Genomic DNA, 72,089 nt, shown 5'->3' with positions numbered 1-72,089 from the left:
ACACGTTCTGATGTAGTTTGGAGACTGGCTTGTCCTAATCAAAGCAGCTTCTACTTCAACTTCCTGGGCTTTCATCATGATGGGGGAGAGGATCTCCCTCTAACCACCACTGTGTTCTGGAAAATAGCCCCAATCATGAGCCAAAATATACCTTTCTATGGGTTATACAATGACTGTGATGAGGATCCTTTTCAGCCTGCTTTTAAAAAATGTCTCTGTGAACAGAGTCATCTGACATCTCTGCAAATGAGATGAAACCTTTAATGGTATTATGGATTTGAAAGGTTGAGTCTCATTAGTTGTAATGTACCTCAACTGGCTAATCAGCAAAGATTGTTTATCCCTATCTAATTATTCTTATCCATTTTATTGTTAGTGTGTTGACATTGACTGGAACTAAAATAGTGAAAAGTTTCATATCAACCACTGGCCAAATCAAAAAATATATTGTGATTATTTTCCTGTTTGATATTACTGCATACTAGCAGGCACAGATCTGCAGATTCCAACCATACAGTACTGGAATAAAATTAGCTGATTAAGGATTTACATTACATACAGTACCTCTACCTACTCTGAAGGATTGGCTCCTCTTAACCCCATCATTAGAGTGAATATTATATGAGATGGGAACCTATGGGAGGTTGAAAGTTTAGGGAAGAAATAGGTTGGAATAAATCCCCTATATGCTGTATCTCAGTGCTTTTGACAATGAGTGGGTACTTCATGTTAATTCGATTACACAGCAAATGAATGTCAGAAGAATATCTCACTGATTGCTGTGCTCTTGGTGCCAAATCAATCTGAAGTGTCAGATAAATCCAGTATGAAGCATAAAGTGCTAATGGCCACGGGCACAGCCAAGGATCTGATCAGTGTCCTGTGAAAATGAGCCTTCTTTGGTTGCTATGGGAACCTGCCCATGAAATAACCCAGGAGGCATTTCAGAATGCTGATTTACTGTACCTTGCCACAAAACTTCATAAGCCATGGGCACTTTGATAGTACTTTAATGTTTTTTTCCCCCACCCAAAGATGCCCATTTTACCATTCACTAAATACATCATGATGCAATGCACTGCAAAGCTGCACACAACATGTAAGTCTTGTGTCATAGGACGCTCTTTGCAGCCAACAAAAGCTTCCCTAGGCAACCTTGAGTCATACGTTGAATTGTACCTTATGACGTTTCTTTCTGAATATTGTAACAATGCTTAACAACAATAATCTCTGAAATCTCAAGTGTAATGACAAAGTATCACTTATGCCATTGCTATTCAAATGCAGTATGAACCCCCTAGAGTCGATGTCCGCGCCCCCCTGTGGAAATCTAATTAGCATAAACATCTGTCAGTTTAAACTAGAGATATCAGATTTGTTGCATTGGATGCATCTTAATCCACCACATCCGACAATGTCGCACTTCCGCATCTGCGGTGAAAGGTGACAGAGCTAGAGCGGTGTTGGTCAGACCACGAGACATCCCGAAAATCTGTTTTCTCACAAAATCGTCTAGCGTCAGAACTGTTTGGCCAACAAACTATTCTGGAAAGGTGAGACTCTCACAAATACGTACATATCGGTTGTTTTGCTCTAGGACACCCAAAGGCCTCACGAGACTCCTCTGAAGGTCCCCAATACCAGTTGAAAAAATGAATGGCAGTACATGCAGTGCCTTCGGAAAGTATTCAGACCCCTTGAGTATTCAGACCCCTTTTCCACATTTTGCTACATTACAGCCTTAATCTAAAATGGATTAAATAAATACAAACTCCTCAGCAATCTACACACAATACCCCATAATGACAAATCGAAAACAGTTGTTTAGACATTTTTGCTAATTTATTTAAAAAATATTGAAATAACTTATTTACATAAGTATTCAGACCCTTTGCTATGAGACTCAAAATTTAGCTCAGGTGCATCCTGTTTCCATTGATCATCCTTGAGATGTTTCAACAACTTGATTGGAGTCCACCTGTGGTAAATTTAATTGATTGGACATGATTGGGAATGCTACACACATGTCTATATAAGGTCCCACAGTTGACAATGCATGTCAGAGCAAAAACCAAGCCATGAGGTCGAAGGAATTGTCCGTAGAGCTCCGAGACAGGATTGTGTCGGGGAACAGATTTGGGGAAGGGTACCAAAATTGGAAGAAGTTTGGAACCACCAAGATTCTTCCTAGAGCTGGCCGCCCAGCCAAACTGAGCAATCGGGGGAGAAAGGCCTTGGTCAGGGAGGTGACCAAGAACCCGATGGTCACTCTGACAGAACTCCAGAGTTCCTCTGTGGAGATGGGAGAACCTTCCAGAAGGACAACCATCTCTGCACCACTCCACCAATCAGGCCTTTATGGTAGAGTAGCCAGACGGAAGCCACTCCTCAGTAAAAGGCACATGACAGCCCGCTTGGAGTTTGCCAAAAGGCACCTAAAGACTCTCAGACCATGATGAAACCAAGATTGAACTTTTTGGCCTGAATGCCAAGCGTCACGTCTGGAGGAAACATGGCAGTATCCCTACGGGGAAGCATGGTGGTGGCAGCATCATGCTGTGGGGATGTTTTTCAGCGGCAGGGACTGGGAGACTAGTCAGGATCGAGGCACATATGAACAAAACAAAGTACAGAGAGATCCTTGATGAAAACTTGCTCCAGAGCGCTCAGGACCTCAGACTTGGGCGAAGGTTCACCTTCCAACAGGACAACAACCCTAAGCACACAGCCAAGACAACGCCGGAGTGGCTTCGGGACAAGTCTCTGAATGTCCTTGAGTGGCCCAGCCAGAGCCAGACTTGAACCCGATCTAACATTTCTGGAGAGACCTGAAAATAGCTGTGCTGCGACGTTCCCCATCCAACCTGACAGAGCTTGAGAGGATCTGCAGAGAGGGAAGGGAGAAACTCTCCAAATACAGGTGTGCCAAGCTTGTAGCATCCTACCCAAGAAGACTCGAGGCTGTAATTGCTGCCAAAGGTGCTTCAACAAAATACTGAGTTAAGGGTCTGAATACATATGTGAATGGGATATTTCAGTTTTTGATTTTTAATACATTTGAAAAAATGTCTAAAAAACAGTTTTTACTTTGTCATTATGGGGTATTGTGTGTAGGTTGATGAGGAAAATAAACAATATAAAACTTTTTAGAATAAGGCTGTAATGTAACAAAATGTGGAAAAAGTCAAGGGGTCTGAATACTTTCTGAATGCATTGTATTGATATGGAGACTATTTAGTACCAAACATAAGGGATAAAATACATGTAAAAAAAATGAACAAATGTTCATTCATCATTTTTATATCTCTCAGATATAGGACAGGCACTTCAGAACAAACTTCCTTTTGATATTTTAAGGTACTATGGGTTGCTCCATGTAGTGAATCTGTTATTCAATGTGCTTGTATGGGTTAATAGCAGTAAGGCCAAATAAAATGTTTTATTCCCCCCAAAAAATTCTATACTTCAAGGGTCTTAAAATTCAAAATCAATGACCTTCTTAAAACAATTCCATGTAGCTTCCCATAAGGCTAAATGAAATGTTTAATCAAATAATAGTTTTTTTGGGGATACTTCAAGGGGGATCTTAAAATTCTAAATCAAATAGCAAAATTATCCTGGGTATGACCTCCTTAAAACAATTCCATATAGCTCAGTAGTAAATTGTTGAGCTAGCTAACTAGCAGATTTACATCAACAATCAGCTGATATCCCACCCTCTTTTCCCAATGTCAATCATGTCTTTAAGATGCACTGTAACTATCTTGCATTGACGTACACACTGTTATCCAGAGCGAGAGCACATTTTTCAGCTAATCTGCTCAGGAGTTTGAACCAGCGACCTTTCGATTACTGGCCCAACTCGCATAACTGCTAGGCTACCTGCCAACTATCGCTAGGCTACCTGCCAACTACCGCTAGGCTACCTGCCAATTACCGCTAGGCTACCTGCCAACTACTGCTAGGCTACCTGCCACCTTCTTACAATTTGTGATGAGTGAGAGTGTGTTGTAGAAATAAATAGGCCTATGCTAAAAAAAATGTTGTTTTTTTTGGCTACGTATGTCATGAATTTCGAGATATGAACTATGAAAATCAACAACCCAAAAATCTATCGAAGGGAGGAGGGGGAGAGAGGGAGGCATGCCTCTTGGGTGGCTTTTTTTCATCTTGAGCACCTGCCCCCTGAAAGGTCTGTGCACGGCTCTGGTAATACATTATAGTGTATTGTAACTGAGGACAGAAGGCTCTGGAGCGCTCAGACCAGGCATAAAGTGGTGCTGAGGTAATAAAAGGTCAATACTGTGAGCCTCATGTGAGTTTTCCTCTGAGGTTTGGCTTTCCTCATCTTTCTCCTCACTGTAATCTCCCTGAAATTGTCTGGTTACTGCCTCCGTATGCATTGTATGCCCTAACCGTACAGAATAAAATACAAAAATGTATCACAAAAAATCATGGTGGTAGACATTATTTTAAAATTCTCATGTGCTAAAATGTTATTGCTTAATAATTACAATACATTTGTTTCTTTGTTAATTATAATCCCAGCGAATTACCAATTGTGATGAATTACTTGAAGGAAGCACCAAAAGGAGTATGCATTTTGACCACACCATTCCCTAGTGAATACCAAGGACATACCAGCTGGAACAACACATCTTTAAAGGGCCATTGCAGTCAAAAATAACAGTCGTTTTCAGTTTTCCCCTCCCCTGTCAGACCACTCCCAGACTGTCCTATCAAAAGTATTGCTTGAGAAATTGCTGTTTGCTAATCTTTGCTAAGAAGCTGTGTATGTTTCTTTTTGACATTACTGTGATTGAAAACAATCACAGTAAGGTACTTAATGGTGACCCAGAAATTATTTCATATTGAGATATACTGTAAATGGCTGCATTGGACCTTCAAAGCAACTCTTGAGCACGGGCTATGCTCAAATATGCATAATTCACAGTATTTGTATGCAAGAGCATTAAGCCTCCTTCTCAACTGGTTAAGAGGCTGCTTTGGGAGGTCAAGCTTTAATTCCTGTTCAGCTGAATAATTTCCCACTTAGATGTGCTTAATGTGCTGTTGTCATTATTACAAAAAAAACTATAATACTATTTTTTTGTATTGCGTAATAGCACACACCAAGCCAACTGTGTGTAATTACGAGCTGGTTGTGAGTGTTTCTCGTAGGCTACAAGGTATGAGTAATTATGTTTTCAAAATCTCGTTGGAAGTAAAAACAGAGCAAAATGTTAGGAAGATTGGAGACTGAACTCTACAAACAGATTTATACATCTAAGGCTAATGGTATGGATGATTTAGATCAAGAGAGCCCGTACGGATTACTGAATATCAATATCATGTCACCCTAGATGTAAACACTCACAGGGCAGACAGACAGGCATACATGCATTGACGAAAGCACACACAACACAAATCTATTTTACCAATACATTGAAATGTAATATAGGTGGATGAGAGACCCCGTTTCCATAGGGGCTGCTTTATCAAGCTGCTGTACCTGGTCATCCAAAAGGGTTTACTTTAGAAAAGCATAAAGCATAGCCATATTCCCTAACGTTGCAACTTGATCTCACAACCAAACAATTCATATATCACCCTTTTATGAGTTCACAAGTTCAAAGCCCCTAAAGACAAGCACTCCCAACACGTTAGTAAGAACAATCCAAGAGAGCTGTATTGAGCTTCTGTTCCCAATAAGCTACCAGTCAAAGTTGCCATAATGGTGCATTTATGGAAAACTTTGCACCACATTAATAGCTGATGACTTCCAGCCGTAGTGCTGTAGTCTGGGTCCAGCAGGGGCTTGACTGATTGACAATATTGCTTGAGGTTATTCCTTTATCACACCAGCTGATAATAAACAGTGGTTGTTAAGCCTTGCTCCAGTACGGACAGTAGTGTGTAAAACCCAATGCACCTCTTCTGCAGTGAAGTGTGAACATTCAATTAAATGTGGAGGAGGAGCCTTTGTGAGAGGGGGAAAGGGAAGGGTTGAACTGAGAGAGAGAGAGAGAGAGAGGGAGGGAGAGGAAGAGAGGGAGAGAGAGAGAGAGATATCCAGGCAGAATATCAATGTGCAACGGAGGAGAGGGAGGAGAGAGAGAGCTCAGACTATGGAGCAGATATTAGCATGAGCATCATTGTTTTTCTGTTGAGGGTAGCAGAACACAACAAACATAAACAGGACATTTGAACAACGGATATATAGTTTACCAGTAATCCTGGTAAGTAAAAATCACCCTAAATACATCTACTTCTAATTTGCATGATGTGTCTACATTCATACACAAACACCTTCAAATACTTATATAGCAATTCTTCTAAAGGTTTCACATGCATTTACCATGTACCATATTCTGTTGTGAGGAGGTGCATAACAGCCGACCACTGGAATGTGGGATGCTAGATGGAAATCAACTACTCTTACTGTTGCAATGAGAATGTGCTTCAGAAGTTTGGTTACATGTTGTCTGTGTCTTCACCTTCATTTTGTTTAATTACATTTGTTCATTATTAACATATTTATTCCACTGATCTACCCTCACCGGACAGTTTATTAGGTACAAACATCTGGTTCCGGGTTGGACCCCCGTTGCCTCCAGAACAGCCTGAATTATTTGGGGAATTCTACAAGGTGTCAGGAACGTTCCACAGGGATGTTGGTCCATGCTGATGCGATGGCATCACACAGTTGCTGCAGATGGGCCAGCAGTACATTCACGCTGCGAACAGCCCATTCCATCTCATCCCAAATATGCTCTATAGGGTTGAGCTCTGGGGACTGAGCAGGCCACTCAAGTAAACTGGACTCGCTGTCATGTTCCAAGCGACGTATTTCCACTCCTCAATTGTCCAGTGTTGGTGATCACATGTCACTGGAGCTGCTTCTTCTTGTTTTTAGCTGAGTGGAACCCGGTGTGGTCGTCTGCTGCAATAGCCCATCCGTGACAAGGAAAAGCAGAAAATCGTATGTTTATTTTATATCCCGTCATTTACCCTCCTCTTATTTTCCATCACTGCTGTAATTGCACACAAAACCATCATTATGACTCAAGATGAGAGACAAATTCTGCATCTTCTCCGACTGTTGTTTCACACAAGATAAGGGATTAGATTGATAGCGCTTCTAGCTCGTCCTCTCTGCCTGCCTCTCAGGCTGGCTGTCATGCTGCTCTTCCTGTCAGCCAGCTCAAATGACATGTATGTCAAGATTGTTTCCCCCTGGGAGTTCGGCTTGCTGAGGGTGAGGAGAGTCTGGGCTCTAACTCTTGACAACAGGAGTGATGAAACGCCTCCTGGAAATGGAATATAGACAGTAGCGGTAAAGCTAAAGTTGTAGGCTAGAGAGCATTGATTTAAATACCAGAACTACTTACTTATTGTCTCATACAACTCCATTGAGGATAACTCAGAGTTTATTTTAAATAATTTGGTGTATTTCACATAACCACCCTTCCTCTTTTGGTAATCGGCCATTAGCCACAGAGGTATGTTGACAGTTTACTTTTCATAATTATTCAAGGTCACATATTGGCAATATGTGAGGAACAGTAGGCGAAGGCAGCCTACTGATTACAAATGTGATGTTGTGTTAGGAAAATCTACGTTTTTATTATTGGGTATATTCAATTTAATCCTGTTCTCCAAAAGCCTAATTTAGATTTAAAAGGTACAATACTGTACATGTTGTTGTGGGGCCACAGCATCAGCAAAGTAGAACGTGATGTGAAATTCTTTTTTTTTTTGTATTTGATTATTGAAGATTTTAGGTATGTTTGTGACGTGTTTGGATGTGCTCGTTCCACTATGTTTGCTTCTTTGTGTTTGTGTTCCCAGGTTGAGTCAGTGTTTGCCACTGTGATTGTCATCTCCCAGATACTCCAATTAGATTTAATATGGAGTCTGTAAGAGATTTAATAGGAGGTAGAAAGACAGTGTTTTTGAGAGAGACTGTTTCCCATTCCTATGAGCCAGAAAGCATTCAGTGAATGAGACATTTTAAAAGGGGTTTACTGTATGCTATGGTACTGCTCCAAGGCCTATGGGAGAAATATGTAAGAAGAGTCAACCATAGTAGTACAGCGTCCCTGGAGCAAATTAGGGCACATTGACAGATTTTTCACCTTGTCGGCTCAGGTATTCCAACCAGCAACCTTTCGGTTACTGGCCCAACGTGCTAACCGCTAGGCTACGTCAAATACCTGACTTTCAGCTGATGTAATAATAATTTGACAGTGATTTGACAAAATATTACTTTTAAGGCTTTCGTGATCCCTATATTAACCCAGAGATCAAGCCAATGGCATGCAATTTAAAGGGTGGGAAAGGCAGGATGCTGCTCACTGACAAATCACCAGATGTACTTTCATATCGCCCTTAATATGGTATGACTTATGAATGATTTGGGAAGAATCTAAGTAGTTTGTTTTAAGAAGATATGAATGTGCTATAAAGCCTTTACAGTTGTCATTATTTTAAAGTGGGACTTGAATCCTCTGTCACAAATATGTAAAACTGTAATAACAATAACGTCATATCAGATCAATCATGACAGCAGATGTTAGCTTGGCATCCGACTTAGCAGTCATGTCACAAACCTAATAGGATCCCTAGCCAATTAGTTGGCCGAAACAATACTCTGTCATGGCAATTTAAAGTTGGTTACAGCAGCTGTTGTTTTGACATCTGACTTGTCATGTTCATGGTACGGTAGAGATCAGTCAGTCCTGTGCTGGATCAGGTCCAGTTTCGTTATGAGGAGCGATGGGTCTGGCGCAGGCTGATAGAGATCTATGAGGTGGAAGTATATAGCGGTACAGCTCTGCTTTGAGAAATGTGTGTTTTCTAAGAGCTGTCAAATTTATGCCAGACAAGTACAATCCAAGCCAACAGATTTGTGGTAACCTATTTGTCCTGTGGTTTAATGGTATAACTGATAACAAATCTCTGATAACAAGTAGGTTTTGGACCTCAGTGGAGGTAGAGCAAACTAGCTTAACTGAACCATACACAATAACTGTAACATCTACAACACCATCAATGTTTTACTCCTTTTACGATAGATCCCGATAGTGATATACTATGTCTCAGAGAAAAAAATAGCAAAAATATCAATTACAGTGAGTGAAATGGTGGATTGCTTCTGCTATATTTTGGAAGATGAGCCATTCTTTGTCCAGAGTGGCACTTACAGCAAGTGCCAATTTACCAACACTCATCGTTGGTCCAACATGAACATTGAAAAGGAAAAATAGAGTGAGAATGGTCCAATGATGTCAGTAGACATGGTACTCATATATAGACTGATTTAATATCTGTATGGTGTTAGGAAGTACAGTATGTATTTTTAATAAGATAATGACTGCAGAACTGTAGATTCAAACACGCCTCTACTGTATAGGCCTACCTGAAGCTTTCATACAGTACAATGTAATCACGCTCATAGTAACAAATCAATTTCTGCATCATCTTTCATGGTTTCATCTGAATCTGCATTTTAATAATATTAGTGACTGTGTATGTGTGTCATGTCATTTCAACCATTTCCACTAAAACGTGGGCATAATTGAAACGTTATTGAGGCACACTCCAAAGCCATTGTGCTGGCAGGCCTACTGTAATCAGATGTGATCTGATATGCGGATTTCATCAGTATGTAAAACTTGTTTCCCAGACTAGTTTTGTTTTTTTGCCCTAGCACTACATAGCTGATTCAAATAATCAAAGCTTAATGATGACTTGATTATATCAGCATCTCTCCCTACTCAATTTTTAATAGACCTTGCTGCTGGTATGGTTTAGCAGCCAATGGATGTGTGCATCTTCATGCTATGAGGATGAATGCAAGAGGCTAACCAGGTCACTTTGAGTGGGAAGGCTATAGAAAGACACAAGTGGAGTGGACAGGTCCCTTGGGTAGTCTGAGCATGCATCGGCTCCCTGTTATGAAAATACATGGTTGTCCTTTGTTTTTTTTATCCTCACAGTTGGAACACAATCCACCATTCTTGTAAAATAAATCATCCAAAAGGAAATAGTTGCTCAGATTTGCACAATGTAGGGATTCAGGACATGAGACATAATAGAAATTGTTGTGTCGTGAGAAATATTTAACAAACTTTCCTCCCTATCCTCGTGGTTTGAACATTTTATTAATTAATTGGTTTTAAAACATTTGTGAGTTCATATGTTCATAAATGATCAGTCTTGTGTTCCCTAAAGTCCCCGTAGCCCCATTGCAGTCATAATTCAGCAGCATTAACCACATCATGTACTTCTCTCATTCTCTTCCAGAACTTCTAAAGTACTCCCAAAATGTCTGATCTGGAAGACTTCAGCAAAACAGCAGGGCACTGGAACACGTCGGACAGCTACCAGCTGAATCCCACCAGTGTGATCGTGCCCGTGGTGTTCTCGCTCATATTCCTGCTGGGGACCATTGGGAACAGTCTGGTCCTGGCCGTCCTCCTCCGCAGCGGCCAGGTGGGATACAACACCACCAACCTGTTCATCCTCAACCTCAGCGTGGCCGACTTCTTCTTCATCATCTTCTGCGTGCCTTTCCAAGCCACCATCTACTCCCTGGAGGGCTGGGTGTTCGGCTCCTTCATGTGCAAGGTGGTCCACTTCTTCATCAACCTCACCATGTACGCCAGCAGCTTCACGCTTGCCGCCGTCTCGGTCGACAGGTAGGTACGCTGTAGCTCTTGTTCGCTAATGTCTCATTTTACATAAACATTTCAAAACATTGAAATACTCTATACAAATGTTTCTACATGTATACAAATTCCATGAGAAGATCTTTATTCTCGTTTTGGGTTAACTACTTCTTTATGGCTCATAACGAGGAGCTGATAGGAATAGACTTCATTTGTGAAATATTTTGTCATTTTTATTCGGTTGAGTTCTAACCGAAAGCACAGAGACATAACCTGTGCAGCAGCTCTAAAGGTCGGTGCCAATTATAGTACGGAGTTCTATTGCCAAGGTCACTATTTCCCTCACCTCATTAAAGTCCAGCACACTTCCTCTCTATACAAGCGCCCAATGCTCTCTCTACAGAGGAGGATGGACGCTCATTTAGCAAAGCACACGGCAGTAACCTATACTGTAGTCATCCATTGGTTGTTATTACAAAACAGCCTTGACATTTTCACAGAGCATAGGGAGATAGGGAGAATGCTGATCAGGCATTTCTTTTTTGGCAACCCTGTTGGTCACGTTAATTGAAACTCAGTATTCATGTGATCAAGGGAAGGGAATTTTATCTTCATTAAAATGTGGAAATGAAAGAGTAGGTCTTGACCTGAAATTGAGGCTGAATCTGTGATTGGGTACAGTAAAAGACCACTAATGTGTTACCCCTACATGAAATTGACATATTCTTCTTTCCTGCATAAATGGATGCCTTTGATTCTGCAGGACCGTCGCTATGCTCAGCCCGGTGAAAATAGCGGGTCTTTTTTATCCTACATTAAATAAGGGAGCAGAACCCCTGGTGTTGTTTACCTTTTGGAGGGGGACATTCATTTGATAGATGTCCTCTATGTGAAAAATGAGCATCCACTCAGGCTACAGCTGAGACCTAGAATACCCAGCAGCAATTATTTCACTGCCAGGTTGTGATGAGCAATATACACACACTGATTGCCCTTTCATGAGTTCCATTTGCAGCACCAATGTGCCTCTTGTCTATTAACCCCCAGAAGCAAGCGCTCATAATATTTGTATGTCTTTGTGCAAGCAACACGACAGTAAAAACAATTAATTCCATTTAGAAGGTGGCGTATAATGAAATCCCAGTTGACTTGCAATTACACATATAAAGCAAACAACATACAATGAGTGTACAAAACATTAGGAATACCTGCTCTTTCCATGACATAGACTGACCAGGTGAATCCAGGTGAAAGCTATGATCCCTTATTGATGTCACCTGTTAACTCCACTTCACTCAGTGTAGATGTAGGGGAGGAGGCAGGTTAAAGAAGGATTTTAAGCCTAGAGACAATTGAGATGTGGATTGTGTATGTGTGCCATTCAGAGAGTGAATGGGCAAGATAAAAGATTTGTCTTTGAATGGGATATGGTAGTAGGTGCCAGGTGCCTTTGTGTCAAGAACTGCAATGCTGCTGGGTTTTTCATGCCCAACAGTTTCCCGTGTGTATCAAGAATGGTCCACCACCCAAAGGACATCCAGCCAACTTGGCACAACTGTGGGGAGGATTGGAGTCAACACAGGCCAGCATCCCTTTGGAATGCTTTCGAAACCTTATAGAGTCCATGTCCCGAAGAATTGAGGTTATACTGAGGGCAAAATGGTGGGTGGGGTAAAACTCAATATTAGGAAGGTGTTACTTCATGTTTTGTACACTCAGTGTATATTGATTCATGGCATTATGTTTTAATAGAATATGTAACTAAGTCTTTCTGTTTGGTCTAGGTATCTGGCCATTCGCTACCCTCTTCGCTCTAGAGAGTTGAGAACGCCCTGTAATGCCGTGGTTGCCATGGTAGTCATCTGGGGACTATCATTGATCTTCGCAGGACCGTATTTGAGCTACTACGACCTCATAGATTACGCCAACAGTAACGTTTGTGTTCCAGGTTGGGAGGAGTACAACCGCAAGGTGCTGGACACGTGCACCTTTGTGTTTGGTTATGTGATCCCTGTGCTCATCGTGAGCCTGTCCTACACCCGAACCATCAAGTACCTGTGGACTGCTGTGGACCCTCTGGACGGGATGTCAGAGTCCAAGAGGGCTAAGCGCAAAGTCACCAAAATGATCATCATCGTCACAGTGCTCTTCTGCTTATGCTGGCTGCCCTATCATGTGGTGATCCTATGCTATCTGTACGGAGACTTCCCCTTCAACCAGACCACATACGCATTCAGGATCCTCTCTCACTGCATGGCCTACGCCAACTCCTGCCTCAACCCCATTGTGTACGCCTTGGTGTCCAAGCACTTTCGCAAAGGCTTCAAGAAGGTGTTCAGCTGCATTCTCAGTAAGAACGGCAGGAACAAAGTGCATGTGGTACATGTGGCCAACACAGTGCCTGGGTTCCAGGCGGGGTCCACAGAAGTGTCACAAATGAATGAGGACAATGTACGACAAAATGACTGTGAGATGAGCAGCCGGCCCATCGCCGAGCCGAGGGAAGCAACTATAAGCCGTTTCCAGAAACAGCCTTGAATGATGAGGCCAATGGTAAAGGACTTTGCAGATTGCCTTATCACAAAGACTTTGTATTCCAACCTCAAAGGGAAACTCAATGATGACAGTATCTCGGTTTTTGAGATGGTGACAACTGAGAATTTGATGAGAGGGTAAAGAGAGCATGATCCTTAAAAAAACAAACATGAGAATGGTTCAAATATAGAATTATAAATTAGAATACTAGTCATTTAATTTATGGGTTGCACCTATGTTTCATCACAATATTAGTTTGAACATTTGTTTTAGAACTGATGCCGACTGAGCATTCTACTCTATGCATTATCAATGAGCGCTGAGGAGATATCGTCAAGTGCATTACAATGGCTTGGAAATACAATTACATTTCAAAATGAGGCAAATAATTAGTAGGAAAACCTTTTGTCATCATTTTGATGTCATCAGATGGACTTGCAGAATAACGTTAGCTAGCAAGCTAAGATTGAGTGGAGATCACCGGATTTTAGCTAGCTAAGTTTAGCATTGCTAGCTATTTTCGACAAACTTTGCTAGCTAATGACAACATTACCCTCTGTCTAAAGTACATTTTATGAAATGATAATGATGGCATAGTTGTGTCCTACTAAATATTTGCCTACCTTAGCAACGTCATTGTAATTTAGATGAAGCAGTCATTTCCCTCCGTTCAGAATGAATGGGTTTATTCTCAAGAGGGCGGCTTGAGAACGTTCATAACAATGCCATGACGCGACCGAGTGATGTAGGTGCAACCTATGAATAGGATCTCTATAGGTTAAAATGTATTAGGCTGGTGGTGTTATCTTTTTGCTTTGCACATATTTGTATTTTTCGCATGTTTCTCTCTGATGTTTACTGCACTCAGTCACTTAAGAGTTGTGTTGCTGTTGTAAATTCCATGCTGCTAACTATATTATCCTTTATGGCCTCTATTCACTTGTATTATCTAATCTGTCTGTTAAACTCTATGAAGTCAACTTTCTCTTTTCTCTGTTTGCTTCCTCACTTTCCTAGTTTCCCCTTTTCTAGTCGAGTCTCCTTAAAAGCTTGTGTACTACCTCACTGCTGTGTTAAACTACCCTGCCTCTCATGTTCTTACCCTCCCTCTCATTTAGAGATTCCAAGAAATGCAATTTTCCACCAGCAGGACTGATTTTCCTGCAAAAGGCCAGAATAGAAAAGTATATATTTTATATTTAGAACTCTCCCTTATACCCGGCAATTTTGTCAAAATGCAATGTGCTTTCTGTATTATTTGTTTTTGCCTTTGTGACACTTCCTTATGTCTGTACTTTATGTACTTCTCTAACTTGTTTATGTGTATTGGATGAGATTATGTATTTGGTTAAATATTGGCTAAACATTTTAGAAGTGGATGTAAATATCAATGATCAAATAAAATGTTTTATGTTGCGGTATTTAATGCTATTATTGGTAACATATCAAACCCTAATCCTGGTTTCATCTGCACAACCCGGTTCAACCCTAAACCTAGACACACCCCTATGTAGTATTTATGAAAGGTACATTCATGTAAAGTAGCTATTCATAAGCAATTCGTTTAAACTAAGATGAACAAATATTGTGTGTTCAGAACATTCAAGCTCTAACAAACCATGCTTTAAAAGCTCAATTGGTTCAGCTTATTAACAATTTTTCCCATGAAACAAATAGCTCACAACATCATGGGTATCTTAGCCCATATACTGTAGATTTTCAACGTCTCTAACTCTCAGTATGACTAATTAAAAGCAAATTCTGCCTGGGGGAATAGCAATTGTTTTCATGGGAATTGCTTTTATCCCTATATGGGATTTCAGTCCCTACATCAATATTCATAAGTACAGTATTGAGACGTTTAGAAAAGCAACAAGGAGTTCTAACAGTCACATTATAGCTCCTTGTGTTCTTTGCTATGCTAGGTTTGGCAACATGCACATTACCCATCTAAAAGCCAGGATGGAGTATGTATCCTTTTCTTGTTCACCCATTAATAATAGGAGGATACACATGACACACACTTCACATTAGAAATGCTTTGTGTGTTTGTTTTAAGAACCTTCATTAGTAAAAGGCAGTAGGACAATAACGCTCTAAGGGGTCAGTATCACACATCATGTATTCTGAAGGTTGGAAAATATAATGAGCTAATCGGATCTCAATAGAAGACAGCAACTATTATCATGCCAAGAGTAAAATTAATTTACAATGCAAGACGCGAGGAGCCTCAATTAGCTAAATCCCACTTCAGGTATGCTGTACGGCGAATAAAATGACTATTATCATACTAACAGTCACAGGTTCAGTCTCACCCAATTCTTATGAAGCATTTTCTAAGACCTTTCTAGTCAGGCTCACCATCCTACACATTTTATAATTGTCTCTCCAAATGGTGGTTCGATACATCCACCTTCTCCATTGATCCTATTCTTTCGATGGCAGGCAATAATTTCCCATGTTTCATTCACTGGCATTACAATGAGTACAGACAGTAAATATAATGATTGAACTACAGGCTCTCTGTTTGCACTGATATGATTATAGAAAGACATTGTTTGTCTTGTGATGTTTTGAGGATTTTTCTATGACGCTCTATAAGGCTCAGTACTTGTCTCTGAATTGTCGTGGCAACCAATCAATAAGCCTGCAGCCTCCCTTGTCCTCATGAGCGCTTACCCTCATCTGTTTCACACCTTGTAGTGTTACATCCTTGAACGCATCTGACCACGTTTGTACATTGAATAAATATGAAACTGTGTGAAGATAGAGCACACAGTGCTGTGCTTGCACACAAAACAGGATTATTTTTCTCCATTGAAGCCAGTTGAAGCTGCTGAGGGGAGGACAGCTCATAGTAAAGGCAGGAATGGAGTCAATGGAATGGTATCAACCACGTGGAAACCACATCTGATACCATTCCATTGACTCCACTCTAGCCATTATTATGAGCCGTCCTCCCCTCAGCAGCCTCCACTGATTTAGGCCTACCTGTTCTTGGCAGATTGTTCCTTTTCCTCTAGGAAGTAACTCATACTGTAGTAGAATATCAAGGAAAGCAGCAAGAGAGAGTGAGAGAGCAAGAAAGGGGAGAAAGAGGGAGCCCCCAGAGATCCTTGCATCTCTGGAATTTGACCTGGGAGAGAGGCAGCATTTGCATACAGGAGTTGCCTCTGCTTCACTTTGAAGGAGCTCCTGATTAAAGCTTGTAAAGAAGAAAGCCAAATGTAATTATCATGCATAGACATCACAGAATGACTCTGGCCAATGTGTGCTACACGAAAGCAACGTTATGCATAAACAGCATGATTATGACTCATCAGTGTATCATCATCATGGTGCGAGTGCATTCCTTAATGTAATCCCGCTGTAAGGCATTTCAATTTGAAATGTAGCTTGTCACACCCAAAACCCAAAGCAAGCAATTAAGGCTGGGATGAAAGATTTTATTTTGGCACACAGTAATTGACTGTAACATCTGCCAAGTGTGCAGTGGCGGTACAAGATTTTAAGTTAAATAGAGAGTGGTTCGTCTCTACGGATTCGTCCGTGAGATGTGTTCTCTGACTCGTTCACTGTTAGGATAACTCTATTGTGCATAAGAATTCCTCCGTCCCAGAATGACGCAGCTCAGACACAATGTCCTCGATTTCTATACAGACAAAAGACAGAGATTCAAATCCCTGTCCACGCACCAGCTGAGTCAAGAATCAAAGTGCCTTACTGTTTGACATTGTACCACTTCAATCTGTGGGCAGATGATACAACTGCAATGAGTTATCTTTCAAAGACAACTTCATTGGTATCCTAAAATGTCCATTATCCTTCAATATTACCAAACTTAGAAGCAGGATAATGAAAAAGTTGTGACAAACAAATGAAATGTCTTCCGACAAACTGGCAAAATGTCTGTGCTTTAATTGTATGTCCTGTTTTATTGCCTTGCAGTAGAGCTTGAACATTCTCTTCCAGCAGGTCAATACTCCATCTAATTGTCTTTTTAATTGAAAAATACGTCATTGTCTCTCACCACAGAGTTACTAACTCCTCAAGACCCTTATTGCAGCACTTCCGTGGACTGACAGATTTGAAAAGTTTTTATATCAGGCTACCCTTATTGCTTTAAGCCTCAGACACTTTTTTCTTGAAGAACAATTTAGTGGTTAGTGATTAATGGTTTCATTTGTACGGTTTCAGGCTTGTACTGAATTGAATCTGTTCTTATGTAACAGTCTCTCCTCTCTCATGAGCATTACAGACTTTATTAAGCTTGGGTGATAAAGTGTGGGCCAACTGGGTCGATTACAAACATACCCTAAGTGTATATAGGGAATATGCTGTTAGATTAGATGGCATTGAATGTGCCATGATTAACTCTTGAAAGAAGATGTGAAATACGTATTAATGTGTTGTAATTACTGATGATCCAAGGAAAAGTCATAGAGGTGAGTGGACAAACCATAACCTCCATTTCCCCCAGAACCCATTTGCAGTGTAGACACTTCCTGTGAAGATGATCATAGCAGAGCAGAAAGTCTAGAGGAGTGGAGTGATGCTGACCTTGATGCTGTTTAAACCCCTCCGTTCCCGAAATCTGTGGGTGTCCAGCAGCAGTAATCGTGATCTATGAGACTTCAGCATCTGGTTGCTATGACTCAGGGTAGAATTAACTCTAAGAACAACTTGGAACATAAATAGACGACGTTTGAAAAAAACTTACCCCAGTTCCTTCAGAGCACGATATAGACTGTTCTTTTTAAAGCTTTTTTGCTTGATATAGATCTAAGAAAGTCAGGCAGAACAGAATAGACACACACACGCATGCACAGACACACACACACTTTAATTCTCTAAAATAAGGGACTTAATCATTTACAACAATCAGCATGCAGTTAGCAAGCTCCCTCACTGCTTTTGATATATCCTATATCTGGTATATGATAGTTTATAGCGGTCTCCACTTGGTCATTTTGTACATATGTATACATTCGATTTTCTGTAACTACTACATGTGTCTGTCTCATTGATATCTAATTATTAGAGGTTTGCAAGTTGTTTTTTGAAATAGGTCACTGTAATTATATCTACGACCACCGCGCGTCCTGCTGTCCTGTTATATGAGCAGGTATTCCAACAGTTTCCAACACAGGGTCTAATATTTCCACTCTGGTTGTGTCTGTTCATTAGTAATTCCAGCTCAGGGCTGGTGTCTACATAGGGGATGTAATCCACACCCACGGATTCCATTTATTATCCTCCTTGCTCCCTGCAAAAGAAGCCATCTCCTACTGCAACAGATGTAGCCCTAATTAGAAAGGCACCAGGCATACAGTGAGGGAAACAAGTATTTGATCCCCTGCTGATTTTGTACGTTTGCCCACTGACAAAGAAATTATCAGTCTTTAATTTTAATGGTAGGTTTATTTGAACAATGAGAGACAGAATAACAACAACAAAAATCCAGAAAAACGCATGTTTTTGATTGATCATTGATTTGCATTTTAATGATGGCTGGAGTAAATTTTGGTTGCTTTTGCTGTTCTCCAAAATGCATTTTAGAGTTTTGAATTGTGTAGAAATGCAGTAAATGAGCTTGAACTTAATTTTTTTACATTTTACATTTTAGTCATTTAGCAGACGCTCTTATCCAGAGCGACTTACAGTAGTGAATGCATACATTTCATTTCATTAAACCCCACCCACTGCACTTTGCCATACCCTAGGTTTAGCTGAAATGACACCCCTGCACATGCCTTACTTTTATTTCCCTGCATCAGTAAAATAAGGAATGCATCACCTATGCCTCTACTGCCATTCATCCCAATAAGACTGGTTTGGATTTCTGCCTGACCACAATGGCTGCCATTTTCATACCATTCTGGAACTTTGAGGGTTTATAACATAGCGCCTCTAGTAATTTAATAGGATCTTAATAATAATAATAGCACTTTTCGTACAGATTCTCAGTCACACACAAAAAAAAAGATGTCAGGGAGCTGGCAATACAGGGGAGATGGTCTTCCACAGCTGGACGATGATGCAGTTATGTACAGGAGAAGCTTTAGTCAAGCTGGTGTCGATTGGCCAGCTAGGGAGTAAGATTATTCAGACAGGCAGGCCCCGGAGCTATTCATCAGGCACCTTTGTCTCTGAAGTTCACAGCGACTCCTCCCCCGCGGTCGATACAGATTCACCACTGAAAAGTGTAGCACCCACCTGGGTGATGCTTCGTCAGCTATAAGCGCCTTAGAGACCACCACACGTCAGCAGTAATCAGCAACAGTCTCCTACAAGGCGAGCCTCTGCCATCCCCTCACAGTCCATCCCCCCACAGTCCTTCCAGAAACCTGGGCAGGTGGAACAAACAGCCGGTGCATCATTGAAATTTAGATTAGCCAGCCAATGTTAGCTAGCTAGCTATAGCTAAGTAAACAGACTTGCCATCGTCAAACCTGTAAGTCCATGGGTTACCACCAGATATTGTAGCTCAAGGTTATCAACCCCCCCCCCCCCCCAAATGTTTTTTTAAAACATTCTTCAAAAATCACTTAAAAAATAACAGCAGTAGGTACAATATTGACAGAGCTCTCTGCCTAGGCTTCCCTCACAGCACCATGGCAACCAACTATGGGAAATAAAGTCTGATGGATCAGAATACAATATCTTGACAGACCCTATAACTTGGAGGAAAACATGTTGGGTCAAGGGTGGGAAAGTTTGGTTTCTGACGCTGTTCAAGGCGTTGGATTCTTTTCGGCATGATCCTGCCATCGCTGTTTTGATGAGCATTGAAACGCATTCTTGTTTAAAGGGAATTGAAAAGAGTTGCGTCAATAGCTGTATATTCTATATTTTATATGGTGAAGGCTGAAGCCTTCATAGGGAGTACGAGTTACTCACAGTTCCACAAATCAATGATTGTGCATTTTTTATGCTGCATGTGGTCTTTCCCTTTCACCTCTGAGCAAGATAACAGTGTAGGATTACTGTATACTGAGGACAACACATAGGATGATAAGAATCTAGTCACAGATTAGAATTTTGAGCAGATGTTACATTTTATATAGACATAAACCTCAACATTTGCAAAGAAACCCAGATGAATGCAGTTTACGGCTAGAGCATCAATGTGTTAGACAAGCAGAATTTTGGATAATGTTCACTTTTCCCAATTCTCCACTACATTTTCTACTGTACATTCTTCACCTAGACATGGCTGTGACATCCCAAAGCCCTTGATTGCTTTCTGTCTGGATCTCTAGCACTGTGAAAATCAAACTTCAGGCAGCGGCATGGTGAGGAAAATACACACACACACACACACACCACACAAAATGAATGAATGCATTCTGCAGACAACAGGCTGGAAGCCATCTCTATTAATTTCTGATGAACGCGAGGAAAGGCCTCAATGGGGATCCACACAAAATAATATCTGAAAAGTATGCATTAGTATGCTTTACCATAAAGCCGTTTTTTACATATGAAGGCCACATGCAGTACACAGCATATAAAGGCTGAGTAGTATAATTGACCTCCATATGATTTCTAGAGTATTGTTTGGTCTCAAACAAACACGTAACAAAAACACAGAGTTGAAACCCAAACAAAAGAGCGAGGAGTACCTTGAATAAATAACACACGCGCACGATGATTAACACACAGACCCGTAATCATCTGCGCATCCACAACGACACGAAAGCCCAAAACACACAACACAGCTACTCACACGCACCAACGGACATTGTAACAATAATCGACAAGACCATGGAAACCAAAGGGCACATATATACAAATATTAATCAGTGGGAATAGGGGACAGGTGTGCGTGATGAAAGTTCCGGAGGGATCCGTGACAGTACACCCCCCCCCCCCCCCCCCCGCAACCAGCAGCGCAACGACACCGGCCTCGAGGATGATCTCAGGAACGCAGTGCGGGTTGATCAGGACCTGATGCAGCTGCCGAAGTTCCGTTGTCGTTGGACAGACCAGTAGCAGTGGCGTCGGACGGTCCGGTTGTGGCGGCATCGGACGGGCCAGTTGTAGCTGCTGAAGTTGCGTCGTCGGACGGACCCGTTGTGGTGACGTCGGACGACCCAGTTGCAGCTGCCGAAGTTGCGGCGGCGCCGGACGGACAAGTCGCAGCGTCGAACGGACGGGCCATTCCCGCTGTTTCCCTTAATGGTAGATTATTCTGTCATGTCGGTAACAATGATTCGGGAGACAGGCGCAGGAATGCGTATAGGTTTTTTTATTCAGCCCAAATTACTGTGTGCCGTGTAAAGGCACGGGGACGAAAACCAAACATACACGTAACAAAACACAGGGTTGAAACCCAAACAAAAGAGCGAGGAGTACCTCGAATGAATACACACTCGCACAATGATTAACACACGGGACGAGACCCGTAATCATCTGCGCAATCCACAACGGCATGAAAGCCCAAAACACACAGCACAGGTACTCACACGCACCAATGGACATTGTAACGATAATCAATAGCACAATGGCGAACAAAGGGCACATATATACAATTACTAATCAGTGGGAATAGGGGACAGGTGTGCGTGATGAAAGTTCCCGGAGGGATCCATGACAAGTATATTCAAGACAGACTATGATATAAGAACAGAAAGCATCTCTATATCTGTAGAAACACTGGCTACACATTAAGGAGCAATACTGAAATCCAGAGCTTAGAGTAAAAATGTTGAAGCCATTCTGTCTGCCACACGGGAATATCCCAAGGCCAGGAAGAAATGAAAATGAGAGGAGATAGATGGAGTAAAAGAAGATAGCTCTTGAAGTTCAGTATTCTGAAGCAGAAAAGTGTGGTGAGGGCTGAGATGGAGTGGAAATGAAGCATGGAGAGCATTGGAATACTGTAGCTCAAGTGCTGAGGGATTGAAGAGAGAGAGGCAGAGGGAGAGGGAGAGGGAGGGAGCTAGAGCTAGAGCTAGAGCGAGAGCGATGGAGAGAGCGAGCGAGAGCGAGGGAGAGAGAGAAAGAGAAAGAGAGAGAGAGCGAGAGAGAGTGAGAGCAAGGGAGAGAAAGAGAAAGAGAAAGAGAGAGAGAGAGCGAGTGAGACCGAGAGAGAGGGAGAGAGCTAGAGCGAGGGAGAGAGAGAAAGAAAGAGAAAGAGAAAGAGACAGAGAGAGAGCAAGAGTGAGAGTGAGAGCGAGACAGGGAGAGAGAGCAAGCGAGAGAGAAAGAGAAAGAGAGAGAGCGAGAGTGAGTGAGAGCGAGAGCGAGAGAGCGAGAGCGAGGGAGAGAGAGAAAGAGAAAGAGAAAGAGAGAGAGAGAGAGTGAGAGCGAGGAAGAGAAAGAAAGAGAGAGAGAGTGAGAGCGAGAGAGAGGGAGAGCTAGAGCGAGCGAGAGAGAAAGAGAAAGAGAGAGAGCGAGAGTGAGTGAGAGCGAGAGAGAGCGAGGGAGAGAGAGAAAGAGAAAGAGAGAGAGAGAGAGAGCGAGAGCGAGGTAGAGAGAGCGAGAGCTAGAGCGAGAGCGAGGTAGAGAGAGCGAGAGCTAGAGCGAGAGCGAGGTAGAGAAAGCGAGAGAGAGAGAGATAACAGCTCTATCAACATTCTACAGTGGTTTAGGAAGATGATTAGATTGAAAAGGGATACCATGAGTACTAAAAAAAGAACAGCAAAAAATGAAACAAAGTAAAAGGTGTAAGAGGCAGGATGTGACACTTCATCAGATTACAAGCATTACCCCTAAACATCCATATATGGCAACATCAGTGGGAAAGATAATGTGGAACGAAGAGGGAACAATTCTTAGCACTCACAACCCTTGAAGAGCACTCAAACACACCTGTGGTTTAGATGCTGTAGTCTGGATGAAAGCAAAGGAGTAGTCTTGATTCTATATCGCTTCAATAGCCTGCAGCAGCTAAGACGGATACAGCAGCAGCTATGACTGCAGGAGAAGATCAGAAAACCAAGGAGTCTGAAACAAAGTGATGGCCATCACTGTATGAAAAACACAGTGGAGGTGAAATATCAGTCACAGCCATCACTTCCATGACTAAAGCCCTTTTGATGTGATATGTTGGTTTATAACACAATTATAAATGTTTTACATGACCTCTCTAAGAATCGATGGATCCCTGAGAATATCTGACTCAACTTTGATCCGATCTCCGATATTACGAGGGACCTGATTTCATAGACCAGTGTTTCCAAGGGCTACAACAAAACTGTGTACTGTTGGGGGGTACTCAAGGACCAGGGTTGGGAAACACTGTCACAGACCTTCCACAAATTGCTTTCTTTATTAAAGCCTTTTCATGATGTATCCAGGACACCAGTGGTGTTTTTAATTGATTTGACTTTTCTCAAGCTGTGAGAAATGTGTGATATGCTAGAGTGCTGCACTTTGAACAGAGTATCCTGAACTGAGAGTGTTCTGAAAATTACTTGAGAGCAAGTCATCTTCAAAAACAGGAAAATGTCATACGCACACCTCAAAACACAGCTGGGGGAATGAATATATAACAAAATCTTAACATGTTCATACTATTTCATTTAGGATTCATTTTCAACAAGGCAGGTCCTACAGGCCCTAGTTTTATCGCACCTAGACCACTGCCCGAGGGCACACACTTAATGTATTGTGTAAAGTGTTATGACGTGTAGTGTCATGTAATATTTTGTATTGTATATAACTGCCTTAATGTTGCTGGACTCCAGGAATCCTTAATAAACACAAATACAACAATTAGTGTTACAAGTCTCGTAAATGAGTAGGAAATGAAGGGGCTGAGCTGAGTCACATTAAGACGTTCTAACAACAATTAACACTACCCCATGCAGTGGGAAAATATACAGCAGAAAATAGCTCAACTGAACCTACTGTTACTATGGCCTAGTTAGAAAAGATGCATGTTGCAATTAGTTTGACACATCCATTGTGTTATTGACTGGTTTGACCACATGGAAGTGGGCTCACGGTTTGCCTGTTTTCAGTGTGGTTTCATCAATGCTGTTTTTCACACCAGCACAGAACCTGACTGACATTTCTTCATTCCTTTACCCACTTTTCTTTTGTCATATCCATGGTACATGGAACACAGTTCGTAGACAGTTAACAGTTTTATTGACACCTATATGATGATTATCCTACCTACATCATTTGCGTGGTTCTATTTAGCTGCCCACAAACGTTAAGCAGAATATGTCATAAACAACAAGTACTGTAACTGTGCATTTTCTACACGAGGGACATCCTGAATGTGCTGCTGTCTGCGCATTCCTCTCGGCCATGCACGATGAATTGACTGAGTCTAATTAGGCATACTGTTTCTGTTGGGTGGGAGTAAAGTGCACAGCTGCTTTTTAATGTGTGCTTTAGACGCCAGTGATTCTCAACACTGGATACACCCCAACACACAACGACAGCGACTGTATAACGGTGTGAATGTAGAATGGGAGTCCTCACACAGTCTAACGAAAAGCGATAATTGATTTAAGGGGAGCATATCTTCCCCATGGTATCTTGATGGAGGCCATATTGACGTTTACTTTTAAAGGATGTATGGTGATTAAATAAAATACGAGTGTTTAGATTTGGTTACAATGGGGATTTCAGACTCAGGTTCAGTGGGATTTATTGACCGCTGTGCTGCAATCTAAAACATGTATAAATTAGTCAGCAATACAAGGACTGCATGCAATAAAACATATATTATCCCTCCCTCCTCCCTCTGTTTCCACACACTGCTCCCAGTCAATACTGGTTTCTCCGTCAGAACATTGTCTACTTGGGTGTTACATACAAAGGATATGTTCCATTTATAGGTCTATGACCCTGTAAAGTACGTGAGGCAGTGTGGTATTGTATGGAAGGTTATGCATGAAAGGAGGTTGGACTGGCATTTACCTTCCACTAGCCTGGGACATTGGACAATAGTGACCTGACAGGCTGACATTCATTTCTGACTTTTGATGTACAGTCCAGTCCAGGTCTCCATACTAAGCACAGCATGTACAATGACGTACTGATATAGCTGTATAAGAAGTCACCAGCCTAGCCAACGCTTCAGTGTGGCCTGTCTTTAGGTACAGTAAGTGCATGTCAGTGCATGTTAATGTTTTAAACAGGTGCATCCTGCTGCTTGTGTGCATGTGTCAAGACAATGAAGAACACCATGGTCTGACAAAACCAGTAGACTTACACTAGCGCGTGTTAAAGAACCGAGGATGCTGGGAAAGGACATAACACCATCATACAAAGCGAGTCATCAACAGGGATGGTGAGAAGAGTGATCAAACAGGTTTGGGAAGAACACAGAGTCTCCCTCAGAAGTGAGAAGAAAAGCACGCGTCTGATCATTACAGACAACCTCGAATTGATGTTCATTGCAAAAGGGTGTGAAGACCAAAGGTTTTGCAAAAACAACTTGGATATATAGAGTATATTTATATATATATCTTGGAGCTGTGGCGACCACTAATGAAGGCCTATTTTGATTTGGTCTGGCTAGTTTTAGGCACTGCTGGAGAACACACTAATGATCTTACTTTTTCAATTAAGCTGCTTGCCTCTCTAAATGGAGCCCAACATTGTGTTCCAGAATTAATTACAAGTCAATATGAGCTGGGGCCCTGTTGGGATGAAACAGCAGGGGCCTCACGGTACTGCTATTGGATTGGAAAGAAGTGAGCGAGAACACAATTAACCAACAGTGTGCTAGCAGCAGTGTTTTTAACACTTGTCTGGGACTAGGACAGGCCGCAAACTCGGGATTGGAAGACAAAGGAAGATATTTCAGAGCCGTAACAGTAGCTAATTGATAAGAGAATTATCTATTAAAGGTAAATGAATCAATAAACCATGATGAAATATTAGTCATACAGCAGGGTTAATGAATAATCAATGTAATGATCAATGAAGGGATCGATTAGTCTGATTAATTCAAGAAAGTCCAGGAACCACTGGAGAGGGAAAGAAATGTGTGTATGCCATTAGGAGGGACAGCAGGAGACAGATGGTCAAGGGAGTAAAAGCTTCAAAGAGTTCCTAACCTTGAGGGAAAAGAACAGGCTGAGCTCTGGATAGTGATAAACAAGTGTGTGAAGTTTATGGGGGATGCAGGTCACCAACAGTTTGTGTGTAAATGCATGTGCGTAAGTAAGCAAGAACTATATAATGACTGTTTTGTTATCCTGACCTCAGAACGTTCTCATGAATAAAGCTACAGAAACCTTTTGCAGAAAGCTGAGTCCTTGCCTAATTATTTTAACCCATTGTCTTACAAACCTTGGGCATTAGTCAAGGCGAATTGATTATTATCATCTAGATATTAAATTCCTTCAACACTAATATATACAGAGCTCTTTATAAGGAGATTGTTCGATGCATAATCACCCACATTGCAGAGGCTTGAAGAGAGGGTCATGGAAGGTCAATGGAGAACGTCCTACAAAATGTACTTGTCAGTTTTGATCTTAGAAACCCTGTCATTTCTGAGAGCACTTGTTTTAAATGTAACGTTGCTTCCGCTTTATACAAATGTCCAGTATTTCCACAAACCATCTTAACTTAATAACATTTATTCACACATAAACCATCTTGCAAATGCTTGAATCTGACTCTTATCGCGACATTATCCCTTCGTAAGTCTACATCGAAGTCAATCAATCAAGTCTACCATTCGTTAAATGTAACCGCTCACGTCTGACTTGTGTCTGTATATGCAGCTATTTCTGATGTAGCCAGTAATGGGCCAGGTTAACCTCTAAAAGTCGTTGGGGTACAAAGCTAACATATGCAATTGATTTAAGATGGTCATACCATAGATCATTTAGCTATTTGATTTGGAATTTTAGGACCCCTTTAGGTATCCCCCCAAAAATATATATACTATAGCCCATGGAAATGCATTGAATGGCACAATCAGGTATGTCAAAAAAGACAGTAAAAAAAAAAAATAATCATAAGGAATAAGGCTTTGAAGTGTCTGTCCTATATCTAGGAGATATAAGAAAGCTCCGGATTTTTTTTCTTCTCACATAATTAACCCCATATTTTTGGGACACAAATCTACCTCCATACTCCCATTCATTTGTATGGGTTATCTTCAGACTAGTCCCGTGACACTTGTGGGGGTCATAGTTTGTAGGCCAAACCGTTCGGACGCTACAGACGTTTCCGTGAGAAAACCGATTTTCGGGATGTCTCATGTTCTGACAAATACCGCTGTAGCTCGACTAGCTTCCACCGCAGATGCGGAAGACAGACACAGGAAAGAATCAGCGGATTGAGATTCAGCGGATTGAGATTCAGCCCATGCAAATTGTTACCTCTAGCTTCATTTTACGGATTTTGACGGGGATTTTTTTTATTATGTTACTTAGATTGACTCACGGGTGTCAATAGACTATTAAGGATTGTTAACTGACAAGAGTGAACTGCAACATCTTCCTTTGTAGTTAGACTTGAAATACTTCAAACTTGATTCAAACTCATGAACAAAAAGCAAAGCTGTTCTAATACAATCCACAACGAGTCAATCAAGAGTTTGATTCTGATTCTCAACAGTTTGATTCTGTAGCAACGTTCTAATGAATCACCTCAATCTGGAAGCCTGAACCGTTGTTCAGACAACACACACTCTCCAAAGTTCACTTCCAGAAGCATTATCAAAGGATTTGTCTGTAACTGCTGTCATCTCAGCCAGGTTTGAGAATCTACTCCTTACACTAGGAAATGTTTCTCTCACTCTGCTGGTCACGGACTGCCATAAATTACAGTACTGATTTAGGTGTCATATTCTAGAGCCAATATTCTATAAGAGGTTCCCAGTAGTCAAGCAGTAGAACACGTGAGGTGCAGGTACCTGTACGGGTGAGAACCAGCCCACTTCAAGCAACGCTCACAATGTCAGCGGATCCAGACTGCCATCTTCAGCTGAAGCTGTGCCAGTAAAACACTGCAGATTTTTTTTGTTATTTATTGCAAATCTACTTTGTGGGTAACACATTATAGTAAAGTATAGTTTAATAGGATTTTAAGTATTCCATAAAGTGTTGTTAGTTTATAGTTTAAAATCAGTAAAACAGTTAAGACATTTGAATGACTACAAGTAATGCAGAAGTTTAGGTTTATTACATGTATTTATTGTTCAAGTACCTTTAAATGATAACCGCACAACTCAGCACAAAGAAAACAGGTCCAGGGTATTGAATATCTCCTAAGTGAATTGCTGGTTGATGACATGTACAATTTTTACATATTTACATAGAAAAGTTTTATCCAAAGTGAGATGTGACACAGGAAACGCTTGAACAGAACATCCTTTGTAAGACGCTAAATAAAAATATAAAGCAAGGCCCTAGTAATACGTGAGAATCACATAGCGGATGACATGAGAGGATGGCAATAAAAGGCACTCTGTGATGGCTGTTATGTACATTTCATTGACCATAAGTGGGGGGGGAAGTTCACTTTGGGGCTTTCACAGTAAGAATCACTGCCCTCCATTGGTAATACATACAGACAGTGAACATCTATTAATAATTATAACAGAGGGCCAAATTCTACATTGTAGTGTGACAGATGATGGCTGAGTACCAATATTGTCAAAGATCATGGAGTAAATACCTCTCGTTATAAAAACATTAAATACGGTTATTCAAACCTTTAAACAGGAGCCATAGAGGGTTGTCCACTACGTATGTTAACTTTATACAGATTCTTGAAAAATATCCATCTAAATAAATACAAAAAAAGCATCTCAGAAAAGGAGATGTCCTCTTATATGTGTTGTTGACACAGAACAACACCCAGCAATACAGCACTCTGATGAAAAAGGTCCTTACCATCCTAATCACAACGCTTAGCACATTCCACCTTGCACTGACCCCAGCACAACGGCCTAGAACAGGCCGTTCCTGGACAGCTACCATCCTGCAGGTTCCCTCCAACCCTAATCTAGCGCAAACAATTGTAGTCATTAGCTGATTGATGAGCTGAATCAGGTTAGTTACAGCTGGGGCTGGAGCAGAAACCTACATGGAGGGTAGCTCTCCAGGGACAGGGTTGGAGTGGAAACCTACATGGAGGGTAGCTCTCCAGGGACAGGGTTGGAGCAGAAACCTACATGGAGGGTAGCTCTCCAGGGACAGGGCTGGAGCAGAAACCTACATGGAGGGTAGCTCTCCAGGGACAGGGTTGGAGTGGAAACCTACATGGAGGGTAGCTCTCCAGGGACAGGGCTGGAGCGGAAACCTACATGGAGGGTAGCTCTCCAGGGACAGGGTTGGAGTGGAAACCTACATGGAGGGTAGCTCTCCAGGGACAGGGCTGGAGTGGAAACCTACATGGAGGGTAGCTCTCCAGGGACAGGGTTGGAGCAGAAACCTACATGGAGGGTAGCTCTCCAGGGACAGGGTTGGAGCAGAAACCTACATGGAGGGTAGCTCTCCAGGGACAGGGCTGGAGAGCCCTGCCCTAGAACATCGTACAAGAGAATTCCACTTCAACACAGGGATTTGGAGAATAATCAAAGAGTACCCATGTGAATGAGGGTAAATAAAGAAGAGAAAAGGGGATGAGAAATATATATCAACTTCTACCGTTCTCTTTGGTGTATTGTGACCTATCAAAAAAGTAGATCATTTCATACTAAAGTTATTTCTAGAGACAATTTCTGCCAGGCACCAAATGTAGCTCTATAGAGCTATGAAAGGCTACAAGTCATTATTCAGCTGTATTTGTGATATATTTACTAGGTAAACATATACTATGTCCTTTCATTGTCCAGAGTGAAACCATGGGGTCAGGAGCCTTTCCGAATGCATGTGAACACACATTAGATGATCAACGCTCTATTGAACGCGGTAGTTACTTTGTGACAAAGTTCCGCGCACAGACCCTTTCTCTACACAGACACCCGTGTATGAACCTTCAGGAGACTTTTACTATGGACTCTGGTCTTAAATGCCTAGAAAAGCTCTAGACTGTAAATAGAATCTGGATCTGAACTGTCAGTAGCACGTACACAACTGGTTGTGATGATCTCTGATCAAAGATGTTATTTTCTGCCCTGATCTGCTACAGTTAAGACCTAAATGTAGCAAAATTAAAGTTACTGAACATAGTGGGGATCAATTTAAGTTGGCAGATGTCCGCAGGTATGGGTATAATCATGTATTTAATGTGCATACATACGTACACTATGGGGAAAGTTTAGAGACCTCAGAGTACAGTACATTGTACACAGATCGAGCTACTGCTGGGGAGCCCCTTTCTAATTGAAAAACACAAAACATGAAGGCAGAATCAGTTAAGGGCAACCTCAAGAAGGCATTCCTTTTTCATTTTGCTCCATTGACACTAATGCCTAATACAGTGATAAGTGCAGCACGACAACTCAATGCCACTTAACTTTAGAGGACTGGCAAGGTTGAGTGGTCCTGTAAAAAGCACTTGGTAGAACATGGGGCTGTATAATAGTTCCTAAAACACTTGAAAAACAGCCCTGTCAAAACACTTGGATCTCGTCGAATTGGAACAGCGCCGCTGCTTTAATAGGATTAAAACGACCGCTTTTTCAAATATTTAAATAGATAATATAAAACTTTATCGTTATGTTTTAAAACAGACAATCTGTACACATCTGGTACCAACACATATAAAAATGACAAGCTTGGATACATTAGAAAGGATACCTTCTGATACTTCATATCAAAAATAATATGCTGCTTTAGTAAGCAGATTCATAGCATTTTTCTTCTATTCAAATTGTACAATGGTACATTACATTACACCCCGAAAGACACCGAAGGAGAGAATGACAGCTTTTTCTTTTGTCCAATGCTTTCCTACTCTGTCTGCACAATGCAGTGGCACTGAGCAGATATGAAAGCCTTGGAGTCATGAGTGTCTCCCACAGTGACCACTATGCACTCTTCTCCTCATTCGCTCCTCCTCTCATCCATTCCCTCCTGTAGCGACTTACTCCGTACCTTTTCTCCCCTGCCAATCCTCCCTCTAATCAAACACTTTCTCTCGGTCTCTCTCAAGCGAACAGCTCATCCACCGATAGCTCCGTCGCAGGCCGACGTTGTGAGCGTCTCCTTCCTCTCCACCTCTATGTCAATCAATCTTTTCCACTTTCCCAATGATCTTCTCCTCAAAGATGGGCAAGATGGCGTCATCTTCGCGTACCTCTTCGAACACCACCCCAAAGTCATTGCTTACCTTCTTGAAAAAGTACCTAGAGTCGGTTAGATAGAGAACAGTTGGTTGTTAGTTCAAGTTCATTGAAAAAGCTTTATTTATTATGCACGAAATTTACATAAGACGAAAAATTGACTTTGGAATGTGGTTCATCGTTTTCCACATTACCATAAACGTGATATTGAATTTCAAGGACTTCAGAGTTTAATAGACTAAACTGTTACATAACATGGTCCTGTAAATCTAGTTTCCTGTGCCTCACCAGGTAGAGTAGTGACCTCACCTGTAGCTTCCTTTCTTAGTCAGCAGCTCTTTGAACTGGCCCAGCATGACCATGCGACCTTTGACCGACGTCCTGTACGGGATGGGCTCCCCACAGAAGTAGTAGGCCACCGTAATGTTCTCACACGCGGGCTTCTTCGTCACTTTATGTCTGCAAACAAACAAGCAAGAGGTTCATTCAATTTGTCAAGTCAAGGCTTCCTTTCATCTTTTGCATGAGATGTTTCAAAGACCTCAGCAGAACTCCAAGCTCTGATCATTTGAGTGGAGGGAAAAAAATTCTGGCATCCAGGGGTATAATTTCCTCCCAGTCAGAATCTTACGGAAGAAAACAAGATTTCAAGTCACTCATACTCCCTCTTTACAACTTAGAAATGTTTTGGCTGTGACCTTCACCTGAGTTGCAATGCAGTGAATGACTGTTTAGGTGGCGAAGCAAAATCAACCAGGGGGCCGAGGACCCCTAGTGGGCGGTCTTAGTTTGATTTCCAGAGGTCTGCCAACAAGGAGACAACCAATAAATACAAAATATGTTTGACAAACAAATTCAAAGAATCAGTTTCATGATTTGAATACTTCATGAGCCACACAATGTATGACTTTACAGCATTGATTTCCTCTAAAATGCTATCAAATTGAGCACTCCTGGTACAGGTAATATTGCCCTAAGGACCTTGTCCAGGGAAAGTATTCATTTATCAATCAGAGTTCTTGGAGGATAATGTTGTTCCAGCAAGGAAATGCTCACAAGTTTAAATGGGATTGTGATGAAGAGGTGTTATGCCCAAATGCTACCAGCAGGGAGCAGGCTACTACAGTAAATAGTGTTCCAACTGCATGCCCCCGGGCCTGTTGTTGGGTTTGATGGTGTGGGGTGAGGTGGTGGAGGCCCAGTGATAGGGTGAGGTGGTAGAGGCCCAGGGGCTATGCCAGAATAGCCAGGCTTTCATCTGCTCCTTACTGCAGCTATCCTGTCCCCCTACATCACTAAACTGTCCATCGGAGGAAGAAGCCACGGGACATCAAACAGACAGCAGCTTCACACAGAGAACCATCAAAGCTCTGCGTTCTCGCCCCACGCAGCTTACAGTACACCTCTCCCTAGCTGCTGCCTCCTGCTACCTCCCTCCCTGTCCTCCAGTTCCATCTTCCTCATCTCTCTCCACTTAATATCATTCTAATCCCTCTCATCCCATCAGTGTGAAGCTAGAGGTATAATCATTCTCACTGTCCTCCGCTGTCTTAGCCCTGACCCTGCAGCTATGGAATACTGTCTGACTAAGAAATGGCTGAAGAGGAGAGACTGATTATTCTAATCCCCACCCATACATAAGCAAATAATCAGATCAAATATGAATTTATAATTGACAAAAAACTAAACTACACACAGATGTTATTGTACAGGAAACTACTACTAGATTATGGGGATACAAGTATTAATGCCAGTAATCAAACATATATGCCTCTATTCATCTCTATGGAGTCTAGTTATACAGACAGGGCTCTGTTTGGCTGTGCAGATACAGAGCAGTCGGGTCTGGATGCTGCTGGTGATAGACATGGAAGGAGGTGGTGAGGTGGGATGCTGCTGTGACCAATGGGATGGGGGTTTGGGTGCTGCTGTGACCAATGGGGTGGGTGTTAAAAGCTACTGGGGTAAACCAGACTGGACGTACTCGGACTCGGAGAGCTCCGTGTCAGAGACGGCAGGCACCACGCTGAGCGGTGGGAACAGGGCGGGCCTGGCGGCAGCGCGCCCCCGCTGGATCACTTCCATCACATACCTGAAGGACCCAACAACCCTGGGAGTTAGACGGGGACCAGCCACGGGGCCACACCAACCAGGATAAACACACCAGTGATCATGCACAGATGTTCAATGAAAATGTAAAACAAGGTTGGTCAGTGCATCACGCTACTCAAAAGGGGGTTTGATCAGTGAGAAATGTGAAGAAAAAAAGGGAAGAATATTTCATTCTTTAGAGGTCTTGAGACCCTGTCATGCCTCAGCTCACCCCAACATTCGCTGTTTCAGCACAAACATTACTTTTCGATAACAACGTTACTCTTTTTTCCTGTATTATCAAAAGGATGAGTTTGGTGATTCAGTCACATGGCTGCCACAATCACTGCAACAATACAGAGGATGGCTAGACATGACAATGAAGAACCAGGCTGTGACAGAGACCTCTCCCTTCCTCCCCAGGCAACGCCGACTCACCTCTGTTTGGTCTGTAAGGTCCCCGTCTTCTTCTTCTCCTCCTCCAGTCTCCTCCTAGCCTCCTCCAGCTGGGTGAGGGGGTTGGGGGCCGGGTTGGGGGGCATGGTGGGGTCCTGGATGAAGGGGTGTGAGGGCTGCACATTGTTCCGCAGCTGGGCGCTGACCCAAGGATGCACTGCCCCGGGACGCTCCACAGAGCTGGGCCGCGACACCTCGTGGCTCGACGGGGTCTTCTTGGACCCTGTGGTGCTCCTGGGAGACATCCTTGTCATTGTCGGACCCAAATGTACACATACCACCATAATACAGATCAGAGTTAATTCAATTGACTTGCATCACTGTGGTTGTACGTTACTGATTCCCTACGTGGGAAAGACAGCTAGCGGTCACCCATAAAGCCGGAACTCACCCGTAGGGGCTCTTCTTGTTGCGGACCGCCTCTCCCTCCATCATCCACTGGAGGATCTTCTGGTTCCTCTCCACGTCCTCCGTAGGCACGGGCACCTCAAAGGTCCGCACCTCCTCAGCCTTCTTAAATGAACGCTTCGATAGCGTGCTACCTTTGCTACTATGGAAATTGCGTGATAAAAAGGACAATGACGTTAATGGCAAGTGTAAAAAAACAACAACAAAAAAACATTGGAGTCAACATAATTCAAAGAGACATGAAGAGGCTGTGTGTTTCTGTGTGTACCTGTAGCCCATAGGATCCATCGGGCTGGGGCCCGTGCCGTCAGCATAGTTGCGAGACTTGGACCCATAGTTGTGCTGCTCCGTCCCCCAGTGGAAGTTACCATTGACCCTCATGGCTGCGTCAGCCTCCACCTGCTCTTTGGGCTTCCCTCCGGCCGGGTGGTGGATGTGGTGCACGTGTTTGTGGTGGTATTGGTGGCTGGCAGCTTCCCCCTTGGGCCCCAGCCGAGCTGGGTGTTTGCCCGGGCCTGTGGGCGGTGGCATCCCAGGTCCGGGCACCTTGCCACCAGGGAAGCCGTCGGGTGAGCGGGACTTGGGAGAGTGACGGCCAGTGCCCGGGGACTGGCAGCCGGGGGTCTTCATGACTCGCTGGACGTGGTCGTCCAGGATGCTCTCGGGGTTCTCCTCGTGGGCGTCAGGCCGCAGCGCCAGGCCGCTGTACCCGATGTCAGAGTAGCGGGGGTTGTTGTAGTGCTGTGGGTGGCCACCAGGGGGCAGTCTGTGACTGGAGAACGAGGTGGATGTGGAGATGTCTGCATCCTCACCCTCTTCCTCCTTCCAGAAAGAAAAATAAATGATCATAAAATATACTGAAGATGGTTACTACCCAACTCAACAGCAATACTACAAGTTGACATATCAGAGATCACATCAGTATATAATACACAAATATATCCTACACATTAATTTGTGCTGTACATTGAGACAAATCTCAATTACAACCCACATGTATGAGCTTCAGTGTCTGGTCATTTCCCAAGAAAATAAACGGAGCCCCAACTCACCACATTGTGAAAGAACAACTGCTAAAGTCATTTCAAAAAGGCAAAAGGCAATTTGTTCCAATCAGTCACACCAGCAGATGGCACACTTCCACGAGACCATGTGTTAACACGTGCTGTGGCATTATCACGGCTCTGCTGCAGAGGCAATGTTCATCCTCTGTGGTGCAAAGCTATTTCACTCTACATCATGTCTGCCAGCATAATCTTAGCTCTCAATAGACCCTTGATTTTTACTACAATTAAATAGCTATATATTTCAAGCTACAAAATTGCTATGTTCTACTTCCTAGACAAAGGCACAGTCAGCCATAGTAACTAACTGTATGACACGTACAGCCATAGTAACTAACTGTATGACACGTACAGCCATAGTAACTAACTGTATGGCACGTACAGCCATAGTAACTAACTGTATGGCACGTACAGCCATAGTAACTAACTGTATGCCACGTACAGCCATAGTAACTAACTGTATGGCACGTACAGCCATAGTAACTAACTGTATGGCACGTACAGCCAGAGTAACTAACTGTATGGCACGTACAGCCATAGTAACTAACTGTATGACACGTACAGCCATAGTAACTAAGTGTATGACATGTAGCAGCTGTGCATACCATTGTGCCCTTATTTCACCAGGTCTGTCTCCGTCTCTGCAACTAACTGAATTGCTAAGGATGTGTGGACTCAGTCTTCCACTCCCATAACTAAAACACATCAGCCCCCATTGGCTCCTCACCGCCTCATCCTTCCCACACACCTTTGATGGCATTTCAACATGGGAATCATTGGCAAATAACAGTGGGCAATTTATGTGATGGAGGCTTTGATGCTCACTCCAGGTAGAGGAATCCTGGGCGGTAGCTAAGGACTTTTTGATGAGGGTCTGACTGGCGCGTGCAGATATTGGCCTGGCTCTCAGTCTCTGGCTCAGAGCAGCTGTGCAGGCCATTGCTCTGCACTCTCAGTTACCCTGTTCGTGCCAAAATGAGGCCAGATCCAGACCTGCTGAGCCCATCCTGCTAAAAGGCATCTACTAATGAATGTGATGTACCGAGCCTCTCTCACTCACTCTCACCTCAGGGAAGTGGAACGTACTGCTGCTATTGAACATGTAAATTATACATTAGGTGGGCCAATATTCAGAGCGTTGAAAAGTAAAGCGAAAAACACCTATTAAGTTATTTCTCTCTCAGTGGCACCAATGTATTGATCCTAAAGGTTCTGTATTATTTAGAGGAGAGATGAAGACGACAAATGATTTCATCAGTCAACAGCACCATAATACCACAGGCTATCCTGCTATATTGACCCGTTCCTTTCAGACACTACTGAGGGAGTATGCCTAGACCGGATGTGACCTCTCCATCCTATAACATTGGATTGAGGCCACATTCAGTGAGATCAGGTGTAAGTCTGTGGATGAAAAGCAGGTAAGGGAGCAGAGGAGAGGAAAGGGGGGGGGGGGGACGGACTAGCTTATCTTTGATTTAGGTATGAATATCAGTTAATACAGTCACTATTTGTCACTCCCGTCTGCCACCAGCTCTTAATAAAAGAGAAACCTACTGTTCCATGATGGCGGTTCCTCTTACGGAGGGGCCAAACGACATAAAATACCTGCCTTGAGACTTGAGACAATGGCTCTGTGTACCGAAAGAGATTCCATTTGCGGTGAGCGCAGGCATTTCTTCACGCTCCAACTGACTTCAAACAAAGTCATTACACTGCGCCAGGCTCACAAGTGGCTCAGGCTGTCTTACAGGTGTTCCATCTGATGCCAGAGACAAAGGGCTCCAGGATACAGTGGGATGGATCCCTGATAGGCCAGAGCAACACTTCAATAAATGATTCAGAATGGAATAATGTCGGTTTCCTTTTAATGAATCAAACCAGTCCTTTCAAACAACGGAGATATTACAGCGTACCTTCTGATAGACAGCCAGACAAACAGTGACCAAGCTATAGAGAACATGGTAAGAGGTTGTTAAGAGGATGATGGGGGCATATAGAGCAGTATAGCGCCCCACCAGGGAGAGGGATCATGCAAGGTGGTATTTCTGTGGACAACAACGTACCAATCGGACTCTCTTCAGCCGCTCCTCCAGTTTCTCCTGGGCCTCCCTCTCCCTCTGCACTCCCTCCAGCCGGCTGATCAGATCCGCCGCAAACTTCTCCGGCTCCACGTGAATGTCCTTTGGTATCCGGTTTGTTCGCTAACAGAGGGAAACACACCATTTCCAGTTCATTTCAAATTGTACCGGTAGTCATTCGCTGATAACATTGTTGCCGTTTTCTCCTCAAAAAGGTAAAACCTGTGGCCTCTATGCTGTTCACTTTGGTTAATAGAACAGAAGGGAGAAAATGGTACATAAAGGAGGAAAGACTTATCAAACAAGTCTACAGTTTATCAGGGAAAAAGCTAACAGGGGACCTGTAATGGAAATGAACGTGCCAAAACAATGACCTCAAACCAAAGTCAAGAAGACTACTGCTTAGTAGCTAATGTAGTACCTACAAGGTCTGATTTGACATGGTTTAAGGCTTTGAATAATCTGTATATACGGCTGCTACGCAGAATGTATGCTGTAAGCCGCAGGCATTCATCTCAACAATAACGTTTCAACATAGAGTACTTCCAAAGTTAGAGAAAATGCATAAGATAGTCAAATGTCAGCCATAAACAACTTTGTTGGTCAGTGACTTCATAATGGTCATTAAAAAAGAAAACACCGAAATCAAATCTCCAGATCGACCCGTCGCAGCGTGACACCGTGCCCCACTTGCCTAGTTAAATATAGGTTACCGGTGTCTGAGCTGCAGACCACGTCTGGAAAAACACAGTGAAAACTCACTGGTAGACCACAGACCAGACTTAATCTCTAAAAGGTGATTGTCCGTTCAAAATAATCCTTATCATTGCATGTTTAATTACAGGTAGCAGAGTGAAGTACATTTTTATCAAAGGGAGATGCTGGGTATATGCAGCTCTTAGCTGGTATTTCCAACACAACTCAAGCCTGTAAGGTGCATTGTTGTAGTAATCTAGCAAAGAGAGATTAAAGTACATTCCGGGTATAGCCTAAATATTGTAGAGGGCCGTTTTACTCGGGGCCCCACCGAAGCACACAGGATATGTCCACGTGCTGATTACAAAGCCGGATTTCTCCAGCTCTGACTGCTATTTTCTCTTTGAATTAGGTTTCAGTTGGATTCATATTCATTTCACCCATCACAGACAAAGCTTTACACACAAACAGCCCAGAGTAGCTTTATGGCCGTTAGAAGACCTGGCTGTAGAAATGACTTCACTACTGTGGCTATTACCCTCTATTAATGAAGATTGTACACACAGTGTACAAAACATTAGGAAGACCGTCCTAATATTGAGTTGCACCCCCTTTTGCCCTCAGAACAGCCTCAATTCATCAGGGCATGGACTACAAGGTGTCAGAGTTCCACAGGGATGCTGGCCCATGTTGACCCCAATGCTTCCCACAGTTATGTGAAGTTGGCTGGATGTCCTTTGTGTGGAGGACCATTCTTGATACACAGAGGAAACTGTTGAGCGTGAACAACCCAGCAGGGTTGCAGTTCTTGACACAAACCAGTGCGCCTGGCACCTACTACCATACCCTGTTCAAAGGCAATTAAATATTTTGTCTTGCCCAGTCACCCTCTGAAATGGCACACATACACAATCCACATAACTTATCGTCACCTTCATCTACACTGATTGAAGTGGGTTTAACAATGACATCAACAAGGGTTGATCGCTTTTACCTGGATTCACCTGGTCATTCTATGTCATGGAAAGAGCAGGTGTTCCTAATGTTTTGTACACTCTGTGTATGCAGTGCATTCCGAAAGTATTCAGACCCCTTGACTTTCTCCACATTTTGTTACGTTACAGGGTTGTTATAAAATGTATTACATTGTTCTTATCAATCTACTCAACACCCCATAATGACAAAGCAAAAACGAGTTTTTAGAATTTTTTTAAAATTGAAAAAAAGAGAGAAAAAAACCCTGAAATATCACAGTTACATAAGTACCCTTTACTCAGTACTTTGTCAAAGCACCTTTGGCAGTGATTACAGCCTTGAGTCTTCTTGGGTATGACGCTACAAGCTTAGCACACCTGTATTTGGGGAGTTTCTCCCATTCTTCTCTGCAGATCCTCTCAAGCTCTGTCATGTTGGATAGGGAGTGTCACTGCACAGCTATTTTCAGGTCTCTCCAGATGTTCGATCGGGTTCAAGTCCAGGCTCTAGCTGGGCCACTCAAGAACATTCAGAGACTTGTCCCAAAGCCACTCCGGCGTTGTCTTGGCTGTGTGCTTAGGGTCGTTGTCCTGTTGGAAGGTGAACCTTCACCCAAGTCTGAGCGCTCTGGAGCAGGTTTTCATCAAAGATCTCTCTGTACTTTGCTCCGTTCATCTGTGCCTCGATCCTGACTAGTCTCCCAGTCCCTGCAGCTGAAAAACATCCCCACAGCATGATGCTGCCACCACCATGCTTCACAGTAGGGATGGTGCCAGGTTTCCTCCAGATGTGACGCTTGGCATTCAGGCCAAAGAGTTCAATCTTGGTTTCATCAGCCCAGAGAATCTGGTTTCTCATGGTCTGAGTGTCCTTTGGGTGCCTTTTGGCAAAGTCCAAGTAGGCCGTCATATGCCTTTTACTGAGGAGTGGCTTCCGTCTGGTCACTCTACCATAAGGCCTGATTAGTGGAGTGCTGCAGGGATGGTTGTCCTTCTGGAAGGTTCTCCCATCTCCAGAGGAACTCTGGAGCTCTGTCAGCGGCCATCGGGTTCTTGGTCACCTCCCTGACCAGGTCCCTTCTCCCCCAATTGCTCAGTTTGGCCGGGTTGCCAGCTCTCGGAAGAGTCTTGGTGGTTCCAAACTTCTTCCATTTAAGAATGATGGAAGCCACTGTGTTCTTGGGGACCTTCAATGCTGCCAACATGTTTTGGTACCCTTCCCCAGATCTGTGCCTCGATACAATCCTGTCTCGGAGCTTTACGGACAATTCCTTCGACCTCATGGCTTGGTTTTTGCTCTGACATGCACTTTCAACTGTGGGACCTTATAGACAGGTGTGTGCCTTTCAAAATCATATCCAATCAATTGAATTTACCACAGGTGGACTCCAATCAAGTTGTAGAATCATCTCAAGGATGATCAATGGAAACAGGATGCACCTGAGCTAAATTTCAAGTCCCATAGCAAAGGGTCTGAATACTTATGTAAATAAAGGTAATTCTGTTTTTGATTTTTAATACATTTGCAAAAATGTCATTATTATGTAGATTGATGAGGATTCTATTTTATTGTATCCATTTTAGAATATGCCTTTCAAGTAACAGAATGTGGAAAAAAAATCAAGGGGTCTGAATACTTTCCAAATGCACTGTACGTTTCTCTATTACCACTGCAGTATGTGTCTGGGACTAATCCATTAGACAAAAAAAAAAAAAACGGAACAATCAAGGACAAGACAGACAGCGTTTCCATTATTCTGCAATGCATAGCTCGTTTCTTTATTATTTTGTATTCTGTGTACCGAAAAACAGAAGTCGGTGAAAAAAAAATATATATTCTACCCAAAAACATACATGCATCCTAATGTGAGGGAGAGAGTCTTGTTCAACAGAACTCTTGACTCCGAGGCCCAATTAGGATGGGAGTTCTCCTGTAGGGAGCTGCAGAGGCATGCAGGGAGGTGGGACTGCCACAGAGGAGAAACACTGCTGTCTGACGGGCTTCAACACAGACAGACAGCTGAGGGCTGAGGAGAGCACCAGACACAGTTTAGAAAGCACAAGCCTCACTATGAGCTATTCACACACCCTACACGGGCCCAGAGAGAGATGCAGTCAGGCATCTTACAAATGCAGGAAGGTGGAGAGATGGGAACATTTGAGAAAGACTGATGTTTCTAGAATACCAGGTTACAGCCATGTCAGCAGTCTTTGATGAGCGAGTGGGGTTCTTGCAGGTATGTGTGCGTACTTGTTTGTGTAGGTGTGTGTGTGTGCAGCTAAACCGAGGTTAACTTACAGGAATATGAGGTAGTGGCACACGCCCATTTGCTTTGGCACTTTCGTGCATCTCTCGTCGATGCTGTTTGCGATATTTGTATGGTGGAACCCCATCTCTGGAACAAAAACAGAAAAAGGACAATTTTACAAACATATTCAAAACTAGAAAACTCATAGGTTACTTTGAAGCTGGAGTGGTCGCTGACACCAACACAAAGAACTGTTTTATCCCAAGTCTCAGTGGTCCTGCTGGGTTTGCCTCATCTGTGCCAGGAGCTGTGGAACAAACAGCAGATAATGGCCTCTAATCTAACCTGCTTCAGACACATGTTTTTGTCCTGCTGAGCAGCCTTTGATGTTTTTTTTAACATGCGTTCCCCCGTGCCATCTCTGAACTTACAGCCCCGTTCCTGTCTTCTCTCTTCTCTGGCTTCCCTCTGCCAACACATCCTAGCCAGGGGCGGTTCGTCCAGTGCCCCTGTGACAACAATTTTTGGACCCCCTTGTGGCGTATGAAATAATTTTTACATAACACATTTTTCTATCGTTCTTTTTTTACATCCGTTATTAGACAGTGGCAACGATGATGATTATGAACATGGTCTTTTGCCTGCTAATGTCTGCAACGCAGTGAAGAAAACGATATGACAACAATAACGTCTAATGTAACTGGCCCCTCTAACAGTACAACTGGCCCCAGCTTGGCCCCCCCCCAGTTGAAATGGTCTAGAACCGCCACTGATCCTAGCTCGATTTACTCTAAAAGGAAACAGTCTGCTTCCTGCTAAGGCAGAAGAAAGAGGATTGCTGCGCTAAATAACAGCTTGTGTCCAACAAGGGATCCTCCAAAGGCACTGCTTATACATTTACCCATCTTGAAACAAACCGTTGTCAAGCAATGTGGGTATGTCATAAGACGTAGGCTATAACATTTTATTTTTATTCATTGTGTACCGACTCCTTTTACACAATTATGAGAGCCTGTCAAAATCTACTCAACCTTTTACCATCAATTCTCCACCATTTCCTCAGAATTCCGGGAAACTTGACTTAAAGGGTAACAGGTCAATGCCTTCAAATGACATACTTTGGCCCTGTCGTAGCTCCCAGTTTATAGCTCTATAATTAGCTTAAGTAATGACATTTAGCAGCGATCATTTGTGTGCGTAATGAACAGATGGCTGTTCTCTGAGGAGAGGAACATAGAGAGATGTGTTGCTGCTCCCAGTGAGACAGACAGACAGGGGGAAATGGCACCATGGCACCAGTCTGCGTGCAGCAGGAGGCGCTACAGTCAGACTAGGGCCCTATTCATTCGGCACCAAACGGAAGAAAACGTACTCAAAAAGAGGGACTACCTGAAGTTGTTCAATGAGAAACTTGTTTCTGTTTTCTGTGGCAAAACGTTTTGCTACTGTGTGCCCTAATGAATACGACCCAGGTAGAGCTCAGATATACTGGGCATGGGTGAAATTGAAAATAACACACTCTCACTATTGTTTTCTACACCCACATGTCATGAAATTCTTTTTGAAGGTCCTCATGCTGAATAGCAAGCAACAGGGAAGTGAACCGTCATTCGAGGCATTCTGCCCTTACTTGTGGTATGTACTATTACAGTTTGGCCGATTGTGCGTGTGCATGCGTGTGAGTGGGAGGTGATGCGGAGGCTGTGCGAGTACGTACACACTGCTGTCTGTCAGGGAGAGTGTGTCTACGTCGCTGGCACTGGACATGCTCTGCTGCTCGCTGTCGTTGGCGCTGGTGGCAGGGGCCATGGCGTAGCCCGTGTTGACATAGTACGGGTTGATAGGCTCCTGCCACAGCACACGTCTAGAAGAAACGCAACATTCAGAGAGATAGCATTAAGGCAAAGTCATTAACAATACAACGCACATGATATAACACAATCAATGATGTCAGAGTGTACTGGCACCATTAAACAATAGATTCAGTTTCACATGAGACAGACGTAAGTACATTTTACGACGATTATTGCACTGTATTATCATAGCATTAAAAGGGAAGGATGTTGTTAGTTATTCTGGATAAGATCAGATAAGAACTGAGTGACAATGTAAATGTCATTTAGATAGAAAACAAAGAAACACTTCCAAATAAGACTACTGTAGTATCTCTGTAGTAATACATGCCTTTCACACCAAACCACCCACGTTGTCATAATGAAGATCCTTCAGAGGGTTTCTAAGGGTAGGTACAGTAGAGATGCTGATTTAATTATTATTGGAGGCATCGCATCACCACAGCCTCCATCATTGACTCAACCTCCCTCAACAGACTCCTCAAACTGCTCCCTTCACATGAATTATAGATCTGGGTAGGCCTCTGTTCTCTTCATCTTTAAACTGAAGAGGATCCCTAAAGTGTTCAGGACGTGCTCCCTCCCTGGGAACTCTGAAGCGCTCAGTCTTACTAGAGACCAAACCAAACCCAGGCTACTTCTGACTGATCAGTCAGCCCATATTCCAGCCAAACAAAGAAAAAGAAAATCTATTGTGAAGTGGTAAATCAGCTTGGATTAAGAGAAGAATGGAGAGTGGTTGAAAAATGTCTTTTAGTTCTACATTGTGTAAGTAAAAGGGATGAGATTCTAATGTCTAGAAATGACAAATTACAATTGGTTCTCTTTGAAAAGCAATGGCAGTCGTGACAGAAGATATCATTTATTGTGTCATAACTAGACTGCCAATCTATCGAATAAAATGACGATATAAACTAGATTTCCATCCAATTGGTGAGAGGTTTTCATGCGAGTAAATATGCGCATATTCCCACCAGTGGCGTTTCCACCAAACTGAATTGTCGCGGATAAAAATCAGTGCATGATGACGTAGCGCACAAAAATGTACTTTTCCGCTTACCGAATAAAATGTGAATGTTTAACGCGTTTCCATTACATTTTCAACTCGACCGACAGTTTCGCCACAAAAACTTTTTGGGGTTAAATAGCAAAATGTGACTAGTCTGGTCTTGGCATGTGTGCTTTGGCCAACAGCTCACAGATACAGTTAGGGTAGGCTCTGTGGTAGGTTAGTCTACATGATGATATCATCACAGAGAATATTTTTTATTTTGTCAAAACGGCAGTCAAGCATCGATCATCATGTCACCAGAATAAGACCCTCAACATTTGTTGGAAAGGAGCATCAAGCTCATACCGTGCACTTTCACCACCCTGTGAAGTTCACCATAACTTATTTCATCTGTAGCCTAATAAAGTGCATGGTTTCCTGAGTCGTAGTGGGAGGACCACACACCATGTCATCAAGTGACTCCAAGTTTACTTCCATATCATGGCTATTATATATTTGCGCATAAAGGCATTTCCACCACCATTTCTCGCATAATAAATTTTTTCCCCGAAACAAAAAAGATCCCACCATGTCAAACGAACAACTTATCTGTCAGCGTTTATAAAATTGTACTGAAACTTCCTGTTTCCATCACAGCTGTTATTTATTTTATTTTTTATACTGTATGACTTTACTCACGTAAAATGTATGGATGGAAACGTGGTTATTGGCTATAAAGGACAGGACCGAGGCTAGTGTTACTGCTGTCACATTCAGACAGGATCATATCAAGGTGGTGTCAAACTATTCGGCAAAGAGCAATAAAGTAAGAGACTATTCCATCGACAATCCCGGAGGCAAATTTCCCCCGAGGAAAAAAAACAACACAGAAACATGCCTCACTTCCTATTCGACGTAACATGGAAATAAATATAGGTCTAATCTTCGTAAAGAACAGGTGTACAGTCATGCTTTCTGAACATCCTGTCCATCAGCCATAAATCCTTTCAGCTTGTATCACTGGAAAAGAGATTACAGTTTAATACTAAAGCACTCTAGTCATGAAATGATGCTTATGGCCTTTTTGCATTTTCAGTTCATAAGCACTGTGAGCAGTAAGCTATTACATAATCTGTCCTTCCAGGGAAGTCTACTGAATTACCCATGGCGAACATGCATGGCATTTGCTTTTAGCTTACAAGCCAAATCTAACAAAACATGAAAATGTCATAACGTGAACAACTAAGAAAACAAGGGAAAGAGCTCAGATAAGTACTTCATTTGGAATAGTCAGCAATTTTGCAATAAAAGTGAGTTTCCATTGAAGTCAAAAATGCCTCTCAATATAAAAAAAAAAAAACAGTTGAGTAGTAAAAATCGATTCACTTCTCAAAACAGAGGCTCTGAGGAGAACACTTCTTTGCTCCGGATGCTCTAAAAAAACTGCTTTGATGAACAAAACCCACACCATGTTGGCATCCCTCATGCTACATTTATCAAACAAAAACAAGTCCGACCAATATGAGCAGTCAATGCCGTGGTTGTGGATAGCGACAACGTTATATGGCCATGGTTTCAAATGAGTGGGATTCATTTAAAGGAAGGAGCGTTGCGAGAGGAAATGCAACTGAAAGGGGCAGCTGCAGGAGGCCACAGTGTTTTAAGGAGTGTACACGGCAGGGGAGCGAGCGCCAAGCAGGAAGCCTCCTTTCTACCAGGGTTTCCCCTTGACCCTGGAAGCCTGCTTCCCCTGCTGCCTTCTAGAAACCAGGACTTCCAATTCTAAAAGCTGGCTGCGTTCTCTCTTCAGGGCACCACATGGAAAATGGCAGCCTCCTACCAGAACCTGAACCATGGCCATCCATCCTACTGACTGGTAGTGAGGCATCTGTTTATGAGTCTCTAAGACCCAGCCTGGTTCAGCCTGAGAGGAGGAAAGGGATGGAAGCAGCTATCGGATTACTGCAGCCTCTGATGATTATTTCCTGGCAGCACTCAAGCCCATGATCTAGAATCTTCTAATGAGTGAAGCAGCAGCCATGATGTCAATGTTCACAGAATCACAGAGAGGGAGCAAAGAGACGGAGCCGGAGGTGAGAGACACTTTCAAACCAACACTGGTTTCATCATGGTTGATTTTTTTCTGCTGTTTAGCTATGACAGTGTGGGTGCACAGCTGTAAATAGATGACATTTCATCACGTTTCTTACGACCAGGCCAGATGGCTTTCGATGAACATGAGGAAATACCCAAGTGTAACAGCAGCACTTGCCAAAACGTTCCTCAATGAACTTGTCCTCCTGATGCACAGTGATCGAAGCTCAATGCCAAATCATTAGATGTAGGGTCTTTTGTTGTTCCAACGACTTGGGCATTTCTATGCACCTTGAGAATAATTACTGGTCCTTTGTCACTCCCCTTTACATTGGAGTGCAGCCACCCCTGGATCACCACTGATTGGTTTATCAAAGCCCTGCTCATACACAGCAACATACAGTTGAAGTCGGAAGTTGACATACACTTAGGTTGGAGTCATTAAAACTCGTTTTCCAACCACTCCACAAATTTCTTGTTAACAAACTATAGGTTTTGGCAAGTCGGTTAGGACATCTACTTTGTGCTTGACACAAGTAATTTTTCCAACAATTGTTTACAGACAGATTATTTCACCTATAATTCACTGTATCACAATTCCAGTGGGTCAGAAGTTTACATACACTCAGTTGACAGTGCCTTTAAACAGCTTGGAAAATTCCAGAAAATTATGTTATGGCTTTAGAAGCTTCTGATAGGCTAATTGACATTATTTGAGTCAATAGGAGGTGTACCTGTGGATGTATTTCAAGGCAATCCTTCAAACTCAGTGCCTCTTTGCTTGACATCATGGGAAAATCAAAAGAAATCAGGCAAGATCTCAGAAAAAAAAATGTAGACCTCCACAAGTCTGGCTCATCCTTGGGAGCAATTTCCAAACACCTGAAGGTACCATGTTATCTGTACAAACAATAGTACGCAGGTATAAACACCATGGGACCACGCAGCCGTCATACTGCTCAGGAAGGAGACACGTTCTGTCTCCTAGAAATGAACATACTTGGTGCGAAAAGTGCAAATCAATCCCAGAACAACAGCAAAGGACCTTGTGAAGATACTGGAGGAAACAGGTACAAAAGTATCTATAGCCACAGTAAAACGAATCCTATATCGACATAACCTGAAAGGCCGCTCAGCAAGGAAGAAGCCACTGCTCCAAAACCGCCATCAAAAAGCCAGACTACGGTTTGCAACTGCACATGGGGACAAAGATCATACTTTTTGGCAAAATGTCCTCTGGTCTGATGAAACAAAAACAGAACAGTTTGGCCATAATGACCATTGTCATGTTTGGAGGAAAAAGGGGGAGGCTTGCAAGCCGAAGAACACCATCCCAACCGTGAAGCAAGGGGGTGGCAGCATCATGTTGTGGGGGTGCTTTGCTGCAGGAGGGACTGGTGCACTTCACAAAATAGATGGCATCAGGAAAATAATGTGGATATATTGAAGCAACATCAGTCAGGAAGTTAAAGCTTGGTCGCAAATGGGTCTTCCAAATGGGCAATGACCCCAAGCATACATCCAAAGTTGTGACAAAATGGCTTAAGGACAACAAAGTCAAGGTATTGGAGTGGCCATCACAAAGCCCTGACCTCAATCCTACAGAACATTTGTGGGCAGAACTGAAAAAGCGTGTGCAAGCAAGGAGGCCTACAAACCTGACTCAGTTACACCAGCTCTGTCAGGAGGAATGGGCCAAAATTAACCCAACTTATTGTGGGAAGCTTGTGGAAGGCTACCCGAAACGTTTGACCCAGGTTAAAATTTTTAAAAAGGCAATGCTACCAAATACTAATTGAGTGTATGTAAACTTCTGACCCACTGGGAATGTGATTAAAGAAATAAAAGCTGAAGTAAATCATTCTCTACTATTATTCTGACATTTCACATTCTTAAAATAAAGTGGTGATCCAAACTAACCTAAGACAGGGATTTTTTACCAGGATTAAATGTCAGGAATTGTGAAAAACTGAGTTTAAATGTATTTGGCTAAGGTGTATGTAAACTTCTGACTGTAGGTGAAGGAATCAGACCGACTAGGAGTTTAGCTACTCATTACATTCTCTCTACAATTACTCTGAAGATGATAGGGTTATATAAAAATGGAGGTTATATATCTAACCTGTTCAAACCAGAAACTGTCATTGAGGTAAACCATCTAAACTACTTTCCGAGGGAGACCTGGAGAGAGGAGGGGCATCAGGAGAAAGATTCCCGGTGGAAAATGAGTCGGGGGTGAATAGAATGAGTTGACAGGCAGGTGGAAATGAGTCTTTCAGAATGAACAGTTTCATATAAAATGTGTATTCATGCTCATCATAGCATGTAAACATATTCAGAGAGCTTTGTCTCTACAAGAACAGTGACTCGCTGCGGCTATCACCCGCTTGTCTGAAAACAACGTACAAATATCCCGCAACATTTTTTGTGCATTACTACACAACTGTGAAGAAGAAAAAAAATAATTCTCCATATTCATCTTCACTACAGAGCTGCTCCCTTTGAATTCCCTGGATTCTGGTCTTCACACATTAAGAGACACCTGACTGGTGCAACATTTAGTTGGACAAAAACCCGAAGGGTGATGCTAAAAGGCTATTTAAAAATGGAGGGTAATCTTTCTGTAATTTCCGCCAAATACTAGACCTAATGAAATAGTCATTTGAAAACAACCTCAAAAATGCACTGCTCTCACTAATTAAAGCAAATCCTATCCAGGGGCCATAGAATACACAATCAGAAGTGGGGTGGAGTGGGGAGTGTCTGTGGTTTTCAAATATCCTAGTCTTTCATTTTGTCACATTTATAGGCCAGCTGGAAATGAGAAAAGGCAACATATAGGCCTATACGCTATAACTATACTAAAAACACTGTCCGGAGCATCCAAAAAGACTAAAGTCAGACAAAACAATATTCCTTAGCATAGGCCAATAGTCTAAACAATGTGCTATTTCTGAGTAGACCTATTTCCAAAATCACAACACTAGTCCTAAACTTAAAACAAAGACTTGGAAACGTTACTTTTTTAGTCAGGCTAATTGAAGACTGATTTCAAGTACTTCAGCCCTGCAACCACAACTCTTCAACACATTCTGTGCTACTGCAACTTCTGCATATGTCAAGGTTTGTCTAAGACTGTTGATAGAAAAGAGGGACAACTTCTAGGGATAGAATTCTGCAATCTTCAATCTCTGCACCAGACAATGCCAAAAGTGAATACAGTATCCTTAAGCGCATCTGAAAAGTAAAAATGCTGTGTTCTTACATATTTCAGAGCAAGGCTAAATAAATCCGCAAAATCCCTCCACATATTATTCTCACAACTGGTGATAATAGAAGCTTTGCTTAGTGACAAATATGGAAGAAATTCAGAGATGTGTGAATATATCTTTCAAAAAAAGACTGATTTTTAATTCACAGACTTTGGCAGGAACATTTGTAGGCCTAAAAAGCCCAGACGGGCCGTTTCTGTTCCAACAGGACGAGGATCAGAGTTAAGTAGTCAGTCACATCGCACAATCCCGTTCTGCGCAACTGAAATTACACAAGGCTGTGACACAAAGATGTCTGTCAAATATAACATAAGCATCATATTACTATTAATTAAAGAATGGAAGACAGATAAACAAGACCGTAATTTTACAATCCTATTCTAGTCATCCAGAACAGAAATATGGGGAGTGCTTCCTTTTTTTGTGCCAGGTTCATTGGGGAATACTTCCTTTGACTTTCTGCTGCAGTTAAACCAGACTTCTCCATTTCCCACAGTCAAAAGAGAAATCATGTTGAGCTTTTCTCTGAGAGAACCTTTCGTCCACTAGAAAAGCCTGCCATTCACAGGACACCTGCGTGGGGAACACAAAGAGCGTCTGCCTCCACCTTCTAACAACCAGCAAATGCTCTCCCTTCGACCCCTGCCACTGCCTCGCCATCACAGGTACTTAAAGGCCTCTGCCTACACTGCATTCCTCTCATCTTAAGCTGTCCGCTGTGCTAAACTCAGAGCCACTTTTCATCTCCGACTTCAGGCAGCACTCACACAGAGGGGGGGAGGACAAGTTTATTTCTAATTCAGCACTTGCACAGAGTAGCTAGATAGCTATAGAGACTGGAGAGAGAGAGGATGTCGGGAGAGGATTTACCTGTACTCGTGACTGTCCTGGAATCTCTTGGTGCTGGTGACGCGTTGGGAAGCCGTCTCCTGAAGCAGCTTCTGAGTGAGCCGGTTGCTGGGAGTGGGATCACTCTCCTGCTGCTCCTCCAGCTCGTGGTCACATCTCCACTCCTCGTCCTCGTTCAGCGTGGGCAAATACCCTGGTAAAACCTTCCCGCCCCCAGAGACAGAGCACTGGTCGCTGTAGAGCTTAGGGCTCTCCCCCCCAGTCCTGGTGTATTCCAAATAGATATCGGACTTGAGGAACAGCGGGTAGGTGTTCTCCTCCATCATAGTCTGAATCTCAGTCTGAGCCTGGTCAAACATGGCCGGGTCAATGTGCAGCCTCATCACACAGTCCTTGATGAAGCTCTTGGTGGCCGGTTTGATCTGTCTCGAGACTATTCCATTGTTGTCCAGGATGTACTTTTTATAAATGGCTTTCGCCAGTTTCAGCTTCTTCTCCTCGCCCTGGCCCTCGTTGGCCTCGAGCTTCCGGAAGCCAGTGCAGGCGAACCAGAAGTCCAACACGTCGGCACATTCCTCCTGCTTGAGGAACGTCCTGAACAGGTGGATACCATCCTGGTCATCCAGGAGGGAGTGCAGAGACTCTGCCCACTTAAGGTAGGGCGGCGTGGGGGAGGCGCTGCCTTCCGGCTCATAGCCCAGGTCCAGGTCAGGTCGTCTGGGCGTGGCCGTGGAGGCCTCGTTCTTGAGGATCTCGCTCTTGAAGGAATAGAAGCCGTGGCCGTAGGGCCGTCCATCGCTGGACACCAGCTCTCCCTCCTCCCCAGGGACCGGGGGTCTGGGGGCATCCTCAGTGAAGCTGCCTCCCAGATCCACCAGGTAACCCCCCACCTTGTCGCCCACGCTCATGTTCACAGCGTCCATCCACCCCGTCCCAGTACAGCCCACAGCGCAGAACTATCAGATCTACCCCTCTACTTATGCCACCGTGAAAGAATTTCTCCTGTAAGAAAAATACAAAAATATACAATGAGTGGGAGCTTTAAACACACGTTTAAACGTATTCACAGGCAATGACTCAAGACGTTTAATATCTAATTTTGACAACTTAGTAAAAAAAGAACAAACGTTTGAGACAAATTGGAAATCCATTCAATACTGAGAAAATAAAAGCAGACTGCATATCTATGTCTAAGCTTAGAATTCACACAAGTCTAATATTTCAAAAAGAAATCCTGCCAAAACAGAGATGCCATAAATTATTCCATTGCTCACATAGATAGCACCCATTTAAAAGGTTGAAAAAACAGTTTGACTATTAAGAAATAAAATTCAATATCCCCCTAAAGCAAAGGGCATTGAAGAAATCGATACTCATGAAAAAAAGTGATCTGTGTGTCATATGTTCACACAGATTAGCACGTTCCATTAATGACTCCCCACAGCAATACCTTAACATCAGAAGATTCTAGAACATATTTCTATTGTTGGGTTTCTGAACTGCGGCTAGGCTATATGTTAGTGTGAATGAAATCTATTCTATAAAATACAGAGGTAGCGAAAATAAAGAACACTACTTCAGATATAGCCTAACCGCTTCATGACAATCCTATTGAATGTATTTCTGACTTGGAATGGTTGGCTGAAAATAACTGAACGGAAAAGGGTTACGGACACCGAGTAGTAGGGTTCCTCTTCCTTCCATTCTTTAAAACTGTCAGGTTCTTATTTTGTTTTTGTTTTCTCCTGTAAGTAGAGACAGATGTGCACATTGACCCCTCTTCACCATTGAAAATAAACTTGCATGTTTGACATGTGTCATGTAAAGGATAGAGAGAACAAAAACTCCACTTGAGGCCACCGATGACAGACACAGATGTGAGCAGTGTACTACAGGAGCCGACCCTGAGCATGAAATAGCGCGACAAGGGCAGAGCATTCTGGAGGTTAAAAGAGGAACCGTGGGGTGCAGGCAGAGCCCAATCTGCCATGGCTGTGACCGTGGCTGTGACCATGGCTGCTGTGTGTGGTGAATGCAGCCAGGCAGGCACTCCGACTGATCATATCAGAGGACGACCTTGAGCCAAATATTTTCAGTCCCTGCTGAGACCTGGAGGAAGTGGCCCTCCCCTGTGGCTGTCCGGGAACTATGGAGTGGACAGACAGGGTCTTTTACACATCACAGTGCAATGAAACGCTAACTATCCTCAATCTCTCCTTTTCACGTTGACGGAGATGATGAACCTACACAAAAATGGGATACGCTCAATTCTAGTAGCAGGAGTAGTACATCTCTTTAAAATGTTACATTTCAAGGATCTCAATATCTTTAGAATGTCCTCATCTATCTAGACACCAACTGACCTAGAATGTCAGCTCATATAAATACCTGGGTATCTGGCACTATCATTCCACACACACATCAATAATCTTCAAGCAAAGGTCAAGTCCAGAATTTCTCTACCAGAACAAATCTTAATTGACACACAGTGCTAAACACACCATGGTCCAAATGACAATACTCCCATCCTGGATAGTGGTGATGTCATCTACAATATGGCCCCAAAGTCCACCCTCAATAAACTGGACATACTTTACCTCTCTGCCATAAGCTTTGTCACTAGTGCCCCATTCCAAACACAACCCCTGTGACTTATAGTCATTCATTAACTACATGTATGACATAAAACCCACTGGCTCACATTCATATACAAATCCCTCCTCGGCAAGACCTCCCTTTATCTCAGCTCACTATACTAAGACTCCACACTACCAACAACCAGAGATCCAGCAATTACATAAACCTGGCAGTCCACAAGACACTCAGTATCTTTGGTGAAAATGCTTTTCAATTACCTGCTGCTAGAGACTGGACCATGCCTCAAAAAAAAAAACACTAAAACTATGCTATTTTGAGCCAACTGGTACTTTTAAAAACAAACTGTCTGAGATTTTAACTGATAAAAGCATGTGTTTTCCCACTGCCTCTTAATTAAATGCTGCACATTACTCAATCTCTTGCTGAATGGCCATTGTGTGTACTTTTGACTGTTGTATCTATGATATTGCTTAACCTATTTGTGTGTTATACGTGCTGCCCCTGCTATCTGAGAGGTCTCATTGTAAATAAGAACTTGATCTTTATTGACACAGTAGGTGTGGACGTTAGCTAATGACAACTGCTTTGACCACTGGGCATTAGTTCAGCCAACTGCTCAGAATGATTTGTACAATCATCAACATTATATGCAATTGGTCATGTCAATATCAAACCTTAAATCTAAGTTATCCTCTTTACTGCTTTAATTAAAACGGCTCAATTTAAAGATCAGGGGGTAAAGCTTAGGTGAGAATGAAAAACGAAGCCTACAATGAATTCACAACTTCCACTTTGTACAATACCAAAACAACACTGTTGGAATCAAGTAACTTAGGAACATAGCCTTCCAGCAACAACGTAACAAACATGTAGGAAGCTGACGTTATACTGGAACAAACATAAAGTAAAAATATTGATGCTGGAATTCTTTTAAACCACAATGTTGCCTACGTAGTAGCACATTTACCAAAATAGCAAGGTCACATTATCAAGAACAGGCTGTGATATGATTCCAACTGGGAACACGCAGATCGTGCAAGTATTATCATGCGCACATTCACAAATACTGTGTTGCGGTCTTCAGTTTCGTAATATGCACGTACATTTCCAAAGAGTGTAATCTGTCGCTACTATAACTGTATTACTACACCCATTCCCTACCATCCCTAATGCTTTGAAGTGATCCCCACATTCATTGCATTCATGTCTTGGCCTCTGAGTATGAGCAGCAGAAACGGATGGGGGAGGGGAGGCAGAAACAAACTCCGTACACACAGCCAGGCCCTTCCGCAGCCGACCGACTAGTACACAACTTTGCAACACTATTTGCCTACTAAAATGTAAGTATCTTAGGTAATTAATGTTCAAAGAATATTCACGACCAACACCCCACCATTTTTCAGAATTGCTAAAAGACGCAGCAGAGATAGAACACTCGATCTCGGAATTGACTAGCGCGCGCACACACACACACACACACACACACACACACCGAGAGAGAGAGAGAGCAAAGCGATGGCACATATCATCTCCGGCTACCGCAATCCCAAACCATGAGCTGGAAAAAAAAGTACTCTGTACTTCACCTGTGAAAACCTACTTGCCGTTTTCGAGTGCATCGGGAATTTTTGCTTGTACAGCTCACTGTGAATCGTGTCATAGATGCGAATAGGAAGAGTTTAAAAATAACAAAGAAAACAGTCCGTTCTCCACCTCTCCATGGCTGTCTCTCACTCCTGTCTGTGTGGTGGTTCAGAAGATGTACAGCGCCACCAGCGTTCAAAAAACATACTGCCGCGGTGTAGAAGAAATGGGGTGGGGGGGGGGGACGGGGGGCTGAACTGGAGGGAGAGGGATGATGTGCATTCTCTTCAAATATTCTATAGTGTAGCTAGGCTTTCTCTACCCAGACGACAATATATTTTATCACATATATTGATGATGATAAAGACAACCTGATCAAACCATCTAAACAAAGCAAAAGCCTAGAATGATAACGTTACATCTACACCGTTCAAATGAAAACGCTGATATCAGGGAAAAAAAATATAAGCCATACCCTTACAGAGATAAACATGACATTTGTAAGGAAAGGAACAATGCCGCGTGTAAAAGCAGATGATGTGGCAATAAGAGACAGTGGACCACCTGTCTCTTTACGAACGCTATTTACAATATTTTCACAAGAACTTTTGCCAAGGAACTGTTTTGAGAATATAGATTCAAAAAGGCAAGTAATAATTTAATGTGGTTGTCCTTTCCCCCTGTTCTTTTATGTATAAGGTTGGCACAGAATAATGAAGAATGGAGTTATTGTGTTTGCCTGCTGCCACTGTACTGTAGTTAGTTCACTTTGAAAATGTCCGTGAAACATCAATATCAACACACAGGGAATATGAACGTGGAGTGCAGCTTAACTGCCTTGAATGTCACACAAGAAGAGAGCCAGAGAGAGGTCTATTATCACCATATGTCCACCACATTACAACAGCCAATGAATTATTGTATCGTATCATTTAATTCTATCAGCTCTGCCGGGAATTTACCAAAGAGAAATGCAGGGTGGTATGATGGTACTCTTTAACTCTTCTAGCTCCCTTCTCACAGCTTGTAAAGAGATAAAGATCAAAGGTATGCCTGTGATTGTATTCCTCCACCTGACCAAAGGAGAGAAATGCTTAGACAAAAGTTCATGCAGGTGCCTTTCAACTTGCTATTCGAATCTTTAGCCCCCTTTAAGAAATGCACAAGGGAGTAAGAATTAACATTTATTTTTACTGGAATGTATATTTGCAAGGGCATTGTGTGTTTTGACTGTGTATCACACGTTGTGTGTTGATCTAGACCTGCAAAGTAGCTGCACATTCCTGCAAACAATCAGGTCTGTAATCTCAAGGCTTTACTGTACTGAGATCAAAGGCCATTGGAATGCAGAAAGCCATTACTGGTCTTGATGGTTTGATTAGATTAGATCATTCAAAAAGTACAGAGAATGACTGTACATATTTTTCAACTACATTATATTTTAGGGGGGATTTTACACCTGCAATGCAACAGAATGAGCCAACACAAATCTGGCATATGTGCAGCCCTTCTAGAATTGGAGGTCCTGGTGTTGTGTAAAATGATCAGAGTAAACAACATATTGAGGAATACTTAGTTACACCCAGTGTTGTTGTAACCTGGTTGAGGTTAGATATGACTGACTGTATGTGCTTCAAAAAAACATTTTATTAAAGAGATTCTCTGTGTACTTTTGTATACTTTTTAGCCAGTAGTTCTGAAAGTACCACTCAGGAGCCAAAAGTGGTCCCCAAAAATTGCGTACTACGTCACATATGTGCAGATATGTGCACCAACTAATTGCTCTCTCTCTCTCCTGTGCCCACTGAGCTGTTGGGCCTGCCCTGCAATCTCATTGGGTAATGCTGGGCATGCCTCTTCCTAGCTGTCACTCAAATGCAAGGGGCTAGAGCTCATTGGTTAGAACTCTAATTGGTAGTGGGCTGGCCCACGTGGAGGGAAATATGCAGTTGAAGTCAAAAGTTTACATGCACTTAGGTTGGAGTCATTAAAACTCGTTTTTCAACCACTCCACAAATTTCTTGTTAACAAACTATCGTTTTGGCAGCTCGGTTAGGACATCTACTTTGTGCATGACACAAGTAAGTTTTCCAACAATTGTTTACAGACAGATTAATTCACTGTATCACAATTCCAGTGGGTCAGAAGTCTAAGTTTACTGTGGCTTTAAACAACTTGGAAAATTCCAGAAAATGATGTCATGGCTTTAGAACCTTCTGATAGGCTAATTGACATAATTTGAGTCAATTTCAGGTGTGCCTGTGGATGTATTTCAAGGCCAACCTTCAAACTCAGTGCCTCTTTGCTTGACATCATGGGAAAATCTAAATAAATCAGCCAAGACCTCAAAAAATATTGTAGACCTCCACAAGTCTGGCTCATCCTTGGGAGCAATTTCAAAACGCCTGAAGGTACCACGCTCATCTGTACAAACAATAGTACACAAGTATAAACACCATGGGACCACGCAGCCATCATACCGCTCAGGAAGGAGACGCGTTCTATCTCCTAGAGATGAACATACTTTGGTGTGAAAAGTGCAAATCAATCCCAGAACAGAACAACACCTTGTGAAGATGCTGGAGGAAACAGGTACAAAAGTATCTATATCCACAGTAAAAGAAGTCCTATATCGATATAACCTGAAAGGCCGCTCAGCAAGGAAGAAGCCACTGCTCCAAAACCACCATAAAAAAGCCAGACTACGGTTTGCAACTGCACATGGGGACAAAAATCGTACTTTTTGGGAAAAATGTCCTCTGGTCTGATGAAACAAACATAGAACTGTTTGGCCATAATGACCATTGTTATGTTTGGAGGAAAAAGGGGGAGGCTTGCAAGTCAAAGAATACCATCCAAACCGTGAAGCACGGGGGTGGAAGCATCATGTTGTGGGGGTGCTTTGCTGCAGGAGGGACTGGTGCACTTCACAAAATAGATGGCATCATGAGGTAGGAAAATTATGTGTATATATTGAAGCAACATCTCAAGACATCAGTCAGGAAGTTAAAGCTTGGTCACAAATGGGTTTTCCAAATGGACAATGACCCCAACCATACTTCCAAAGTTGTGGCAAAATGGCTTAAGGACAACACAGTCAAGGTATTGGAGTGACCATCACAAAGCCCTGACCTCAATCTTATAGAAAATGTGTTGGCAGAACTGAAAAAGCGTGTGTGAGCAAGGAGGCCTACAAACCTGACTCAGTTACACAAGCTATGTCAGGAGGAATGGGCCAAAATTAACCCAACTTATTGTGTGACGCTTGTGGAAGGCTACCCGAAACATTTGACCCAAGTTAAACAATTTAAAGGCAATGCTACCAAATACTAATTGAGTGTATGTAAACTTCTGACCCACTGGGAATGTGATGAGAGAAATAAAAGCTGAAGTAAATCATTCTCTACTATTATTCTGACATTTCACATTCTTAAAATAAAGTGGTGATCCTAACTGACCTAAGACAGGGAATTTTTACTAGGATTAAATGTCAGGAATTGTGAAAAACTGAGTTTAAATGTATTTGGCTAAGGTGTATTTGGCTAAGGTGTACAGTTGAAGTCGGACATTTACATATACCTTAGCCAAATACATTTAAACTCAGTTTTTCACAGTTCATGACATTTAATCCTAGTAAAAATTCCCTGTCTTAGGTCAGTTAGGATCACCACTTTATTTTATCTTCGGAATTTTCCAAGCTGTTTAAAGGCACAGTCAACTTAGTGTATGTAAACTTCTGACCCACTGGAATTGTGATACAGTGAATTAATTATAAGTGAAATAATCTGTCTGTAAACAATTGTTGGAAAAATGACTTGTGTCATGCACAAAGTAGATGTCCTAACCAACTTGCCAAAACTATAGTTTGTTAACAAGACATTTGTGGAGTGGTTGGAAAAACACGTTTTAATGACTCCAACCTAAGTGTATGTAAACTTCCAACTTCAAATGTCATTTCTATTCAATTAATGACACATTTGTCACCAAAAAATAATTATTTTGAAGAAATTTTTTTTTTCAAAATAATTTCTCATCGGGCTGAATTTTTGTGTGCACTTACAAAATACAAATGTGCTTTGACCTTGCTCAAGCTATTTGCTGGTATTTATCAATTTATCTTTTTTTGTTCATAAACTTTTTCACCTCCAATGGCAAAAAATTTAACAACAGTAAGGTGTGTGTCATGTACTGTAAATGATCTACTTTATATGATTGGCCTGGAGCCATCTTCTTCTGAGAATGCAGTGACCTCATCCTTTTTTTCTTTGACTCTTCTTATCAAGTCAATTCATTTTTTATTGTTTTTTATTAAAGTAAGATGGACAAATACGAAAGACTCTGAGAAATAGGTTGTATGAAGGTTCAATTCTTGTTATATTCTTTTGAGTCTTGTCTTTGAAGTGCAGATTTTATGCCACAATGGTGTGCTTCAAAATACACCACTGTGCAATACAAATAAGATAAGGGTGATTCTGTGGGAAGGTCAACCTGAGCATGTATACATAAAGTTAGTCATTTCCAAATGAAACCACGTTGATCATTATTCTATATGTTGGAGTTCAAGCTTTATTTGACCAGTTTATGTAGGAAATTGCCTGAATTTGGACCATTACAGAGTAGGCTGCCAAGTCTCAAAAAAGGCTTTTCAGAAAGGGCTCACAGAGCTTATTTTTCAACTCACAGCTGTCCTCCAGTGTTAGTTATGAAGATGTTAAAGAAGCAATACAGACCAAAGTTTTATTTTATGTTCTACTATCTTATAAAGATAGTGGGGTGACTGGGACAGGCAATGTAACATCCATCCAGGATTTTTTTGTTGTAAAATATGCACCTTACATTGGATCATCTTGAAACTTTCTCTGTAAAGCCAACTTTCAACAAGGTTTCATATGGTCTATAATTGGTTTCTTACATTTCATTATGAGGATCCTTTTTCAGCGCAATGATATCCTTAACGTCCATAACGGTTGTGGATGTGATGGATATTGATGTATCATATCTTAGTTTCAAAAGCTTGTGAATTCACCACATTTTGTCGGCTTGTTCTGAGAAGTATTCTTCTGCCCTGAAGTAATTGTTGATATCTTGAAAATGATGTGTTCTAGATAAGATTCTCTTGGAAAATATATTCTGATTTCTCATACAATGCAGTGCTGTTTTTTTAGATAGAAAGATGAAAAGAGTGTATCAACAATTTGTTTGTATTTATCAAACGGAAATTAGTGGATCGGCAATATAAGCACATGAATATTGTTTCATGTGCATATTTTGTTACAATATTTCTTTTTTTTTAAATACAAAAACATCTTATATTTGTGTCTACATTCAACGAGTCTGTATTGCTTCATTGACATCTCATCTTCATAACTAACACTGGAGGAAAGATAATTTGTTTTTAAAAAGGTGGTGCCTGGCCTTGTATTCTATTCAGGCTGCCTGTAGTTATGTTTGTTTATTTATTATTCTTTTTGTTTGATTTTTTTACCCCTTTTTTGTGATATCCAGTTGGTAGTAACAGTCTTGTCCCATCGCTGCAACTACCGTCCGGACTCGGGAGAGGCGAAGGTCGAGAGCCGGGCGTCCTCCGAAACACAACCCCGCCAAGCCGCACTGCTTCTTGACACAATGCTCGCTTAACCCGGAAGCCAGCAGCACCGTACAGCTGGTGACCGTGTCGGTGTGCACTGGGCCCGGCCCGCCACAGGAGTCGCTAGAGTGCGATGGGACAAGGACAACCCGGCCGGCCTAACCCGGACAATGCTGGGCCAATTGTGCGCCACCTCATGGGTCTCCTAGTCGCAGCCGGCTGCGACACAGCCTGGGATCAAGCAGTGCCTTAGACCACTGTGCCACTCGGGATGCGCAGCATTAGTCTCCCCAAATAGTGTGTCCATTTAATTTAACATCCATAACACTTCTTAATATCTTTATTTCTCCAACATGCCAATATTTAGAAGTCCACTTTTAGGGGATGTACACTCACCCCAAGGGGTACTATAGACACACACATGAAACGTTTCATTTATATTTTGTTTGTCCCTTCTGTGAGACATTAAAGTTGTGATTTTTCATGCAAATGTCATTTCCATAATGCTGGAATCAGCCATAAACAATGAGGACAAGTTGTAAACTACAGCGACATACAGTTCTTTAAGTCAGAACTTTCTCTCTCCTATAGAGAATTGCCTCTGTGAACATTTCCTGACGAAGTCCTTGCAGTTGAATTCAAGTGCACTATTATTCAACCGTTGTAGCCACAAGGGCACACGGCATGCCAGAGGTCTCATATGACACAGAATGGCTGACTAGAGGAATTGTCTGTCAACATAGAGTGACTTGGAGTGCAGTGCCCCTGCACTAATCACACCTCCTCTATGACACATGTACATGTAGTCATTATGTAAGGGATAAGAGGCTATGCATTCTATGGAAACTAATGAACGACACACTAGCGGAGTGGAACTGACCTTCCACGGAGTTGCATTATTTTCCAGAGAACGCAGAGAGCAACGAGTCGATTGTCCCTTTTATACCATGGCTGTAATTTAACACATTTGCCGCTAGACGTGTTAATTTGCTGCTAGAAATGTGTTTAAATTCCACTGAAGTAGCTAGCAAGTTTACTAGATGGTAACCAAACAGTATTTCTAGTTTCGCTAACCAAACCATCAGTCCTAGCTTTCTATTATGAAAATCAAATTCAACAATGCCATTGATGTTTTCAATTCACTTTTGTTTCCAAAATTCTACCGTGCGCCATAGGGAAATAATGCACTCTAGAATGCCCTTCAAGCCAATCAGAAATGAGTATTCAAACATTGCCATGGTATAAGCATTTATTATCTGGAGTGTCTACATATGACTGCACAGCAAGAAGTGTGCGGTGTGTATAACATTTCCAAGAAATATGTTCAGAAGAGATACAGAAACAGCAGCAGATTGGTGCGCTAGTAATAGAATGCTCTATTCTCTCGATGAAGAAAACCATTTGAAAGACCACACCTAACCATGGGCTATTCTATATGATGATGATGAAGAGAGGAGGACATGCAGCACTGCTCACAGGCATACTGTATCTGCCTGACATCTGTGTCTCATTATAAATAGGAGCTCAGGTCTTAGGCTGCAGGCCCATGTGACTGAAGACATAACATAATGAATAGGCTCGATATTGAAAAATGCCACAAGTTCTGAAATGAAATAAGAAGATATTTCTTAATTATGTAAAGCAACATGCCTTACCTTTAGTAAAACGTTACTCCATTGTTTAATGGATTTCTCTCCTCCAATTTGACACCCATTTGCTGAGGCTCCCATTGCAATCTCATTGAATAAATCAGGTGCCGGTAAAGACATCTCTCTCAATACTAGCAAAATGAAGGTGCCTGCCCATGGAGAATCTTGCCATACCAGGATGTATTTTTTATCCATTCGGTTCTGAAACAGAGGAACAAGAAAACATTTGGTTGCATTATCACCAAATATAAAATATTTTCAATTTGACAACAATGCTCTAAGGATGTGAAATGCCAATGAACATTTTACTTGTGCTTTCATTTTTAAAAGTTTTGACACCTCACTCAAATAGAAATTGAAGAAATGCATAAACATCAAATGCATTTATGCCATTATTTAGAGAATAAACCAGCATCTCAAAATAATATCTAAAACCTGCCAGAAACAGCACCTTGAAGGAGACGTACTGCTGTGCAGAAGCCCCCTACCCCTTTTTAACTCAAGACTGTTTATTTCAATATTTCTCAACTATGTAGCACTGACATCCAGATAAGGGTCTATTTCAACATTAACATAACCTGGTGAATAATAGCACAAGGTCTGTAGCAGTGTTCCCCAATTGAGTGGAAACGGGCAGAGCAGATATCCCATCAGATGCCATCAGCAGCTGCACACACAGCCCTCTTCCTGGGCCCTGGCTTTGATCGCTGGGCCCCCCACGGCGAACAAACCCCAGGCCTCCGGGATTCCAGGGAATACCAATTCAGCTCAACACCAGCTCACCAGCAAGAGAAAAAAACGGAGAAGTTTGGGCGTAATGCCAAGCGAATGGATACGATTTACACAGATAGAGGAACTACCTTTGCAATTCTGGTCAGTCTTGCATAAAGTATTACATAAAGCCATTGACGCTGCCTTCAAATAATCGTTAACCCTTTACATGAATTTTATTTGGCTTGTGGCCACGTTCATTTTACATTATATCGATGTCTGCACATAACGTATGGACATCATGTTCCCCCCCATAGAGCAAACTATTAGAATAATTTGACAGCTGTGTTTGGCAGTTTTCCTCTACTATGATGTGTAGGGATTGCGACTGGCAGCTCTAGATGCCAATCAGCTACCTGTTGATTGGCCTTGGGACTGATTGACAAATGACATGACAGGTGCAGGCTGCTAGTACCTGCCCCCTCTACAAGGCAGCTGACAAGCTAGTGAGGGGTGGGTGTGTTATTGACAGTAAGGGCTGTCTTCTGTCCTGCCCTCAAGGCAGAGCTGCCGTCAGAACAAGTTTGAATAAGGAAAACTCCACTGAGTTTGTAATCACAAGTATAACCGGCATCAGTCTAACTTTCTGACTAATGCCAATTCCTCAGCAGCAAAGGTACAGTGAAGGTCCAACAAACCATTGTGTTATACGAAATCACATTTGCTTTCCAGGTATGGCAAATCTTGTCATCTGCCTTTCAAGGTTTGGTTGGAATATACAGTTAATATTCAAAGGAAAGCACAGTACAGTAACAAAAATAAAGATGGGGTACACATAACGTTTGGGGTGGCAAGAGATTTTTACGTACCACCATTACCATATACTTAGGGAGTTTAACGGTCTCTCCTTGACCTTTAAAATCATGAGACCATGTCACAGTCTGTCTCAAGTGGTATTAACTAGCTTTCAAGGGCATCCCAGACCATAAACCCAGCTAAGGAACAGAATGGTACGTGACACAGCACATGTCACGATGACAGCTTCGTAAAGGTGTAGGGCTCTATTTTCGGCTGCCGTTAACCCAGCGCAATTCTCAAATGCACAATATTTTTGCAATTTCAACGCAGGCGCTCTGATCTTTTCAAACAATTGAGCCAGAGTCGGCAATTTACCTGTCTTATATCAGCTCGCTTACGCTGAGGTGGGAGGGGTGGAAATATTTGAGGTGTGTCCTTAAAAACGTGCGCTAAAGTGCCAATTTCAGGCAGCGCTGCGGGGATATTAAAGACAGACCAAAAGCTGGTCTTAGCAGTATGGCTGTTGTCTATGGCATGGATTTAGCCTGCGGGGGCACCCAGTATCCTAATCAATAGAATAGCATATCACCAATGTTATATTAAAATATCACTTTTGGGAGCAGTTTTTGGATGATATTTATGTCCAGCTCCTGTAAAAAACTTTAGACACGTGTGATGCCCATTGAATGAAAGATGTCAGTAAGCCTATTTAGAAACATCAAGTAGTTATGTGTAGGAAGCCTATTTAAAAACATGAAGTTGTTAAAAAGTCTGCTTGTTTCTCGTTTATCATTTTGTTGAAAAATTAATCTTCCACTGCCCTCTGCTGATGTCAAATTGCAGGAATTCTGATTGTTGTCCGTGGTGCTGAATCCGCTATTGTATTAATATTTGCATAGTCTGGTAACCCCGACCCTAGGTGGATACATTGTGGAAGGCAACCCACCCCTCTGCCTATAGGGAGACTAATATTTGACTGTTTGTTTGTTTGTTTGTTTACCTGTAAAATTCTTCACATGGCAAAGTCACCATACAGGCCATATCACTGCGAAGGTAGGCTCATCTTATTATAACGTTTGGTAGGCAATGTCTATTGTTCGGTTATGCAATACAATTTGGGCTATAGGCTACCGAAATTTGAACGCAACATTCCCATGTTGAAGGACATGACCTCTTTTAAAAGGCATATGAAAATTTGGATACATAAACATTTGTTATAACTAGGACTATTATAGGGTTACTACTGTATGTTATGTATACTCTGTTATTTAATAAACTAGTAGCCCTATCTTTCACGGATAGGACGAACATCCATTTTCTCCCGCCGGAGTTTATGACAACAGAACACCAAACACCATAAATACACAATTTAAAGCAACCACAAAAAGCTTCGGAGCAGTTTTTCATTGGCCAGTGAGTGGTCAAGCCCTCATAACACCTAGAACTTGCGCCCATAATTCCCACTGTCAAAATATCAAAAATATTTCTGACACACCCACAACTTGAGTGCGCTTAGATTTATGTTAGAGGTTAGTTTGTCAAAATAGATCCCATAGTGTACAACGATGTCATCCACTGCAGTGTATTATTATCTAACCAAACAAAACACATTCATTAACCAAGCACTTGCTCTCTCTTTCCTATTGACACCATGCCATCCAACTATCTCCACTTGTAACTAATGATGTCACTTCCTTTATAAGTATTCACATAACTTCACATAACAATATTACACATTATTCTCATAAGTATAATTGGAAAAATGTTGCCTTTTGGTGCTTGTAATATAATCACTTTGAGATCAACAAACAGTTAAATGGTCAAATATCCTATCATTGCATGTAGCAGAGCTAGAGCATAGCATGAGTAAGGAGGTCAGGACATCAGATACAATGTTCAGGGTGGTAATCCCAACCCTATCATACCCTCTACGTTACACATTAACCTGACATCATTACATCATGGTGGTAGTTAGCTCCTAAAACAGGGACATATACTGTACATAAGAAGGATTTCCTTTTGAATCCCTTTGTTCAATTATGTCTCAAATGTTGACGATTTTTCTGAACACATGGAACAATACAAAGTGATGCAATACAGAGGAATATATCTGGGTTTCAGCTATGCTTTAATTTGTCTTCCTCTCTGAATTATCAGGAGACAAACCCTTGGGTACAATAATGCAATGTTTATATTATACGCATGGATGATTCCTTCAATTCATTGTACCGGTCCAAGTAATATGTATTATCTGTTGGTACACTATCAACATATTGTATGCATGTGGTGTGCAAAGTGCAAGGTTTACAAAGTTGCTGTGCTGTGCATGCAAAATACCATACTGCTTTATTGCAAGAGAATATTTATGGACAATTAATCATCCTACTGCTTTACCGTCAACATAGTACGTGTTATGAATTGAGTTATAATTTAACATGAGGCCTTTTAGCATTAGTGGAAAAATCCAAGTAAAACTTGGGATTCAATCAGACTGGATATAGAATTGTATCGTTTTTTTCTCCACCAAAAACTACAAGTCTTGTTTTGAAAATTGTAAACGTTTACCTGTATGGGGGGTGTGGAAAAGTGTGGAAAAGCATGTTTATGCTACTGCAATGTGAGCTTGATTGAATTGAGCCCATAGTCAGATATTCACTGAACTAAGATCCATTGTGTTACAAGTGAATAGAACGAACAGGCACACGCAATGGAATACTCCATCTTTACCTCGTAGGAGGTTCCGGACTGTGGACCGTCGTAGGAGGTTCCGGACTGTGGACCGTCGTAGGAGGTTCTGGACTGTGAACCGTCACCGGAAGCTCCGGAACGTGAACCGTCGCCGGAAGCTCGGGACTGTGAACCATCGCCGGAAGCTCTGGACCGTGAACCGTCGCCAGAAGCTCTGGACCGTGAACCGTCGCCGGAAACTCTGGACTGGGGACCGTCGCCGGAAGCTCTGGACTGGGGACCGTCGCCAGAAGCTCTGGACTGGGGACCGTTGCCGGAAGCTCTGGACTGTTGATGTGCACTAGATGCCTAGTGCGTGGAGCTGGTACAGGTGGCACCGGACTGGTGCGCCGATGTCCAGGCATGTGCCAGCTCCCCGCACTCGCCTTGAGGAGCGTATCATTTGTCCGGTACCATGTGTGCCGGCTCTATGCACCAAGTCTCCAGTACGCCTTCACAGCCCAGACGTGCTGTGCCAGCTCCCCGCACTCGCCGTGCGAAGTGTGTCATCGTTCCGGTACAATTTGTGCCGGCTCTACGCACCAGGTCTCCAGTGCGCCTCGACAGCCCAGTACGTCCTGTGCCAGCTCCCCGCACTCGCCGTGCGAAGTGTGTCATTGTTCCAGTACGATTTGTGCCGGCCCTACGCACCAGGTCTCCAGTGCGCCTTCACAGCCCAGTACGTCCTGTGCCAGCTCCTCGCACTCGCCCTGAAGAGCGTGTCACCAGTCCGGTGCAACCTGTGCCAGTCCCACATATCAGGCCTCCAGTGCGCTTCCCCAGTCCGGCATGTCCTGTGCCTGCTCCCCGCACTCGCCCTGAAGTGCGTGTCACCAGTCCGGTGCCACCTGTACCGGCTCCACGCACTAGGCCTCCAGTGCGCATCAACAGTCCAGAGCTTCCGGCAACGGTCCCCAGTCCAGAGCTTCCGGCAATGGTCCCCAGTCCAGAGCTTCCGGCGACGGTCCCCAGTCCAGAGCTTCCGGCGATGGTCCCCAGTCCAGAGCTTCCGGCGACGGTTCCCAGTCCAGAGCTTCCGGCGACGGGTCACAGTCCAGAGCTTCCCGCGACGGTTCACAGTCCAGAGCTTCCGGCAACGGTTCACAGTCCGGAACCTCCTATGACGGTCCATAGTCCAGAACCTCCTACGACGGTCCACAGTCCGGAATCTCCTACGACGGTCCACAGGCCGGAGCCTTCCTTTGCGCCGGTGCCCAGTCCAGGCATGGCATCCAGTCCAGCTCCAAGGCCGGAGCCTTCCTCTGCGCCGGTGCCCAGTCCAGGCACGGCGTCCAGTCCCGCTCCATGGCAGGAGCCTTCCTCTTCGCCAATGTCCAGGCATGGCGTCCAGTCCCACTCCAAGGCTGGAGCCTTCCTTTGCGCCGGTGCCCAGTCCAGGCACGGCGACCAACTCAGCTCCATGGCCGGAGCCTTCCTCGGCGCTGGTGCCCAGTCCGGGTGCGGCGTTCAACCCAGCTCCATGGCCGGGGTCCGCCTCTGCGCCGAGGCCCAGTCCGGGCACAGCGTTCTACCTGTCTCCATGGCCGGACCCGTGGTCTGGGCGGGGGAAAAGTCCCGCACCAGAGCCGCCACCGATGCTGGTGGATCCGCGAGCGGAGGGGGTACTTCACCCCGCACCGGAGCCGCCACCGATGCTAGATAGCCACCTGGACCCTCTCCTATAGTCAGGTTTTGCGGCAGGAGTCCGCACCTTTAGGGGGGGTACTGTCACGCCCTGACCATAGAGAGCCTTTTATTCTCTATGTTGGTTAGGTCGGGGTGTGACTAGGGTGGGTAATCTAGGTTGTTTTATTTCTATGTTAGCCTGGTATGGTTCCCAATCAGAGGCAGCCATTTATCGTTGTCTCTGATTGGGGATCATATTTAGGCAGCCATTTCCCCATTGTGTTTTGTGGGATCTTGTTTTGTTTATGTGTAGTTGCCTGTGAGCACTCCAGAACGTCACGTTTCGTTTGTTCGTTATTTGTTTTTTGTGCGGTTCACTTCAAATAAAATGTCGAACCGATCTCACTCTGCGCTTTGGTCTGAATGTTCTTACGACGATCGTGACAAAACCAGGCCTCTAGGTGTCTTTCATGTTCTCCATTGTCTGTGACCCAGCCATCTACTCACCTACAGTAGATGAAAATGCTTCTACAGGGATCCCTCCAGTGAGTTATATCACACAAGAATGGAGCCTGGGCCATGCAGGGAATTCATGCACTGTCTTAGACCATGATGAAATTAAATGAGCTTTCTGCATAGCAAGTGGTATTTCAATTTCTTCTCCTCCTCCTCACCTCCTCTCCTTAAGATTGCCTAGCTTCTCATTTTCCAGACACATTTCCTGTAAATCCAAAATAAATCTCAGGGCTCTCCCACGGGCCTGCCCATTTTATCTAATTTGCACATCTGAGAGCTGTGTTTGCTTAAAGACAGTAAAGTCTCATTGGTGAGGGGGAAAAACGACCAATGTGCAAGTTTCACAGTGACTGTTAAAGGTCACATCCCAGAATAACAGCTCATGAAATGTAATGAAGCAACAACAGGCATGCCTTTCTTTTGCAATTTCACTCCTTTTTGGGATAATTTACTGACTTTGCAGAGTTATTTCTCTAAATGACTTCAATATGTCACACATTATTCACTGCTGTAGAAATGTGGATAGTATTGAGAATGGGATCTGTACTTACATGGTGCTTGCCAACCCAACATGCTATATACCACTTTGCCAAAAGTCCAGACACATAAACTCCTATTTTGTGTATGGCATTTACGACCCAGTTTAGGATACTGTGCATATGTACTTTTGAATAATATGCAGCTCAAGCTTTCAATAAACAGGCAATGACAGCCATAACGGCCGATTGAGATTGAGAGGGAACAGAATGCGACCTGCAGATGTTCCTTTGACTTCCTTTCACACTGCTCTGGAGAACCACTGTTGGCTGTAAAGAGATCTTTCGAAATAGGCATCGACTCAATACTACTGTAAATATAGTAATTACCACCATTCTAGCTGCACTAGGAACAGTTTTAAGATGCAGAGATGGATGGACGAAGCATACATACAATGGATACACCGTCATTTTTTTCTTAATAAACATGAATAAATCCTTAATTTCACATTTGTCACTTGATGTTATTAATTTGTTTGCAATATCATTGGACTGAATCAGGATAACCAAAGATAAATGATGGGGTTCTGAGGTTAAAATACAGACAATGAAAACAAATGACGAAGAATTAAAAATCACCTTCATCAGAATGTTTTGTGTTTCCTCTCCTTCGTGACAGGATAAAAAATGATGGCAATCAACAACAAAAAAATCTGCAATCATCTAATTGAATGATGCAAGCTTCCTTTCATAGAATAATCTTAACAACTTAATACATCCCCAGTTCTTCTTTTCTATTGCCTTTTGTTCCAGCTGCCAATGTGGATTTTCACTCCCTTGTAGGCCTTGCTTGAAATAGGCTTATCTCTGGTGAGGCCTCTTCACTTGACAATAGCCCATCGATACATTAAAATGAATGCTCTATTTCTTTGTACACACAAGGCGGTATCATGTTTCAAAACCAGTAGTTTTCAAGTCACTCACAAAAAAATGAAGTTTGCATAAGAACAAAAGCGATAAAAAATATGTATTTGTCTCGAGGTTCTCATTAAAAAAGTATGGAACAAGACTCAATGAAATTAAACACCCACAAATGTTTTCAGCGGCTGAGGGGTTTTTTCAGCTGCGGATACTGTGAACCACAGTGCAAGCTTTGGTCAAGCTTTGGTCAAGCTTTGGTTAAGAATAATTAAGTTACTTGAATAGAAGGGACTTAAAAGAAAGAGTGTCTCTTTGGTGTATTGATATGCTGCTCTTTTTAGTGTTTGAACGTCTTAAAAAAGCAATACCCAAAAGACTATCAGAAAATGTATTCTGGAGTCCTGCTGATGTTCTTTGTCATTGCTGAATATATCGTGACTAACAAACCCAAGGGTGGATTAAGCACATAGGATTAAATTATTTTCCGTCTTGAGTTGATATTACTACTTATAGTTTCTACTCTTCGAAACATGCATATAATATAACTACATATTCAGGCTGCTTTTTGTTTGTTATGGAATGGAACCCTGAAGTGACATGCAGCGGTGGCCATGCACCCAATGGCGAAAGTCCTCTGATCATAGAAGATCTGTTGGGTTGGACAAATGCACATGAAATTAGGCATGAAAGCTTGTCATTATGCCCAGTATTTTGGGCTTGGGATGCACTTCAAGCAGTCAAAACAATTGATGTGCTCTGCCTTGGCAAACAAGGAGGTCCGTGACAGTAGCAAGATCATCTGGGAAAGAAAAAACGGAAACTGTTTCGAAATGACAAAGAAATGGAGCGATAAACAATGCAAACACAGCCAAAGGTTCAAAGCTGTGCAGACAGCATAACTACCACCTCCATTTGAATTTACCTTGTTACGCGATGCTTGTTTTTGTTCTGCTGAAATGCAGACTGCTCCGATTGTCTTGCTATGGATCACGTCCCGCGCTACGCAGTCTGCGGTATGCAGAGCCGCCATCTTTAATCACAACTGAGTTCATCTGTCGATGGTTCTTTCTTTTCTCCCCTCTCTTACTCTGTTCTTGTCTCTCCGTCCCGGCCCCCTCTGTGATTGTTGTGGGGGTTCTTCTTTTCTGACTGACATCAAACCGCCATATCGACAGGCTCATGTGCCGCTTGGTAGGGGGGCAGCTCAAAACAAGCAGCATTGGCCGCTCTCCTTTACCTCGCCGCACATTCACTGACCACATTTCTAGTTTTTTCCCCAAAAATAGCGATTCCAAACAAAAATTTATCTCAGCACTGAGGCCTTTGATGTGTGGAAGGCCGAATTCAAAGCTCCTCAATAGAGTCTATTGAATACATCTTTCTGTCAGATGTTCCGAGTAATGAGATTTAGAGGACTTTGATTGATCTAGGCCAATTTGTTGTCACCCGTACAGTCTCAGTCACATATTTTACGGATAACAAAGGTATTAGAGACACAAACGCTCGATCCAACCAATCCGACTTTGTTGTTCTTCCGATGTACAAAAATCGAGAGCAAAAAAACACATCGTAAGTAAACAAGGGCTCAGCTGGAGTTCTATGATCGCACCATTTGAAACCAAAACAATTCTGAGAGGCCTTAGACTACATTTTTTTTGCTTTCATCCCGACAATGCTCTTCATCCATTTTGACACCCCACTCACATGACTCGTTTCCCTCTTTTATGGTCGGAGACTCGATTTTAAGGCTAATCTTGTTTACTGTCACAGTTTTTTTTTTGTTCCGTAAAGTACTTTTTTCGTGCAATAACCAGTTACGACTCAAAATGGTTGATGCTCTCACCTGGCTCTCCTGCTGAGTGTGTCGTCGGTTCTGATTTCTCTGGTCCGCCATGACTGGGCGCAGTCGCCTGCTTGCCAGTCTAGATTACTTTCTTATACTCATGAACCGGTTTCTGTTTCTTACTAGTGGATTGCTGAAAGATGTGCATCTTTACTTCATGTTGCAGCTTCTTCACTGCAACCCCATTGGAGGATGCGAGGACCAGATGATAGTCTGCAGAATCCTATTGTAACTATAGCAACAGACCCCGCAGGCATGAGTGATTTGCTCCTAATTACTGGGTAAACATTAGAAATAGCCCACTTACTATTAGCAGATATGATCACAGTTTGTGATGAGACTTAGGGGTGACAATTACAAAAATGAAAGTGGCTTTGAACAAACAAAGCTGAACGGAGTCCTCTTCCGCAATCCAGTCTGGTTTTATCCAGTCTGGTTAAAAAACCAACTCTCTAGCCATGGAGAGTGGTGGAAATAGCTGTGCTTTGTTATAAAACCGAGAAGTTTGGTTCTTTTTAGATCAAAGCTAGCATGTGTTTAATGGATAGTGAAGATTGCGAAATGACACAAAACACACAACAGCCACTGAGAAGAGGTATAAGCAGAT

At 42.7% G+C, this 72,089-nt stretch overlaps 2 protein-coding genes and 1 long non-coding RNA gene across 9 annotated transcripts; 2 read left to right on the top strand and 1 right to left on the bottom strand.

Annotated features, from left to right (window-relative positions):
* Nucleotides 1–10,081: 10,081 nt before the first annotated feature.
* Nucleotides 10,082–14,621, top strand: LOC106607395 (galanin receptor 2b). The gene is made up of 2 exons (XM_014204317.3): nucleotides 10,082–10,703; nucleotides 12,458–14,621. Exons 1-2 carry the CDS (start codon nucleotides 10,330–10,332, stop codon nucleotides 13,209–13,211), a joined length of 1,128 nt encoding a protein of 375 aa, XP_014059792.1. The 5' UTR covers nucleotides 10,082–10,329; the 3' UTR covers nucleotides 13,212–14,621.
* Nucleotides 14,622–28,308: 13,687 nt separating this feature from the next.
* Nucleotides 28,309–62,062, bottom strand: LOC106607340 (axin-1). Of its 7 annotated transcripts, none has more exons than XM_082976604.1 (11): nucleotides 61,871–62,062; nucleotides 50,468–51,448; nucleotides 43,105–43,251; nucleotides 41,438–41,534; nucleotides 37,454–37,591; nucleotides 34,592–35,145; nucleotides 34,307–34,465; nucleotides 33,898–34,149; nucleotides 33,353–33,460; nucleotides 31,678–31,827; nucleotides 28,309–31,431 (listed from the first exon to the last, which is right to left on the bottom strand). In XM_082976604.1, the coding sequence occupies exons 2-11, from the start codon at nucleotides 51,367–51,369 to the stop codon at nucleotides 31,311–31,313; spliced, it is 2,628 nt and encodes an 875-aa protein (XP_082832730.1). In that variant the 5' UTR covers nucleotides 51,370–51,448; nucleotides 61,871–62,062; the 3' UTR covers nucleotides 28,309–31,310. The 7 variants fall into 7 exon arrangements, with proteins under 7 accessions (XP_082832730.1, XP_082832729.1, XP_082832727.1 ...); XM_082976603.1 differs by lacking the exon at nucleotides 61,871–62,062 and adding an exon at nucleotides 60,114–60,259; XM_082976601.1 differs by lacking the exon at nucleotides 61,871–62,062 and adding an exon at nucleotides 54,631–54,824.
* On the top strand, nucleotides 54,255–60,705 carry LOC123743443 (uncharacterized). Its single transcript, XR_006770231.1, has 2 exons — nucleotides 54,255–54,384; nucleotides 60,134–60,705. It is a non-coding gene; the product is annotated as an uncharacterized LOC123743443 (long non-coding RNA).
* Nucleotides 62,063–72,089: the final 10,027 nt, after the last annotated feature.

The sequence above is a fragment of the Salmo salar genome, chromosome 06, assembly GCF_965601325.2.
Source record: "Salmo salar chromosome 06, fSalSal1, whole genome shotgun sequence".
Lineage (NCBI taxonomy): Eukaryota > Metazoa > Chordata > Actinopteri > Salmoniformes > Salmonidae > Salmo > Salmo salar.
This window is presented reverse-complemented; position numbering and strand designations above follow the sequence as displayed.

What these genes read in the sequence shown, in the direction of transcription:
- LOC106607395 (XM_014204317.3), top strand. Translation starts at nt 10,330, where the DNA reads ATGTCTGATCTGGAAGACTTCAGCAAAACAGCAGGGCACTGGAACACG. An exon ending in GCCGCCGTCTCGGTCGACAG is followed by an intron (nt 10,704 to 12,457) that starts GTAGGTACGCTG and finishes TGTTTGGTCTAG; the next exon opens with GTATCTGGCCATTCGCTACC.
- LOC106607340 (XM_082976604.1), bottom strand. Translation starts at nt 51,369, where the DNA reads ATGGACGCTGTGAACATGAGCGTGGGCGACAAGGTGGGGGGTTACCTG. An exon ending in TCCCTGACAGACAGCAGTGT is followed by an intron (nt 41,535 to 43,104) that starts GTACGTACTCGC and finishes TTTTTGTTCCAG; the next exon opens with AGATGGGGTTCCACCATACA. An exon ending in ACTAAGAAAGGAAGCTACAG is followed by an intron (nt 31,432 to 31,677) that starts GTGAGGTCACTA and finishes AACCGACTCTAG; the next exon opens with GTACTTTTTCAAGAAGGTAA.